The 72,089-nt window shown below is 30.8% G+C and overlaps 5 protein-coding genes across 5 annotated transcripts; 3 read left to right on the top strand and 2 right to left on the bottom strand.

Moving 5' to 3' along the window:
- Positions 1–23,968: 23,968 nt before the first annotated feature.
- LOC129309200 (probable polygalacturonase) lies at positions 23,969–29,964 on the bottom strand. The gene is made up of 5 exons (XM_054950631.1): positions 29,104–29,964; positions 27,077–27,197; positions 26,162–26,410; positions 25,299–25,452; positions 23,969–24,818 (listed from the first exon to the last, which is right to left on the bottom strand). Exons 1-5 carry the CDS (start codon positions 29,530–29,532, stop codon positions 24,293–24,295), a joined length of 1,479 nt encoding a protein of 492 aa, XP_054806606.1. The 5' UTR covers positions 29,533–29,964; the 3' UTR covers positions 23,969–24,292.
- Positions 29,965–43,180: 13,216 nt separating this feature from the next.
- Positions 43,181–44,740, top strand: LOC129307881 (photosystem I chlorophyll a/b-binding protein 6, chloroplastic). Its single transcript, XM_054948820.1, has 5 exons — positions 43,181–43,341; positions 43,443–43,610; positions 43,704–43,741; positions 43,826–44,340; positions 44,475–44,740. Exons 1-5 carry the CDS (start codon positions 43,295–43,297, stop codon positions 44,490–44,492), a joined length of 786 nt encoding a protein of 261 aa, XP_054804795.1. The 5' UTR covers positions 43,181–43,294; the 3' UTR covers positions 44,493–44,740.
- A 141-nt stretch (positions 44,741–44,881) lies between these two features.
- LOC129307880 (pollen receptor-like kinase 3) lies at positions 44,882–47,658 on the top strand. Its single transcript, XM_054948819.1, has 2 exons — positions 44,882–46,392; positions 46,484–47,658. Exons 1-2 carry the CDS (start codon positions 45,108–45,110, stop codon positions 47,047–47,049), a joined length of 1,851 nt encoding a protein of 616 aa, XP_054804794.1. The 5' UTR covers positions 44,882–45,107; the 3' UTR covers positions 47,050–47,658.
- Positions 47,659–52,060: 4,402 nt separating this feature from the next.
- LOC129307799 (uncharacterized) lies at positions 52,061–54,009 on the top strand. The gene is made up of 3 exons (XM_054948708.1): positions 52,061–52,286; positions 52,400–52,521; positions 53,447–54,009. The coding sequence occupies exons 1-3, from the start codon at positions 52,151–52,153 to the stop codon at positions 53,768–53,770; spliced, it is 582 nt and encodes a 193-aa protein (XP_054804683.1). The 5' UTR covers positions 52,061–52,150; the 3' UTR covers positions 53,771–54,009.
- A 772-nt stretch (positions 54,010–54,781) lies between these two features.
- LOC129307798 (protein DEEPER ROOTING 1-like) lies at positions 54,782–56,575 on the bottom strand. The gene is made up of 5 exons (XM_054948707.1): positions 56,353–56,575; positions 56,182–56,254; positions 55,592–56,043; positions 55,318–55,489; positions 54,782–55,022 (listed from the first exon to the last, which is right to left on the bottom strand). Exons 1-5 carry the CDS (start codon positions 56,356–56,358, stop codon positions 55,003–55,005), a joined length of 723 nt encoding a protein of 240 aa, XP_054804682.1. The 5' UTR covers positions 56,359–56,575; the 3' UTR covers positions 54,782–55,002.
- Positions 56,576–72,089: the final 15,514 nt, after the last annotated feature.

The raw sequence follows: 72,089 nt of genomic DNA, 5'->3' as shown, positions 1-72,089 counted from the left end.
TCCTCTCTGCATTGCGTGTCTTTTAAGACCCTCTTTATTAGTATTTATCATATTTGTATTAATTTTTTTATAAACAGTCAATTTTATAAAAAAGTAAATGATAACACTGCATAAAAGCTGTGACAAAACACTCAATTACCGTGAAATATTTTTTTTATAGAAAATCTCTTACTTTTTAGAACTTTATTTTTTTTTATTTTTTGGTCATCTACTTCTAAGACTTCTAAAACATTGTGGCATTTAATTGAGGGTAGTAATGAACAGAAAAAACAAATTTACATCACATTTATTTCAATATTTATTTGGTATTTGTATTCTCAAAAATTGGACGACCTTTAATTAAAAAAATGGAGGGAATATATTACTGTCCTGATATTAATATTATTCAATATATATATATATATTATTTAAAAATGTAAGGTATTTTTAATATTTTAAGGTATAATTATTATCCTTTTTCAAAAGCTTCCCCATGAATAAATCATTTTATATTTATTTTAGAGTAAAATACCTTTATTATAAGTAAAATAAAAATATTTTATATTTTTAAATGAATATTTTAAACAGATCTTTATTTGAATGAAAGTAAATATTTTAATATTTATTGGGTATGTGCATTCTCAAAAATTGGATCTATAATAAAAATGGATGGAGTATAATACAGTCCTGACTCCTGAGATTGATCTTATTCAAAAACAGTTTTTTTAAAACAGTCCTTTATTTTAAGTGAAATTAAATATTGGTCCATCGATTCTCTGGATTATAATCCTCCAGAATGTTTGCATGCTTGAGAGAGGATTATTAATTGGCGTTGAATGAGTAAAACGTGGAGTGTAGGGAAGAAGAAAAACAGGAAATAAAACGGTGTCGGTGTTTAAGGAAGACGCGAGGAAACTTCGCGCTTCAATAAACAAACACGAAAATTCAACTTGCTTTAATTAAGTGTCTGGTATGAGTTATGACTTGAAAGCTTGGTTACACAAATAACTTATATTATCCCATCCACTTTCAACTATTTCACAGCAATTAAAAAACAAAAATTAGTCATTGAATAAATAAAGGAATTTTAATTTTATCCCTATTAAAAATAAGAAGAGAATGATACACAATATACAATTAAAATTAATTTTATAATAGGAATAAAATTAAAAATAATGATAATAAATAACTTTCTAAATATCTCATGTTAAGAAGCAAATAATATTTCTAGACTGTGATTTATAATTGGGTTTAAATTAAGTAAAGTACAAATATTTCCTCAGTCTCTATTTATTTGTTCTTATCTGCATTTTTTTTAACTTCAAAATTTGGAAGGGAAAAAAAAAAACATCGACGCGTTTCACTCGTTCAATTCAATTATTAGAATATCATGTTTAAAACAAGCAGTCTAGTGAAGGTTATATATACATCGCATTGGAAGCCGGAAAAGCTACAAGACAAAAACATGTTTCTTAAAAAAAATTGTATTATATTCTCATTGCATCCAACCTTATTTGACTTCAGTCATCGGTCAGGAAATGTGATCATTATTAAAACTAACAATTTAAAAAATTCACCAGCAGGGGAGATTAATAAGTTGAAGACTATTCTAGTTAAAAAAAATTAAATGTGAACTATAAATCTATAATAGAGAAGGATGGCATCTTTTAACCTAAGTACATATCAAGTGTGTTTTCCATTTTGTCGACGATGGTAATGTTCACATATACTCACGGACGAATCTACTTTCATCGTAGAGGGGGCAATTGCCTCCACTAATCTAAAAAATATTACTTAAGATAATCCTAAATAATTTTAGTCCCCCTTCCCTTAAAAAACTTTAATTACCCCCCTTACTTCAAAAAAATTAACTCATGCCTTATAACAGTTTACTTATCCCATCATCTAAAATTATATATGTGTGTATTTTATAAACTTAAATGGCAATAGTTTTAAAATGGAAAAGTAAAAATTTAGAAAAAAAAATTGCTCATGAAAAATTGTATATAAAAAAATTCGTCCACATAAAAGAGATATATCAGTGTTATTTAATGAAAACTAAAATTATGGTTCTAATAGATATAAAAAAATATTTATATAAAGAGAGTATTTTATGTTATTATCATGTTTTATACACTTTTTTAATATTTACTTTTATTAAATTATACCATTAATAAAATTTAATAGATATTTAAAAATATTAATATTTATTTTAAGTATAAATTATGCCCCCATTGACTAATTTTTATAAATCTGTCACTACATAAACTCTATGTTTTCCATGCATAATCACAGTTATTATTAAGTGGCTAAAATACATAAAAAAATTTTAAACTTTGATATAGCTTTATATAAACCTCTTACTTCTAAAAATTTAAAATTAACCCCATTAACCTTAAATTTTATTTTTCAAAACCCTACTTTTTATTATATTAATTTCTTATGAGGGTTAAAATGTTATTTAACTATAAAAATTTTATTAAAAAAATTATATTATAGAATTATTTATAATTAATTTTTTATATTTTTTGGATAGTTAGGCATTGATAGCTAAAAAAATATTATTATCACTGCATAAAATTTTAAATATTTACATTTGTTTTAGCTTTATCAATTTTTTTTGTGCATAGTTTTATTGTTTCAAAGGATAAATTTTTATTTATATTTTTAAGTTAGATTAATGTAATGCATATGATTAAAATAATTAAAATTTTAACTATCACCAGTTTATATTAACTTATACCTTAATGCAAAAAAATTATGTATCATTGATAACAAAAAATAGATTAAAATAATACAAAAGTAAATATTTAAAATTTTATACAGTGATAACATTATTATTTTTTTACAATGAATGCCTTAACTATTCAAAAAATATAAAAAAATTTATTAGCCATAGTTCTACAATATACTCCATCTGTTAAAAAAATAAAATATTTTTAATCAAATTTTACCCTTCAACAAAATAGTTACTTATCTTTAAATTAACTCTATCTTTTTATATTTATCCTTATTGAATTAAGTGTTTCACTTTAAAATAAATATAAAGTGATTTATTCAATAAGATACTTTTGAACAATAGGCAATGATTACATCTTGAAAAACTAAAAATATCTTATATTTTTAAATATCCAATCCCTTATAACATGCCTTATATATTTGGACGGAGGGAGTAAAATTTTGTTTGATTAGTTAAATAACATTTTAACCCCTATGAAAAATAATATAATTAACCGTAGGAGGCTTTGAAAACAAAACTAAATATTAAAGGAGATAATTTTAAACTTTTAAACATAAAGGAGTCATATGCAACTGTTTCATAGTTTATGAGAGTTTAATATATTTAGCCTTATTAATTTGGCGTATGATATGAAATTGAAATTTAAAATATATATACTCCCTCCATCTCAAATTATAAAATACTTTTGGAAACGATTTACATTCTCAAAATATAAAACATTTTAAAAAAATTAAAATTTTATTAAATAATATTATTTCAATATTGCCCTTTACCCTTTATCCCTATCTATTTAATACTAATTAAGTATAAATTTAAAATTATTAAATGAAAGATATTTTTAAAAATTTATATTTATATTTTAAAAATATAAGATTATTAAATATATTTAATGAAATTTATTGGTATGTAAGATTTTTTTTAAATATCTTATAATTCAATACAAAAAGAGTGTATTCATTCTACAGTCTGTTTGCTCGCCGGAGCCCGGAGGCATGTAAGTTGGGATTGTGTCTGGGTTCATGCTTAAAAGGCCAAAAAAAAAAACAATGAAAGTGACGTTAAGTGTATAGTAATTCAATTGTAAGCATCACTTGGGTCAAAAAAATTATTTGGGTGGAGGTTGTTAGGATAATTTCATACATTTTTTATTAGAGATATATACTCTGAATACTGTGTCTCTTCACCCCACACGCGTTTCCACGAATTCCACGGCTAAACCCTAGTTTCGGCAAACAGGTAAATTTTGTCACGACAATTTGATCACCGCATTGATTTTGTTGTCCAAAAACTGTTGTAATATTGCCACTCGCACTTCTGATTAATTATGACAATGCCTGCAAGTCAAGGGCAAACGAACAAAACATGATAACAACGCCTATAAGCTAAATTATCGGATAAGATACCACCTCGATCCACCTTCATCACATCGCTTTGACTATTTTACTCCTTGCAGGCATTTTAAAGGTCTACAAATACAAATAGTACAAGTACGGAAATTGCTGCATGGAGGGAGAGAGCAGCACCCTTCGAAATGAATTATAAAAGCCGTAGATGAACGTATATAAAAGCAAAATATTTGACTTAAATCACGATGATGTGACCTAGTGTTCCTCGCTTGATCCCATAATCAAATTGGAGGGATTTGATTTCTTCCGTAGGCAAGAAAAAACATTCATGGCCAATCACTTTACCCTTAATTAGAAGACCTGATGGCGTCTGAATAAGTCTAAAACCATTGATATGTTTGAAAGATGGTTTGTCTAAGATATTGAATATATTGAATGCTTTAACGAAAAAAAAAATTATTTGACTTAATTGAAATCGAATTTTGAATGATGGATGAAGGGAAAAAAAAAAAAAGAGTCCAACAAGCTGTGTATTAAAAATATAATATAATATCTTCTCACAGGTCTTACTTCACTCGTCGTAGTTAAATAGATAAGAACAATTATGTACTATTATACGATCAAAGTTTAATTTATTGAGTTCACGTCCGCAAAATCATCTCTTCAATGTTTATAGCATTATTAGTTTATCTTTGTCATTATATTTGCATCACCAAATATATATAAAAAGAATTAATTAAGATAAAGCATCGTGAACACTGACACACCGATACACTTGGGTAATTAATCTCCCGCTCCTATTATTTTTTTTCATGACATGTGATAGGATTTAAATCTCAAGGTTACACTTACAGGAATATCATTTATCAACAGAAAATGTCTTGTTATCTTTTATAAATCAAGAATGCAAAGAGAAAGAGTGTTTAACTGCGATGGAGAGAAGCTGGGATGAAGGGTCATTAGTGAGCGAATGGATCCAATATTATAAAACAAAACTGGGTCGGGTGGACGAGAATTGTGTGCTCGAGGTGGGAGTGGGACGGTGGGACCTAATCTTTCATGGTGACTCCTGAGTAGGATTTAGCTGGACTTTTGGAGTTTTGTCCCCATGAAACTCGTTTACTGTTTCACGCGGCTTCAAGTAACCGCGTTTTTTATTATTTTTTTCTTTTTTGGTTTGGCCCAACAGCTGGCTAATATAGTTAATAATTTGATACCCTTCTATGAAAGGACCTCCCACCAAAAAATGTTTTTAATCATTTGTATTTTAAAATTTATAAATCAGTATTTGAATTTTTAAGGTATTGTTAATATCAAAACGGTGCTTTGTATAAAAATAATAACGTAATAAATTTCACGGCAGTAAAAATATTAAGTTATAGTTTCAAAAAGGAAAAAAAAAGTTAAATTAGGCATTAAAAATAATTTGTTTAGGTGAGAGAAATTTTTTTTATCATGATTTATCTTCGAAGCATTTAAACGTGATTGTTGTCAATGTTTTTTTATTCGTGGAACGAAAGGAAAAGTTTTGAAAAATAAACAAGGGAGGAAGGGAAGAAGTAGGAAACAATTGCGCGTTCGTCGGACCAGTGAAAATGCAACACATGGCAGAAGCAAGTGGATGGCGTATCCGCGTGACCGGGCACGGTAAAGTCATGAGATGTTTTGAAGTTTCCGCTTGGATCTAAAGGAAAAGCTGCCACCTCCTCTCTTGGAGGAGGGCCTTAGCTCAAAGCCAACGTTAACGTAAGTGTAGACATGTGTGGATATATATGTTTTTCTTTTTTATGAGAAAGGAACAGGTTTAAGATAACAAAAAACAAAAGCAAAAGCAAAAACAAAAAGCAGCCATTCTATTTAAATGGGTTGACATTCAACTCACTCACCACGCACCACAGACCACACGCATAAAAATTGCTTCGGAGTTCAGACAGCATCAAAAATTCTCATCGCCGTTCCCAGTCTCACCCCTTTATGACTGTACCTCTATCATCTTGTAATTTCGCGTTGAAATCAATTGGAACTTACATTCATGTCTTCTCATATTTCAGCTTAACCTAACATATTTACTTGTAGTAAACTAGTTTTTAGGTTGAATCACCTAGGATATATGATCATTCTTGAATTCATCAACTCGGATATAAAATCTAGTTAATATCTTCAAAAGGCTTGGATCTTCTTCGATCTATCAAAAGAAAAACAGACTTGGACTTCAACCTTTATGTTTGCTCACATTTCATAATTTTATTTAAAATTTAATAATTAATAGAAATGGAGAACATAACTTGTTTTTTTGTTTTTGGTCAGCAATAGAGAACATAACTTAGATATGAGTTTAATTACTAATAAAAGTACAAATGCGAGTGAAGGAGAAGGTGAAGGCTAGGCCAGTGCTAGCGAACCTGCCCTCCATCATCCTCCCAACTTCATTCACAATGCAACGACTATCTTTGTGCTCTTCTTGCTTCCTTCCTTTCTTTTTTTTTTTTGTTTTTCTTAATTTCCAGCACTATAGTAATGTGTTGTTTCATAATAATAGAATGGAGATTTGAAGGCAGGAAGAGAGTAGAAGAAAACACGTCCTGAGAGAAGAGAAACTTATATTAATCTGATTTAGATAATTTAAAGTTTGGATTGATAATTTTTTTAAAGTTTTCTTTTTCAAAAAGGAGAAAGAATATTTTATATTATACGAAAAAATAATAAAATGAGTGAAAATACTAAAAAGAAAAACTCTACCTAAATTCATTAGACCTAACTTCAAAGGATTTAAATCTAGTATATTAATATACATAGTGATGAGGGAGGAAGTGATGATAGAAGGGAAAGGAGGTGATCAATAAAAATGAAAACCAAACATGATATGGAAAGGAAATATGAAGTAAGGGGAAGAAAGATACTCCTCTAAATCTCATTTACAAATTACAAGTCATTCATGGTTATTTTATCGAGATTAAAGAAATGCAGCTAAATTATAGATGTTGTTTTAAAAAGAAAAAAATATAATTTATCGTCATTAAATGTGTTACTCATTTCATTCAAAAATGTAAGGTATTTTTAATCGAATCTTACATTTTAATAAAATAGTTACATACTTTCAAATTAACTATATCTTTTCATATTTATTCCTGTTGAATACCCTATAATAAATATAAAGTCACTATTTATAATAGTATTTTTTAAAAAAATAATGATTATACCTTAAAAGATTAAAAATATCTTATATTTTTTAACATCTAATTTCTCAAAAAATATTTTATATTTTTAAAATAAGGGAGTATATTTAAAAAACACTTTATCTCTCGTGTAATCTCTTATTATATATTTATGAAAAATTGTGAGAAGGCAAAGCAGGCACAGAGTAATTTTGTTTTTGGCCAGAAGAGACATTCGTTCGATGCAAACTGCGGAGGCATTTGTAGAAAGTAATTAAAGATATATATTTATTATATAAAATAATTTATAAGGAGGACTTGAAATTTTTTGATAGAAAATGAATTATATATAAAAGGCGGGAAGTACATAGCCTATAGGAAGGCGGCGAGTAGGGTTGTGATGAGAGGCGTGTGGAAAACGCAGGGAGCTACCGGGGCAGGTGGTGGGTTGATTGCGCGGAAGAGACGGAGATAGAAGCACGGCTACGAACACGTAGTTTGTTTGTTTTTTTTTTTAATGATAATAATAATAATAATTAAAAAAAAAAAACTGGGTTGGAAAAGGAGTGGTGAGAAACGTGGGAGACAAATTTAAAACGATGAAAGAGAAGGGAAGTAGGTAGGTTGAATGCAGAGTTTATTAATGGAATTCACGGGATGCGACCCAGTCAGAGACGCTGACTTGATTTGATCCCTTGCCAACTTTTGCTTCTTTTATTTCGTGCCACTCTTCCACGTGATCTTCGTCGCATCCCCAATCACCCTCGTCTTTCCTCACAATTACAACCAACCCCAACGTATTTTCCTCCTCTCGACTCTCGACATTGCCATCGGTCATGCGGAATCTTCACGAGCCAACCCATAAAAGTGAAAAAAAAAAAAAAATTAATCCAAAAAATCTATGCCCACCACAAACTCAATTAGACTTGTTCAAATACTTAAATAAATATTTTCTTTTTACAAAATATATTAAATATTAATTAATTTTTTATAATTTAGTTCATTTTATACTAACACACTATATATTTAAGTATATTATATATATATTTTTAAAAAATAAAAATATTCATATTATTATATTTTTATTATTTTTAATTTATAAAATATTTTAAAATAATATTTAAAATATTTTTTAATCTTGATGTTTAAGTTTTAAGACCCATAATTTTTTTAAAAAAATTTTGAGTCTCCTACCTTTTTTAGTATAAAAAATATATTTTATGTTTTTTATATATCAGTTAATTTTAAAGTTAAAAATGGAATTTAATTTAAAAAATTTAAAATAAATTTGAGTATTTAGGCTACATAAATAAACTCAAAGCTAGAAAAGATTAGGCCAAGCTTGACTAATCAAATTTCTTTTATAAGCTTGGTCTTGTTCAGACTAGGTCAAAAAATTAGCCCAAATTAAATCCAAACCAAACAAGATCAACCCACCTAAATTATTGACTTTATTGATTTTCCTCTTACATTATTCTGCATAATGTAACATCCTAGTTTTGTTTAGAATTTTAATTAGAAAAATTATGAGTTTTAAGTGATAGTTAAATTATATTTGGAGAATAATTAAAGTTACTGAGTTTGGGCTCCCTTTTTATGTGAAGAAAAGCTACATATTAAGACCTATTATAAGTTTCATTAAGTAAAGTGAAGAAGGATCATATTGTAACATCTTGATTTTTAGATAATAAAAAATTATGAAATTTAAGTTTTATTGAAGATAAAAAAATGATAATAATAAAAATTTATATTATTTAAGGTTAATCAAAAATAATAATACGGTTAGACGTTTAATAATGAATTAAAAATTTAGATTTAAAATTACAAAAAAATATTTAGTTAAAATATAATTATAAAATTTAGAATATATAAATAATTTTTGTGTGTGTGAATAACCAAAAAAAATAGATAGAAGAAATAATAAAAAAAACAAAGAGAGAGAAAGCTTGTTTTTAGGTCCCACATCGATTAAATGTAGGGAAAAAAAGTACCCCGTCATATGTAAAAGAAAAACACACGCGTCACTTGAGGCAAAAAGGGATATTAAATAATTTGTGAAAATTATAATTAATGACCTAAAGATTTAAATAATTAAATTTAAATATATAATTTTTTTAATAATATAATTGTGAGACCTACAATTCTATTTTTATATTATTTTTTTTCATTTCTCTCTCTCCCTCTCACATTGCTCTACCTTCTGCAAGGGGGTTTATTTTCTTTTTCTTCAGGCATGCTCCAACTTTTCTATTTAGATTAGCATCTAAAAAATTATTTAGTTACAAAATTAATTTCATAGTTATTTTTAAATAATATTAGCTTTCTAATGATATGATTATTTTGTAGAGTAAAGCAAATATTTTGATTAGAACTTTTCTATAGGATAGTTAATCTGATAATATGATAGATTAAAAATACATGTTGAAGTTTTAGGAATATAATAAATATTATAGAATATTTTTTTGAGGTTAAAACTCATATTTAAGAATTTTTGAGTTAGACTCTATATCTATACTGTTGAATTTTATGTTGAATTTGAGATGTAGGGCTGAACTTCTGATTATTAAATATTTATTTAAATATAAATATGTATTTTTAAAGCTATAGAATGGTGATTTAAGGTTTCAGGGTAATTCTAAAATTTTTAATTTATTTTTAAATGAATTTTTTAGAATATAGAAGAATGAAATTATGATGCTACAAGTGATTTGAGCCTTAAATATAGTTTATTAAGGTATGATAATTTTAGAAAAAGAATTTAAAAGTTAAATAAGGCATAACCCTTATATAAGTGTTAATATAGATCTTAGGCCTAAGACTTTCTAACTCTTTAAATTAGAGTTATTTGTTAATCTTAATGTAAAATTAATATATAGTATTATGAAATAATTATATAAATTGTATTGATAAAGAGAGTGGTGAAATAGGAGTTATGAAGGAAAATTTGTTGTTCAAGATACAAAGTAACAATTATTAATGTGTTGTGATAGGTGTGTATGTGATTGGTTATTTGTTGTTTTGTTGTTTGAAAAAAATTATGAATTATTGAAAATAAATACCGTTACATACTTGTTTGAAATTATTGCCAAGTGAGTTAAAAATTTATTTTTATTTATTATGATGAGATATTATTATTCGGTTATATTCTTGTTTGAATATTTAAATGATGTATAACTTGTCAGGGTATTTTAATATATGATATTATTGAGAATTTTTGTCTAGTTAATTATTACCACATGGTAAGCTCTCATTGGACCCAATGAGTGGTGTGTAGTTTGGTCCAACTCACTTTTGATCAGGTATTTTGGCGTCTAGACATGGCAAAAGGAGAATATAAGGTGTAGTTATGCAACTAAATACTTATTTAGTTTGTTTGAAAATATTGTTCAGTTAAATATTTTTGTGTGCCCACTTAGCATCACATAATTAGTTACATTTATATGTATCATTACAAATTAATTTTTAGTTACTAAGATTTTTAAGTCTCATTTTCCGTGGTTAATATTTTTACAGAAGCGAGTTCAGCAGAAAAAGTACCAGAGGCGTGATTTTGGTGTATGAGACATCATTTTTTTTATGTTGCCTCCTATTTTAGATTATGTAATGTATCTAGTGCCAACTTAAAATATATCTTATTTTGTGGAATATATAGACTCTAATCCTTTTTATTAACTGCATTTATATAGCCAAGAGGATCATGTTTGTCCCTCTTAATTCTTGAAATGATTTGAATATCATATCACGAGAAGCTTATCTGTCCCTCATAGTTCTAATTGCTTTTTGGTTCACATAACAATATAAAAAAAATTATATTTAGGAATTGCTTGGGATTCTGCCACTTTAAGATAGGATTTTACACCAAATGTTGATTTAAAAAAATATTATTTTCTTTTATATGAATTGTTCTACATTGTTTTCCATTAGGTAAAATTTTATTTTCAACTATCATGGTAAAGCTTATTCATTATGTTCAATTCTTTCTAGTATGGTAGGCTATTTATAAAATATTTTATTTATATGATAGATTATTTTCTACCATGAGAGTTGATATTCATGAAATATTTTAATTATAAAAAAGCTCTTTTCTATCATAATATATTTTTTAAATGATTATTTATCTCTTAATTACCAGACAGATTTTTTTCTATTATGATAAAGTTTTTAAAATTTATGGCACGTTAAACTTTTTTATTATTATGATAATATTTAGAAAAATATCTTATACTCTCTAATATTATAGTGACAACTTTCCATCATGACAAAGCCATTTTTTTAAAAATATTTTTGAGCTTTTTCAATAATATTATTGTTTAAAATAAAATAAACCTGATATATGAGCGAGGAATGTTTTACGTAATGGCCACAATGGCAAGGGCAGCTGCATTGTTGTGACTCTCAACTTCTTCCTCGCTGTAAGTTTTTTCCAAGGGAAATTATAATAAAAGACTTGAAAAGAAATAATATTTTTTGGAGAGAATTTTAAAATAATTATTATCTAAATGGGTCAAATATCAAAATATAATTTTAAAAATATTATATTATTCATAATTATATCTCCTATATTTTTTTCTAGCCATGTCTCACACGTTATATTTAATAATTAGCAATAAAAACATATTCTTATTTGAGAGAGATTTAAAAGTTTTTTTATATAACAAGAAGATAGAAAATAACAAACTACGCCAAAACTAAATTGATGTCCAGGAGCCACCCAACGTTGACAAGTATCATCTCTCTTAAAAACTCATGAGTCCGCATATCATGGCAACGCATTCTTAAAAAATAGAGTAATTATTAAGTAAAATTTTTTAAAATTATATTGATTCAATTATTTAAAAGTAAATAAATTTAATACTACTATTTTTTATTTTCTGTTGACAACTTTAGTTTTGAAAGAGTACTTTTTTAATTTAGGCAATATCCCATGTTAATCTTACGACTGGTAAATTTTATAGCAAAACTATAATAGTCAATTATACTTACCTTTATCCTTTAACTTAATTTTAATTTTTATAATCTTTTATAATAAATTTTAGTAGTATTAAACCCTTTCACTATTTTTTTTAAATTTTTTTTTAAATAAATTCCTCGACTCTCTTTCACCTAACCATTACTGCTTTTAGATTTCTCATCATTTCTAACGATTTTCAATATATCCCGGCGGGCGTGTTATTTGGACGACAAGACTAGTTGCGCCGGATATAAAGTGTTATTAAATTTACCGACATGGCTTTGAAATTAAACAACAGATCCCAAAATATTGTCACGAACATCAGAGTGGCAATACGTATAATTTATTCATATGATCTTTTTTGCTCACAATAAAAAAGTATTTAGGTGGGTGGGACCTGAGAGGATACATGGTCCTGTTAATACTTACCATTTGGATGAGTTTAAAAACAAACTGTTGGTCCACTTGGCCATGGGCGATTCGCTAAATGAAAGAGAAAGAATAAAGAAACAATATATATTGGCCTCGTTTATGTTGTGCTGATGCGTCAAACAGAACGTGGTTGTCTTTAATGGGTTAGGAATCCTTTCATTTATGTTCCCAACAACAAAAATAAAAAAAGATAATCCCTTTTTTTGCTTTCTTTCGGCTTTCGGGACATGTATGGTTTGTATCTTTGAAGAAAGCCATCATAATTTGCTATAAAAATTAGTGCTTTTTAATTTTTGATGACAATATCTGCCATCATTATACAATTATCGATTCAAAGAAGATCCATTTTCTATATATTTTAAAATTCCAAGCCTTTATTTTTCATAAATCATTTATCAAGCTTACCCAAATCAAATTCCGTTTATAAGGAGTTATTTTATTACAAAAATACAGAGCAGTCGGGCTGGTCCTCCAGAGGTTCAACAGAGTTAAGATAGGTTTCCCAATGTCATTTTTAACAATAGGATTGAAAGACTCTTTTTAACCAACAAGATTAGGTATATATATCAGAAGTGACTGGTCTTTTTGTAACATGATAAACCAATGTTTCCAATTCAAATGAAATAAAAACCCCCTCACAAATTTTAGTCCCTTTTCAATCAAATCGCCCTTCAAATTAATTTACTAGGTTTTTTTTTCTTGGCAAGAAAAATTAAATTACTAGATCTATTTTCAAATTTTCATCGTGTGTATTGTCATTCTAGAAGTATCAATGCTCGCTCTCTGTTCAAATGACCAAATATTCAAACTAAAATCTGCGTGCGTCTGTGTGTGGACATATATATATCTCCAGAAATACCAGAGTTGATAAACATGCAATAACTTCTCACAGGACTTTGATCCATTTATTAAAAATGATAAAAATAAATAACTTAATAAAACATTTAATGGTCAATCTTGTTCTTTGAAATTCTTCATTTGTAATTTTTTCAATGAACGTGTTTCATGATCTTTCTTTCGTTTTTTTGTTTTGTAAAGGGACGTCATTATTGAATGGCTTGGCCAGCTTGGCCCTTTCTAATTGACAACTATGAATCTCTTTCTTCCTTCCTTTCTTGAAGAAAATGGACAGAGAGATATATAAACACATTGCGTTTAATTAATAGCCAACATTGTTGGCTCGTATAATTTGGTTTGCATAAATTAAACTTGATTATGCATAAAAAATTTCAATATTAAGAAATGGACTTATGTCAAAATTAGGCCTAACCGGTTAACATGAATAACAAGAATTTTTATAGTTCAAACACAAAGATTACAATGTCGCGGGGCTATCCCCATTTATCCAATCGAGACAACATTCACATGTCGTACGAATGATTCATAGGATTTTGCATTGACTTTTTCTTTCATTTGCCCCATTGTCGCCTTTTTATTTTTCAAAGCAAGATCTTCTATGACCCAGAATTTCAAAATGTACAATATTAAATATTTTATGGTGTTACAATTTCAACGAGACAGGTTACCATATAATTTCCTGGAAGACTTTGTATCTCTACACCAGTCAGAAGTGTTTTATTGCTTTCATCGGTTGGCTTGATTTTGTTACAACTCACGTGGCAGAATTAGCATTTTGACAAAGTCATATAACATTTTATTCATATATATTTTTCTTAAAATTAATAGTGTCTTTGCGCTTTTTCTAAACCGGATTTTTCTGGTTTGAATTAACCGTACCATTTTCTCATATAAAGTTGATTTATAGAAGATTTTACTTTTAAAATACACTCCAAAACCTAAATTAATGTAAAAAAAATTATCTATTTTTTATTATCTAGGTGGTCCTGCACTATCAGCAGTGATCGTATGGTGCATCGTAACTAAAAACGAAGCGAGTTTGATCGACAATGGACCCTGGGTGGCTTTGAGGGTATTATAGTAAAATTAGCTGTTTGAACAATGACAAGTATTGAGACGCCCGGTACAAGTTCATCCACGGAGTCTCTTATACATGTACTTTTTATATACATAGTTGACTTTGTGTGGGTATACATCAACACCTGATCTTTTTAAGGTTAATATATAATTGTATCTATGAACTATTTTTAAAAGAATAATATTATTTTTAAATTACTTATTATAATACTATTCTCGTATTATTTAAACGTTCGTTAACTCTAATTAATAAGACTTAAAGTTGTATAAAAAACTGACCCGATAGGACATCAGTCTAACCTGAAATCTGATCCTTTTCATAAAAAGGACTAAGTTGAGCAACCGTAGTTTGGTCTAGTTCTAGAATAAACCGAAAATGAATAGGATCGGACTGGTCCAGTAGAATTAGGAGACTATTCTCGGTCTTATCCAGCATCTCATTTTTTTCCTCTTTCATTCATGAGAGGTGACAATTTATTTCAACATAATAAATTTAATTAATATAATAAAATTACTTATAGTTATATAAAATTTATCACAACAATAACAGTTATAAATTCACAATAATTTTCAACAATAGAAAAAGTATTTCAGGTAAATACAAATTATTTAAATTAAACAATTTTCAACAATATTAAATAATTTTCAACATGTCTAAAGTCTATTACATTAAGTTAATAATAAATTTCACTAATAAAAAGAAAAAATTGAGATTGGTCAATGTTAAAATTTTGCTCAATATTCATGATTTGTAAAACACAAAAAATACTAATTATTATTATAAATTAACTTATTGTAATAATAATCAATAAATTAATAATAATTATATTGAATAAATTTATAGGACCGACCAGGCCAAGTAATTTAAATGCTTGGTCTCTTGTCCAGCTCAATCTGAAGAAAGAGTTTAGCCTTTTTGGTCTTGAATGACCAATTTTTATTTGAACTGAACAGGATCATATTTGTCTTGGGTTGGACCGAACTGCATTGGACTAAAGGACTTTTGCACAGCCCTATTAAGACCTACTTTTCATGGGGTTAAGATGCAATTTTGCATGTGAACTATTCTCAAATGAGTAATGTTTCTCTCATAGTTTAAAAAATAAAAAACGTCTGTTAGTTGTAGCTAGCGAAATCTACTTTTCATATCTCTCTTGTTAACATTGAATCAGGTTAAGATTTTCACTGGATTGTGGCATTCTAATTGCTAAACTGATTTTTGGGTAATCGCCTTATGATGGTCTATGTATTAGGCCTTTTCGTTTATAATGCATATGAGAGAATATATTTATTTATGATAGTTAATGTTGTAGGCTAATCTACTTAAGACGATAAGAAGTAAATTTTTTACCCTCAAAATGTTATTTATATGTTTTTAGTTGGACTAAGAGCTGCTCTTATAATATTGTCAACGTGAATTTATATTTTAATTATTGTCATGTTTGTTGCTGAAAAAAAATTAGTTCAAAAATTAAGCTTTTTCTCAATGTATAGTTCATAACTTGTTGGAATGTTGGTGAAAAATATCATGACATAGATAAATGCTTTTACATGAATATTAAATGTTAGAAAGGATGTGAATAGAATACACTAGTATAAGAAGTACTTTTTATTATCTTTCTCTAGTTAATAGACATTTATAATTTTTAAATGATAAGAGCAACATTGCTCTGATTTAATTAGTTTAATAAAACATTGCTCATTTAAGAATAGTTTAGGTGCAAAATTGCACCTTAATCAATAAAATGTGGGTCTTACTAATTACAATCACCAAATGTTTAAATAATAGGGGTAACATTGCTATGACAAGAAGTTTGGGGGCAATATTGCTCATCTGAAAATAGTTTTAAAGCAAAATTACACCTTAATTCTTTTTTTATTACACACTTTCTCTATTAAAAAATATAAGATATTTTTTAAAGAGTTAGATGTTAAAAATGTAAAGTATTTTGAATCTCTTAAATATAATTATTATTTTTTTTTTAAGTGCCTCATATTAAATCACCTAGGATATATGATCATTCTTGAATTCATCAACTCGGATATAAAATCTAGTTAATATCTTCAAAAGGCTTGGATCTTCTTCGATCTATCAAAAGAAAAACAGACTTGGACTTCAACCTTTATGTTTGCTCACATTTCATAATTTTATTTAAAATTTAATAATTAATAGAAATGGAGAACATAACTTGTTTTTTTGTTTTTGGTCAGCAATAGAGAACAAAACTTAGATATGAGTTTAATTACTAATAAAAGTACAAATGCGAGTGAAGGAGAAGGTGAAGGCTAGGCCAGTGCTAGCGAACCTGCCCTCCATCATCCTCCCAACTTCATTCACAACGCAACGACTATCTTTGAGCTTTTCTTGCTTCCTTTTTTTTTTTTTTTTCCTTTCTTAATTTCCAGCACTATAGTAATGTTTTGTTTCATAATAATAAAATGAAGATTTGAAGGCAGGAAGAGAGTAGAAGAAAACACGTCCGGAGAGAAGAGAAACTTATATTAATCTGATTTAGATAATTTAAAGTTGGGATTGATAATTTTTTCAGACTTTCCTTTTTCAAAAAAGAGATAGAATATTTTATATTTTACAAAAAAATTATAAAATGAGTGAAAATACTAAAAAGAAAAACTCTACCTAAATTCATTAGACCTAACTTCAAAGGATTTAAATCTAATATATTAATTATACGTAGTCATGAGGGAGGAAGTGATGATAGAAGGGAAAGGAGGTGATCAATGAAAATGAAAACCAAACACGATATGAAAATGAAATATGAAGTAAGGGGAAGAAAGATACTCCTCTAAATCTCATTTACAAATTACAAGTCATTTCTAATTATTTTATCGAGATTAAAGAAATGCAACTAAATTATTGATGTTGTTTTAAAAAGAAAAAAAAATTAATTTGTCATTATTAAATGTGTTACTCCCTTCGTTAAAAAAGGTAAAGCATTTTTAATCGAATCTTACATTTTAATAAAGCAGTTACTTATTTTCAACCTAATCATATCTTTTCATATTTACCTCTATTAAATATTCTATAATAAATATAAAGTTATTATTAATAGGAGCTTTTTTTTAAAAGCAACGATTATACCTTAAAAGATTAAAAATATTTTATATTTTTAACATTCAATTTTTAAAAAATATTTTACATTTTTAGACAGAAGGAATATATTTAAAAAATATTTTATCTCTCGTGCAATCTCTTATTCATATATATTTTTATTAAAATTAATAGTGTCTTTGTGCTTTTTCTAAACCGGATTTTTCCGGTTTGAATTAACCGTACCATTTTCTCATATAAAGTTGATTTATATAAGATTTTACTTTTAAAATACACTCCAAAACCTAAATTAATGGGAAAAAAATTATTTTATCTGGGTGGTCCTGTACTATCAGCAGTGATCGTACGGTGCATCCTAACGAAAATGGAAGCGAGTTTGATCGACAATGGACCCTGGGTAGCTTTGAGGGTATTATAGTAAAATTAGGTATTTGAACAATGACAAGTAATGAGACACCCAGGACAAGTTCATCCACACAGTCTCTTATACATGTACTTCTTTTTATATATAGTTGACTTTGCGTGGGTATACATCTACACATGATTTTTTTAGGGTTAATATACAATTTTATTTATAAATTATTTTTGAAAAAGTAATATTATTTTTAAATTATTTATTATAGCAATGTTGTCCTTGCTGTTTAAACGTCTATTAACTGTAGTTAGTAGGACTTACTTTTTCTAAGGTTATGGTGTAATTTTGCACATGAATTATTCTTAGAGGAGTAATGTTTCCCCTACAGTTTAAAAATAAAAAACGTCTGTTACTTGTAATTAGTGAAACCTACTTTTCATTATCTCTCTTGTTAATATTGAATCAAGTTATGATTTTAACTGGATTGTGGCATTTCAGTTGCTAAATTGATTTTTGGGTAACCACATAGTTTATGTATTAGGCTTTTTTTTTTTATAATGCATATAAGATAATATGTTTATTTATCATAATTTTGTAGGCTAACCCACTTAAACGATAAGAAGCAAACTTTTTACCCTTAGAATATTGTTTATATGTTTTTTATTGGATCAAGAGCTCCTTTTATAGTATTGTCAATGTGAATTTATATATTAACTATTGTTATATTTGTCATTGGAAAAAAAATAATACAAAAATTAAATTTTTTATCAATGTATAGTTCATAACTCGTTGAAATGTTAGTGAAAAATATCATGACATAGATAAATATTTTTACATAAATATTGAATGTTGGAAAGGATATGAATGGAATAACACTATTGTAAGGTGTATTTCTCATTATCTCTCTCTAGTTAATGGATGTTTATAATTTTTAAATGGTAGGAAAAATATTGCTCTGATTTAATTAGTTTAAGGGGACATTGCTTATTTGAGAATAGTGTAGGCGTAAAATTGCACATTAATAAATGAAAAGTGGTTCCTACTAACTACAATCAACGAACGTTTAAATGATAGGGATAACATTACCGCGGTCAGGAGTTTAGGGACAACATTGCTCATTTGAAAATAGGTTTGGGAAAAAATTACACCTTAACCCTTTTTTTATTGCTTACTCTCTTCGTTAAAAAATGTAAGACATTTTTTGAGGAGTTTGATGTTAAAAATGTAAGACATTTTAAATCTTTTAAGGTGTCATTATTACCTTTTTTTTTTCAAAAGTATCCCATATTGAATATGTTACTTTATATTTTTCTAGAGTGAAATACCTTATTAAATAGGAGTAAATATGAAAAGATATGGTTAGTTTAAAGACAAATAACTATTTTATTGGGGTAAGATTTGATTAAAAATAATTTATATTTTTAAATAAAGAGAGCATAGGTTTTTTTTAATTAGAAACAATCTTATTCGATATATAGTCAAGCACTAAAAAGTAATAAAACTAAGAAAAAATAATCTTATACATAAAAAATAATGTTATTATCAAAAATTTAAAGAAATAACGATTTTTTTTAAAGAAAAAGAAAATTAAAATTAAAATTCATTTCTTGGCCAAGTAGGATGTAAATAGTCATGCGAGATTCATCATCTAGGATATAAAAAAGGAAAAATTACAATCAATGACCCCCAGAGAAACATATTCACAATTAATGATAAATTAATTCTGAATTTACGCTGCAATCCAAAGGCCTTAATTGTAATTAATTTTGACCGAGAAAATATGAAAATGCTCCCCTAATAAAAATGAAACGAAGCATGGAACTCACAAGATAAGCTGTCATTCACATGAAAACATTCAAAGGTTCAGCTAGCGTGAGCTAGTAAGTTAAAAATTATAAATTCCTTCCTCCTTCCTCATCTTTCTTAGTGAACTGATTTTGCATTCTTTCTTTTAACTAACTTGTATTCAGTTTTGTTTTCTTGATATCATAAGCTTGTCATTGAGTTACTTCAATAGCTAAGTAATTGAATCTAAAGCTTATAGTATCATCAAGGTAAATGATTTAGCCCTGACTGATATTAGTTTTGACATTCTTAATTTCATTGTATATTATTTTTGCCACTAAAAAACATGTTTAATGTAAGAACAAGGTAATGAAGGATTTGGCATATACAGTTAGCAATAGTAGGTGCATAATAATGGTATTCGATAGCATTAATCTATCTCATTTAATGTGGATTTATCTTGGCAATCACAACATTCTGTTCTGATGTGAAATATTGTGTGATCAATACAATAATATATTATTGTTAAAATGCAGAGTGTAGTTGTTATTTTTTGATTTGATTATATTTTTCTTTTCAATCTGTTGGATAGCCTAGGAAGAAAAGTCTAGAAGTAACAAACTATTTTTTTATAAAATAATAATGATATATGGGTGATATTAGAATTGTAATTGTATTAGAAAATAGAGTAAAACTTAGTTGAAATCTAGAATTGTTGAACCTTATGTTGTTAAAATAGTAATATATTGTTGATATTATAATTGCAATTATAAACTCAAAAATAGAGTAAAATTTGTTTGAAATGATTACAAAGTAACATGATAAATGGCAAGTAATAGTGTAAAGAAATTATTTTATTTTATCTATTATGGGGGAGTTCATGAAAAGACGAGTGAAGACAATGTCAAATATGATGGAGGGAATGTAATTGCTAAAATAATAACAGAGGGTGTGACATATGATGAATTTAGAAGATTGATGTTTGCTGAAGTGTATCTTGAAATTAAAGAGATGAACCTAAAGTTTATAGATAATATTGAAACTTCCACAACCATAATGATAGATCTTGTAGATGATGCAAGAGTTGTACAACTTATTGAGTTCAATGGAAACAGTGGTCATGTTTATGTTGGTGTAAGGGAAATTGACATTACACAGTCATCATTAAATGACTATCCTTAAGAGTAAGTAATAAGAGTTAATTTTAAAAATCAATTTTATTGATCTAAGCCTTTTACATTTAATATTGAGCCTTAATTATTTGAATGCAACATAGATAATACCAAAAGAATTTATGAAGCACTCTCCACTAGTGAAATTAGATGGGAATTTGATATGTTAAACTTACCATCTCCATTTTAAAACCGTGGCAACATCCTTTATTGAGTAAAGTTTAGTTGTGAAAAGTATTTTAGCTCTAATACCAAGAGTGAATGCAACAAAATGGAGAATTTGCTTATTGGTATAAGAAAGACATTCCTTTATGCAATGGCTTTCAGAAAAGCATTATACAAATATAGCTTTGCTAACAAGTTTGCATACAAATTTTGGAAGAATCATGAGGACAAAGTCATTGCCAAGTGTGTGGCTAAGGGTGCAACTTTTATATACAAATAACCCATTATAGTATTTTTTTTTTTTGAAATGAGTTATCACCTTTTGTATATGCCTCTTGTATATGTGTGTGCAGCAATATAATATAATATAAACGGATGAAAAATTTTATGAGAGTACTTATTTCTACCATGACAAGTATTATTATAAAATTAGGTGGAATTGATGTTGTTTATATATCAATATTAACTCGTTCTCAATGTAATGGAACTTGTCCACTAGAATGAATATTATATGACATTTTAAAGTGTGATAATAATATCTGTATCAATGTATAAATGAATGTAGACTTGTTATTTACATAACAGTTAATTGTTTTTTTTTTTTGGAAATGGTGAGTTGTCCATTAATTTTGAATACTTAAACATTTTCTTAAATCAAGAATTCTAGCACATTGATTTATTTCTACTTAAAATGAAATTGGGAGTTGTTGTTTTTTTTTTTTTCCAGAATGAAAAGTTCCATGCTTCATTTCCTTTCTATTAGAGGGACATTTTCGTATTTTCCTAATCAAAATTAATTACAGTTAAAACTTTTGAGATTGCTGTGTAAATTCAAAATTAATTAGTCCTCAGTTGTAAATTGGTTTCTTCAGGTCCGTGGATGTGATTTTCCCTATAAAAAAACGTGCAAGTCGCTCTTGTTGACCCCGGATCATGAAAACAAATTACGTCTCTAGCTTGAAGAAGGACGTCTGAAAACTTTCCACCCTTTAATTATGATTTGATTGACTAAGAGTTTTAGATAAATGAGCTAAGCTTAAGCTCACCTTCTTTACATTTCTGAACCAATGAGAAAAATAACACTAATACAAGGTAAATTTATCAAGTCATAAATCTCACCTGTCTGTTCTTCAGGTCAAAAAAAAAATCTCACCTGTCCCATCTTTTTTCTTTTTGAAATCTTTTCAGGTTTTCAATCAACAGTAACAGACATAATGGTTGTTGTAAGAGATGCTGACTTGCTGAGGCTGCCTGGCAGACCTACACAAGCATCTCTTTGGAGATCTGCAGGAGATGCAAAGATTTTAATCTTGAAAGAATTTTAATTAAACATTTTAAATGTAATTTAATTATTAATGAGTCTTAATAAAATTTAAAATTTTAATTCAATTTAAAAAAATTAAAGTAAAAATAATTCCAATAATAAAAAAATTAAAGAACACTTTACTTATTAATTTTATTTAAGATGCAAAATTATTAGTTATTAATTTTTTATTTCACTTATTAATTTATTAATATGAGTTATAAATTATATGATTTGACTTGTTAATACTCACACAAGACTTGAAATTAACTATTTAATTGCAAATAATAATATTAATTATTAAATTATTAATTTTATTTATTAATTTATTAACATTAATATATAAATTATAGGAAAAATTGATCATTTAATTCTTCAACTTTTAACTTACTTGTAATTCAGTCCCTCAACTATAATTCATTACGACTCAATCTCTCAACTTTTGATTTATCTATAACTCAGCCCTTATTTTTTAATTTTTTTAAAAAAATCTTATCAAATAAGAAGGATAAAAAATGCTCATATATTATTTTAAAATACTCTCCATTTACTTATTGATATGAGATATAAGCTAACATGGAAAAAATTAAAAAAAGTTAAGGAACTAATTTATAAGTAATTCAAAAGTTGAAGGATTGAGTTATAGGCGAGTCATAGTTGAAGGATTTAATCACAACGAGTCATAATTAAATGACTGAGTTACAAGTGACTTAAAAATTAAAAGATTAAAAAATTAATTTTCTTCAAATTATAAATCCTGTCAATAATTTAATCATTAAACGGTGTAGAGATGCCGAACAGCTAATTAGGCACGTGCAAATATTGTTGTAGTTAGGTCTGGTCTACTGCTGACATTTCACAATTCAAGCACTAACACGCAGAAATGAGAGACCATGTCAAACAGTCCAACAAGTACGTATTTTACACTTTACTTTCAGAATTACTATGACAAGGGCATACTATTACTGTCTTCCCTCTCTTAAGTGTAAGATACTATAGTTTATTAATTTATGAAAGTTTAAAAAATTGGTTAACTTAATTATTTGTCATTATTTTGTGTAAAAAATTTGCATCATTTATCCTAAAATATTCATATTTTAATGAGAGTATTAAATGTGAGAAACGAGAAAGTGAGAAAAACTGAAATTAATGAAGATATTGCAAGGAAAAAAATATTAAATGAAGAACATAAATAAATTAAGTTTCTACGTGTAAGACCAAAATAAACATTTCTAACAGGAAGAGGAGGGAACATATTTTTTATATATGTAAATTTTATTATACTCCGGATGTACAATTTATGATTTGTGAAATGTTGATTGATTATTTTATTACCGGGACTAAAAATTGATGTACAATTTTTCCGTTGAGAATAATGCTACCGGTCGTTTCTTACAGAGCACGCCTTCAGATCTTGAGAATGATTAGTCTAAGTCTCCCGTTATATGGAATTTGGAAAACGAAGCATTAATAATTGCACTCGTTACAATATATTATATATTTACGAGTGCAGAAGCATGAGAATGCCAAAAAACAAAAAAAAAAAAAGGAATGATGCAGTCCTACTAATACAATAGGAATTAACAGCTCATGGCGTGAACTTATTTCTCGAGCGTAAAAAATGACATCAAAGAAGAACAACATCAAGAAACGTAATAAACCCTCCCAGGGATTTGACGTCTGTGCATATGTTATCCCGTAAATGATCATATGAGCAGAAGAAAAATTTTCTTATATACAACTCCATCACATTAGAAAGCATCTATTAAATGGAGCAAGAAATGAAATTGCAGAAGGAGGGGGAGAGAGAACTTAAACTGCTCCAATTCCCAGAAAAGTGATGACATACATTGAAGCCCCATTGATGGAAACAAAATAGGGGAAGTTGTGAACCAGACGTTACTTCATATATCGTAGTCTATGTCTGTTACATTCTGGGAGACAGAACGCTTCACCAACTCTCCTTGCTCATTGTAACGGTCAAGGTTCTCACAGGGAGCAGGAAATATGGCTCCTATTACACGACCTTGGACAAAAGCACACTGGAAGATGCGCTTCTTCTTGTAGGTTGTCCCAACCGAAAAATCCTGGAACGTTACATTCCTTACTGGTATTTCTTCACTACCATGAATCCGAACCGGCACACGAACTCCCTGGCCATGGATAGTTGTGAAGCTTATGTCTTTCAGCACTGGAAGTGCCTGTGGGTCATATCCTGCATCTGGGTGTTCATTGTAGTCTGTCTTGATAACAATACCCACACGGACATTGTCAAATGTTAGATTCCGATAGGTTATTTCGCGAACAAAACCACCTCTTCCTGGGGCTGTCTTGATCCTCACAGCACGTCTGGATTGCCACACGAGGACGTTCTCCACTGTCACCTTGGACACACCCCCAGACATCTCACTGCCTATTGAGATTCCAGCACTGTTGCATTTCATTCAAGGCAAATCCATAAATTTATCATTTGACAATTCATTCAAGGTATTGGTTAATTAAGATATGAAAGCATCACTGCACGCTGGTGGATGCGTTTAGCCGGGCAGAAAACCCTCCTTACTGCAGTATCCTATAGTCGCATCTCAAACAGGTACATGTTACGTGCGTGTATTCTTGAAAAATGTACAAGATGGGATGGGGGGCCTAATTTTCTGATATTTCTAACGGTATTTACATTAAGGCCACAAGTAAATAATTCAGACAAAAACTGCCGCACGCAGCTGGGAGCAGGAGCAGGCGTGAGCATGATGAGACGCACTTGGGAAAGTTAATGTCTCTTAGGGTAAAGGAAGATTAATTTATTTAGATTAATGTTCATAGATGTATAAGAGTCTGATCCTAGACAAAATATAATAAGATAATAAAAAAAGCAAGCATAAGTTACAAGTGGGTTGAGTTATGGTTTACCTGACCATAGAGCGAACAACAAGGTTCCGGATGATTACATTGGTGGAAGGTCTTCCATAGGCAATTCCATACTGATCCCAGCCACTTTTTATAGCGATTGCATCATCCCCCACGCTAATGTAACAGTCCTCTATCAGCATATCCTCACAAGAATCTATTTTTATCACAGAAAGTGGGGCTTGTTAAATTCATCACATGAAAATCTAACACCAATGAACATTTCAGTCAAAAGCAAACTGATAGACCATTTCTCAGATTGTATCCAGATGGCCTTTTTGTGTCATGTAATGATAATTGACAACCATGCCAACTAAGCAGAACAGAATTCACATGTCAGGCATCATTTTAAGTCCATCTTGTTAGTGCACAACCAAAAAACCACATTTCACAGTTCACAGATTAACAATACTGACTTGAAATTAAAATCAATTACTAGGATCTAAAGTTAACCAATCCCAGACAAGAAGACATAATTTCTATACACCTAACTCCTTATACATGCCTACAGATAGATAACACTTAATCTCATTCTGCCTCACTAAACATACTCCCATTACATAGAAAATTCAGCTGGTATTCAATGACTTCATCAAGAGAACTAGTCTACTCGGTCAACAAAAGTAGATTGTGCATATGATGGAGCACAAACACATAACCTACCATAAGTTATATATGAATCCCCCAGTTTTTTCGCTTACTTTTTATGAAGCATCGTTTAAGTTTGTTTAGTAGGCAACCATTGAGATGAAACTACCCTCCCTTACCATCTAAACTTATAACTTGAAGTCAGGGATACACTAGTCAGAAAATCATGTATAAAAATATGAGAAATTAAGTTTTGGCGCTCAGCAAAAGATACTTACCAGGATCAATGCCATCAGTATTTGGAGCTTCAAATACAGGAGCCAAAATTGTAACATTTTTTATTGTTACATTCTTGCAGTCATATGGATGAAGGGTCCAAAAAGGAGAGTCACGCAGAGTTATGTTAGTTATCACTATATCACTTGACCACATGATCTGAACAAGTGGCCCTCTTGTGTGGTTGAGAAGCTTCTGGCGATATTTTTTCCACCATGTTTGGCCCTGTCCATTTATTGTACCATTATGCCCTGTCCATCAGTCATAAGCCGAAGCATAGAATTAGAGAAACTTAGAAGATAAACACTAGCAGAAAGAAACGACAAAAGGGGTTAAATTTCCCATTCAGGACTTGCCTACCTATTCTTAGTGCGCTGTACAATACAACCTCATCTAGTTGTATAATGAATAATAAGTTAACAGTTTACCCAAAAAAATATAGGCCCTCCTTACTTTTTGAATTGTCTAGAGTGGCTTGTGGGACAAGGTGACTGAACTAAAATAAAGCTTTGTGGTAATAAAATAAATATTGGCGCAACTGAATTCTCAATTAATGTTGAAGCACACTTGGTTCATAAAACGAGCAAGTGCTGACTACATTCACTCAGTGATTTAACATGAAAAGAATTAATAGAGAAGGTGGACCACCCTCAGAAGCTACAAGCTTGCATTGATGACCTACACAACAGATCTCAAACATGAAGGGAAATTTTCAAGATACATAAAATTAAATACAATTGGTCTTCTTTATCTTAAAGAACTCAAACCAATGATGTCTCAGAATATGACATTAAGATTCTGTCCCTAACAGTAGATACAGACTTCAACTTGCATATAGTGATATTAGATACCAAGTAAAGACCTTTGTCATGAAGAGAAGACAATGATTTTGTTACTGGAAACAAAAATAACCTCACCTGTTATCACAACATCTTTAAGATTTTGGCCATGAATCAAACTTCCATATCGAGGCCCAGGATGCTCCCTCCCATACCCATAAGAAGGCAGTGGAGGCATCAGCGGCCAGTACTTTTCACCCTATCAGTCATCACACAGCAAAATAAATCTAATTTAAGCGATAGCTTCAATTATGAGGGAATGAAGAGAGATTGATGATAAGCATTATAAAAGATAGCTTGACCTAAGAGAAGCTGGATTAGAAACATTGGCCCTTATCAAAGAGATAAACGACAAAATTTAACAAGGCATAGGATATATTGAGCCATAGAAAAGACTTCAAGCCAATTTCTCATATCTAGCGTCTTGTTTGATGTGGCACTTATGTTGCCAACTATGAAAACAACAACAATTTAGCTAATATAGGGAGATCAAGTGACCCAGCAATTGATTAATAACATACCAGTTATGCTATGATCTGAGTACAATTCTGTAGAAATTAAGTTCAACTTGTGACTCTTGCAAAAGATAGTTTAAACCAATTTCTACCACTTAAAGCTTTGATCGAAAAGGTTATAGCCTTGTACAGCATAAGGTCAGAACAGTCAGCTACAATTCAGCCAATTTAGAGGCATTCAAAAGATTGATAATATAGAACACAGACCTTGGTGCTCTTTATTGCTCGCAAATCATATTACTTTCATTTGCTATTGCTATAAAGATTTCTATATAGGTACTTGCATATTTGCATTGCAGTTAAATCAAACTTTTAATTTTTGTTCATGCCACAAAATTTATCATCCCTCTGTTATTAGGTTAAAATTTATTACTAACAGAAATTTTTTTGAACCAAATCCATCAATATCGAGGTAATGATAAAAAATTGTGCCAAACAACTGCCGTCAAGACAACCAGATTGATTCCAGCAGCCTAAACTAGAAGGGAGTCAAATTCTTTAATAATGATATTTGCATTTATAATTTCCTCTTTTTTTCATTTTTCCCTTTCCTAATGAAAATAATATAGTTCTTTGGATCTGAAACAGTTTACATCTGAATCTACCCCAAAGCAATTATGTTGCACCATGGTTAGTCAAATTCTAACAGAATCAATTGCAATGTCTGAAGACGTTTCATTAGTTTTTATTGTTGGAGTGCCCAGTCTCAGTCTCGTACATTAGCCAAAACTGAGTTGTCAAGCATGGCAATGCCTTTTTTTTTTTTTTTTCCTGAATGAAAAGGGATAATATATAACTAACTCAAAATGAGTACAAAGTTAGAGCACAAACTAAACAAATCTTTCATCAACTACCTCCATTCAGGAATGGTGATGGCAATGCTTTGATTTGCAATCAAATCAACAACCCCAAAGCCCAATCAACAAAAATTTTGCAGTGAGAATTTGCTCCACAAACAAGCAAATATAAGAAAATTATGGCATGCACAAAATTTGAATGGAATACATCAGTGTATATATATATAAAACAGGACTACATATTATTTCAGAATTATACTATTTTGCCATCAACACAATTTCAAGCTTATCACACACCTAATCAATAATCACCATGAGCAGTAAATCTTGTACCACTTTCCTATGCATAATGAAGCTTTACCACAGTTTGATATTTATATATAAGGTGAGATTTGACCTTGTAATTGAAGAAGAAACTGATCTAATTTCCTAGTTTGAAAAATAAAAACACAGACATAACATGAATATCTGAGATGTGAGGCTCCCAGTTTGCAATTATAGAAGATCATAGCAAACAGAACGACTAAAAACATTTTATAAATTCTGACAATTTATAGTTTCTCCAACTACTAGTTCTTGATTTATGAGGTTCAAAAAGGAAAACAAGAAGACAGACTTAGTGTTTTACTTTTTTTCTTGGCTATAAATGTATCCTTGATCATTAACTTACTAGAAAAGAATTGTTATAGTTGCGTGATTACTAAACTTTAAACTTCACGATTCAAACGAAATGCACAACATTAATTAGAATCGAAGAATCTCGTCAAAATAACAACAATGCAGAATGACCCACCTGAATACCAAGTATGACAGCATCTTCAGCCAGGAATAGAGTCATGTGACTAGTAAGATTGAACGGAGCCGTTAGCCAGCGACCTGGTGGCACATTTAGCTGACCGCCTCCTCTTCTCCCGAGCTTGGAGATAGCAGAAACAGCTCTCTCGAAAGCCTCAGTGTTCACAGTAACCCCATCACCCACCCCTCCAAAATCAGTCAAATTGAAGACTATGGGTCGGAGTTTCGGCATTGGCCTGACCGGGACCCGACCGAATATAAAGAAGCCATCGACTATGTTCCTCTGCCACAGAAAAACAGACGCAAATGCAACGATCCAGAGAAAAGTGAAAAGGGTCTTGTGCGAGGTCAAGAATGCCGGGATCCAACGCTTAAAATCGAGCCTCTGGTGGTGGAACCGGCCAAGTGATAAGGTCTCCACCATCATTCAAGTACGAAAACGGGTCGGAATCAACTTGGGTTTAACAGCTAACGATGTAGGTATCCGGAAAAAGCTTTTGCCTGCTGCAAGTGAACATCGATTCCTTTCTTGGGTCCTGCGTTCTCAGAGAGGAAAGAGCATCCCAGGGAAAATTTTGACCGAATATGGTGTGAAATAGTGATAAAGGTGGATAATTTCGTGAGTGATGCAAACGCTCTTGTTGATACTGAGCAGTCCCGACGGTGCAGGAGATCCGTTCTGAAAATATATCGTGGAGTGAATTGAAAGGCAAGCTGTGTCTTACGATATGAGGTTGCTGCAGATGCAGACTTCGTTTGAGAAACTGGAACTGAATTTGGTTCTGGGGACAACGATAGCACAGCAGGGGGTCCAATAGCATGGGCAACACTATGGATCTCAAACGCGAAAGGGGCCTGGGAATTTATAATCTGACGGTCTTAGGTGCCCGACCCGTATCGAACACTTTCAACAATAATTTCTGTTTTCCTCCCCTGGTTTCTGAAGTTTTTGTTGGGATCAAGATAAGAAGAATTAAACGTCACTGGTCCCTCTATGGCGTCGACAGCATATGCTACATTAAGATATGATATAAAATTTATCCCCCTCACCAATATTGGGCTCCGTTTTGTGTGTGTGTGTGTGTGTTTGTTTTGATTTACTGTTAGTCAAGAAAAATAGTTTGATACAAGGAAAAATGACAACAAAATTACTCCAAAGTATATAAATGTAATATGATTTTTCAAAATACCATGATTTCAATAAAGTTTTTAAGGATATTTTTGTCAACAATTTTTTTAGTGAAAAGAGAATTTTTTCATTTAATTTTTTTGATTCTTTAAATAAAAGTTGTAAATAAATTTTGTCATTTTCAGAACTTATTTTTAATAATAAAAATTATACTTGATAAATTATAATTTATTGTTCAACTCTTGTGATTTACAAAAAAAATTATTATTTTTTAAATAAAAGTTATAATTGTAACTTATTTTTTAATAATAAAAATTATATTTAATAAGTTGTGATTGCTTATTCAACTTTTATAATTTATAAAATAAAAGTTGTGATTGAGACTTATTATCATTAGTAAGGAAAAATGATCTTTTCACTAAAAAAAGTTATTGATGAAGAGGTTTATAAAAACTTCATTAAAATTATGATATTTTAAAAAACTAAATTATTTTTTATATAATTTAGAGGGATTTTATTATTATTTTTTCTTGATATAATTGTGTTTAGATGATTTTTCCATTTAACATTGGTTAAAAAATATAAATTTTTTCTAAAACAACTCAATTAATAAGCACTGTTTGTTTAAGTTTTTTCGCATCAAAAAATTATTTATTTTTTAATAAAATATTTTATCAAACTTTGTAATGCTCATTTAAAATTTTGAAAATAATCATAATCTAAAAAAAATAGTTTTCTGATTATTTGAGAAATTATCTTAAATAACTTTTGAAAATAGTCTGTTGTGACAAATGAGAGAGAATATTATAAAAATATAAATATATCATAAAATTTTAAAACAACTAAGCAATAAATTATTTTTTCATAAATTCCACGAAGACATCATAATAATTAAAAGTAAATAAATAATAATAATTTTTAATTGTAATCAAATATAAAATAATGTTATTTTTTATTTCTATAAAATAAATATTTTATAAAATATGTGAACTATGTGAAAATCACTTATTTTTTTAATTTTAAACAAACTAGTTGTAAATCAAAACATTTTTTTGACCAAATAAATCAAAACATAAAAAAACACATTTTCTAAGTCATGCACAAATTTAAATATAATATTTTTTATATTTTATTCAATATATGAATCCTATGTTTACTTCATATTAATATAAAAGGTAGAATTTATAACAGTGTAATATTTACAATTTCAAGAATGAGAAAAGAGAAAAATACTTAGGTAGACTGATGTGCCATGTCATTTATAATCTGTTCAATAAAAACATGATATTTGAATGACATTAATTAAATATTGATTTTGATATTAATGATAGTAGAAAGAAAAAAGGCAAAAACTCAAATGTGTATTTTGTTATAAAAATAAAATTAATTTAAAAAAGGTCACATAAGATTTTATTCAAATTACTTAAAATATTTTAATTAAATAAAATACAAATAAGATGGTGCATTCAATCTACCTAAGTATTTCTCCAAAAAAAAAAAATATAAGTCAGGGTTTGTGTAAAAAAAAAAAAAGATCTCCATCCTTGAATGGGTTTCTCTGTGCATGTATGAGTTTACCGGTGGATTCTACCGTAGAAAGATATTTGACCTATCACTTATAACTCCCTCTTAATGTGCCATCAAGGTTTTGTTTGGAATGAGAATAAAATAAGGGGGAAATTATGAGATAAAATTATAAGAAAAAGAGATTTTCTACCCTTATTTTCTTCTAATTTTCTAGAGGGGTATTGCTAAAGAAAATTTTTTTTTCCCCTTTTGATATAGTGGAAATGAAAATAGAAATGGAAATGGTGATGGGTATGGATTTTAAAAACATGTTTGGCATACATGTAGAATTGAGATAATATTTTTATTTAATATTTACATTTATCATATGAAAAGACTACAATGCCATCATCCTAAAAAATGCCCTAATCCAGATAACATCATTATTGACTGCTATCAAGGTGTAGCCATAAAAAAAAGGAACAAAACTAGATCCAAGTCAAGCATAAAAAGATCAAATCAAAAGATAGAAAACAATATCTTTAAGGGAAATAAATATATATGTGGAAAGATGGGAAAATCAATATCTCCTACGAACAATCAAAGTTTGGGTTGTGATTTTTTCATTTTTGATTTATGAGAGAAAGAGGGAGGTCGTGGTGGTTGAGCTTCGATTTCTGCCATTAATGAGCTTCAATTTCTCTCAAAACCTAGTAAAATATGATGGTCATGAGTAAGGGTGTGTATGGGCAAGGTCGCCTGGGGCAGACAATTAACCCCAATGTTAGGCCTTAAATGTCATTGAGCAATAAAACTCTGCCCAATGCCTAACTCTAACCAAAAGATGTCCATTCATGCCAGGGCAGGATCAGGCAACTCAGGCTTAAACTTCAACCCTTCCTTTTAGAGTAGACATTTGACTATTGGGCTTAAAGAAGGCCCCTGAAAATGGCATTTTCAATAGCAAATTTTAGATTCAATAACTTGAAAATAAATCTAAAATAACACACAGCAACATAGGACCTAAAAAACAAATTGACAACATTAAATTTCCTATCCAATAACCTAAAAATAAACATGAAAGTATTACATAAGCCATAAAGTCTAGTGCAAATAAATAGGCATTCATTATTCATCATCCTTGATATTAATACATAACATAACCATAATTAAATTTTAGGTTGAATAATTTGACATGAAAGCATGTTCACAGATGATAGATCATTGCAACTGTAGACTAGCTAGTATTTCAATCGAAATAGTTCCAATATTTATCATTGTCATCCATTATAATATCTTGAGTTTCAAATCTTGAAAGTTTCTAGTGTTTAAAAGACTAATATAGTTATTAGATCATTGAACAGCCTTAAAAGAGAGTTGGGTTGGAGTTTAAGTAGATCATGGCACGAAGAGAGGCCCAAAACATGTCTGAGCCTCTCTGTGCCATTCGTCGTGGCAGACTCACCATGCACTATGGTGGATTTGCAAAAATATGCACATATCAAATTTGTGAACTAGACAGAAAAACAGAAGAGGGAAAGAGGAAATGAGAGAAGTGATGGAAGAAGGGCTTACGGCTGCTAAGGCTTAACCTTATGAGTAATTTAGAAGCATTTTGGGCAACATTCATTCTTGGGTAAACTTCCTACATCTCTCCATCTCCCTTTATGTGAATTTTAATATGTTTAGGGTAATATGGGACTTGATTTTAGTTTTTCTTAAGTTGTGACCAAACCCATTGCCTTAGTTAAGGTTTTGGAGAATTAAATCAAGCCTCTAAACCTAGGTTTATGAATTGTGCAATAATTTAAAATTTTTGGTTAGGGTTTGGATGAACCCTAAGTGAAATTTAGGAGATCAAGAATAATGTGGGTATAGATTTAGGATTCTTAGTGTGTTTGGATGTTAAATGAGACTATTGGAGTATGTTGAGAGAGTTGGTATTGTTAAAGTAAGGTTTTGGGTGTCATTGGTACCCAAAATTGTGTTTAAAAAGGGTTAATTAGTGTGTAGATTGATGATTAAATGTTTAATCTTGTAGATTAAATATTAATTAGGTGTTTTCATGTTAATGGACACGTGTGAAGCTAAGTCTTGACCATGATAACCCTTTTAGTGACAAAATGGTTAAGATAATTATAGCTATCAATTATGGTCGAGCCCATCGAGCCAGCACTTTTAAGCTAAAAAATAACTAGGGTCAGGCCGCTACTTTAAAAGGAAAAATGATAATTCAAGTTTAAAAAGGAAGCCCTTTTAAGCCTGAAAATAAAAGGGTCGACCTTTTAGGGCTAAGGCTGACCTTTTAAGGCCTTTTATTAATTTTTTAAAATTGTAATATAAAAAATAGAAGATTAAATATATAACTAAAAGAAATGAACATATTAGACTTATTCATCCCTCTTTTATTCATTCATTAACATTTAGTTGATAATATTAGCCAAGTTTAATTTTTATTGGTATTAATTTTGACGTTGCTATTTGATATTAGACTTGAATGTTTAAGTTTTCTTTATTTGTTGTGGTGTAAATTGATTTAAATTTATTTTTTTAAACTTAATTTTATGTATAATAACTTTTTTTAGGATTATAAATCTATTTTTTAAAATTTTAAAATGAAAAAAAGTGAAAAAAAAGGGCCGAGGCCCTGAGGGCTAGGGCCAGGCCTTGTAACAGGAAGCCCTGAAACATTATCGAGCTTATTAGGGCCAACCTGTTTATGCCCCAGCCATAATTGACAGCTCTAGAGGTAACTAAATTGTTTAAACTTTCTTTTTCTATGTTTGGATGGTTGTATGATAGATGTTAAAGTTAATACCTTTGTTTTGTACTATTGTTAACATCTAGAAGTTCATGTTATTTCATCACATTTTCCTTAGATTCTAATCCATTTTGGTTCAATTGTATATGTTTTTATTGCTCAAATTAGGAAAATGTGCATTTTGTTTTCGGCTTGTGTTCTTGGCTTTAATTTGATATTTTTAGCCTAATTTCATGTTATTTTGATTGAAGTTTTGATTAGAAGCATTTCTGGAGCTTTGTGGATGTTTTTGGAAGGCTTTTGGATGAAGAAATCAAGAAAAAAAATGAATAATTTTCGTTAGCTGTAAAAACAGTGTAAAACTGCCAAAGTCGTCCCAAAGTCGTGACTTTCGTTCGCGACTTTCGCCGTTGTCAGAAAAACGCTGCGTTTCATTTATCAGAAATTGGTTGGCTAGGACACATATAAGCTGAGAGCTCGACCCAGAACACATTCTTCAGACTTTTAGACACTTTTGGAGCTTGGTTGTGCTAGGGTTTGGGCATTGAAAGAGTTGGGATCAAGAGATTGAAGCTTTGAAGACATTTGGAGCTCATTTTCTTTGGTTTTTCTATTCCTCTTCCCTTTCCTCTCTTGTAATCTGAAATGGGTCCACTTATTTTGTATATTTGTAGCTTGTGGATGATTATGAGTAGCTAAACCCTTTGTTCTAGGATTATTTGGAACCCTTGTATGGATTAACACCATATTTCTCCTCTCTTTTTGTGATTAATGATATATATGTGTTTATTTTACTCTTTCCTTAATGCTTCTACTTGATTGGCCACCATTTAGATGTTGGGTTCACTTAATTGATGCTTGAGAGGGCTAGGTTGAGTGTAGAACTTGGGTAAAATTGTGTAAGAACTTGATATTTGTATGTTGAATGGATGGTTTTGCTAGTAAGATATAGATATACTTGCTAGCCTTGCATAGCCACATTAGGGTTGGTGTTTAAAATTGAGTTTTATTAATTGTAACAAGAGATTGGGCAATTAATTTAACTAAACACTTGTTCATGACTTGAGAGAGCTTGTCCAAGTATTTTTAGAACCTAGGTTAGCACTTATTTTCATTAAAAGCATTTATGAGATGAGGTAATTTTGGTGTTATGAAATGCAAGGGGGACAATTAATCCTAGGTCTCAATTTGTGTTGGAAGTTTGTGAATCACTCACTTTTCTTTATTTTCTAGTATTAGCTTCATAAGCAAAATCATTTTCACCTAACTTTTTGTAGCTCAACTTGATCAAATTTACTTAGTCTTTTGCTTGATCATTGTTTTTGAACAAATCCTTGAGGGAACGATACTTTACTTTCATTATATTACTTGCTACGACCCGTGCACTTGCAGTGAGCAACACTAGTATATATTAACATAAAATGATTGTAAATTTAAAAACTTTATGTACAATGGAATGAAAAATTATGTTTTAAACATTTTTTATTTTGACTAAATCCTATAATCAAATATAAGTATTTGTGAAATTTTATGGTTTTTGCCAGAAATGATCATCTTAGTGGAAATTATATGTTATGATTATCTATAGATACATTGAGCATATGTTTGACATGATCATTATGAGAGAGTGAGGGTTCACCTTGGTATGATGTTGGGGACATTATTTGAAAATCTAAATGGTATATTGGCACCATAAAGGCTCTGGTGTATGGTTTTATATTGTTTTGAAGTTCTAATGTTATGTGAGATAGATTGAGCATTGATACCCTTAATATTCATAGACAAGAAAAATTTATGGCCTATAGTGAGCGAAGGAGCTCTTAGCCAAGGCTGCCTCCCACGATTGGTGAGTTTAGGCTAACTTAGTTATATAGATTTGGTTTTATTGAGTTATCAGCCTACAAATTTAGTTGAAAGATATAAGGAGAGTATAAGGTAGTGTGTTGATCATGCATATAGTTTTTATAATCATATGTGTATATATATACGTAATTTGTTATGTGTTTTATGTGCCACTGCACATGCTTACTACTATTCTCACGCACAAGTAATTTAATTAGACTATTTAGTTATTGAGTTCTCGACTCACGCCGTAGTTATATATTTTAAGTGAAGGTTTCAATAAGGGCAAAGAAAAGGAAGGTGTTTTTAAGCATTAAGGGAACTAGTGTTTATATAGTCATTTCTCTTTCTCTTGGTTTTATAATGAATTAATTATGTACATGCCAACTTAGGATCATAAAGCTATTTTGGTATCACTTGCATGAATTTCTACTGTGAATTGTGGGTATCTCAACTTGAAATGTTGTAATTATGGTGTACTAGTTGTGAGAGGTTGAGATACTAGTACAAGTATTGATTTTGTATATTTGTATATTTGAATGGCCATAAGAAAGATTATTGTATTGTTGTTACCCTTTTTGGGTTTATGCTAATTTAGGGTTTGGATGGCTAAATTTTGTATGGAGTGATATTGTTGTGATTTAACTATGTAAACAGGTTGTTTATGATCCATTTGAGTTAGTTTAAGTGGTTTCATGATTATTGACACTTGGTATGTGAGTTTAGACACCTTGGTTGTTGTTTTGAAAAGAAAAGATGCCATTTTGTATTTGGATGTGCAACTTTCAATTGGATTAATTTTTGATTGTGAGACCGAAGCTAATGGCTAGATAGCTCAAAAAGCTATGTATGGATGCTTGGATCACTCGAATCATACGTCAGATAGCCAAGCGATGCACTCTAAAAGTTGGCCTAGAGTGTTGTAATGACAGTAGTTTGCTGTCATGACAACAAGCACACGCTGGGGCCAATGCACAGAGAGGGATGTAGTGGGAAAGGCCCACGCTGCAGTGCACGGAGCAAAAATTTAAAATTTTTTATATTGTTCCAATTATTTTTCTTAGAGCTTAAATTATAGTTTGAGCTCAAACAGCATTTTAAAAGGAGTTTTCTTGAGATCCTAACTTCTTTAGCTTTTTCATAACCCTTATGTTGTGATGACCATTTTTTAAGGGATTTAATTATTCCTGATTATTATAATGGTATTTCATATTTGGTGTTTTGTGTGTTTGGAAATGTTGGGGATTAGGGGTGTTCAACTTGTACCCGTCCTGATTAGCTTGATATTGTCCCGATTATATCTAGACAGGTCTCGTCCCAGCTTGAAAACAATCGGGACAGAACTTTGCAAGACAAGACAGGACACGTGATTACTTTTGGGACATCCCATCTCGTCCCAATATTATACCCACAGACACACACACACACACATTATTTTTTATTTTAAAAAATACATTAAATATATTAATTATGTTAACATATTTATACTTATTATCAATTATAATTTCAATACATGTAATTCTTATTTAAAACTAAAATTTCTTATATTGATAATTTTAATGACATAGAGTAAATAAGGCGATATATGTCTTTATAATACATTAATTATATTAATATAATTTATTTTTATATTTATCTATTTGATAACTTTTATTTATATTGTATCCATTACTTTATTTTTAGAAGAGTAATTAGCTTAGCATATCTTAACTAAAGTATAAGAACAGTGATTTGATATTGTACTTGACTGGCCTATTGTTGCTGCTCTTATATCCCAGAGATCACTTGTAATTGCTATTAAAATGTGTAGTTGTGATTAATGTAATTCAATAACTGACTTTAAATTGTTGTGATTTATGTACTTATATTGTTTTAATTTTAAACTTAATAGATTATATGATTTTAAATTATCTATATCTTTCTCTAATATTGTCTAATTTATCAGGACAACAAGATGTCCTAATCTTATCCTAGTTTTGTCCTGCTTCCTAACAGGACGGGATGACTTTCAGGACAGGACAAGACGAGATACATGACAGGGGTGTCCTGACCCTGTCCCAACTCGTGAACACCCCTATTGGGGATGACATTACATCCATAATTGAACATTCATAAAAAATCTAGTACAAATGAGAAGAAAGTTCACTACAAGACCGATGCAAATGACAAATAACTAGAGTCGAGAATATGAGTCCGGTTATGTGGGTTGGCCCAAATAATCAATTATAAGGGTTAGGTTGGGTTAGAAAAAAATTTACCCAAATAAAAATGAGTTTTTTTTATCTACACCATGTAACCCGTGAGTCATATGAGTTAACCCTGATGGGTTAAGGTTGACTTATTTAACCCATATTATTTTTTTAAAAAAAGTTAAAAAAGAATAAAGGGAAAAATTTTGTGGATATAAACTATATTAGGCATGACTTATTTAGTCAGATCAATTTATATATTTTGTACAAACATTATAAAATAATATTTGGGTATATCTACAATTAACATTATAAAGTCTAATTCAAACTGAAATTTAATCCTAGACAACAAAACTGAAACATAAATGAGACAAATAGTGAATTGTTAATGCCCATCCCTTTAAGGTTTCAACCATCGACAGCCTGAAATAAAAAAATAAGAAGAATTAATTAAATCAACCTAACTACAATAGCCAAGGATAAACAAACACAAAGAACAAAACTAGAAAGAAACACAAAACTAGAGAATCCAATAATAGCAGAAACAAAATGCCAAAAGATGCAAAAAATAAAGAAGACATTAACCAATATTCAAATCTTCTAAAACCCAATATTTCAACCATTTTGAATCTAACAGAGTTTGAATACAAACTACACTTCTGTCTAAAGACTACATCTAAAGTCTAAACAATTTCTAATCTTTGATTTAAGAGAGTGAAAGAGAAGCAGAGATCTGGCCAATACTTGCCCAATCTTCTAAGAGAAGAACCCAGGCTTCAAAAAGATAAACTTTAGCCTTTAAAGCTCTATTGACACATGATATGAAGGAAGATGTTGAGAGCTTGAGAAGAAAGGAGATGGCGAGATGGAGGGAAATGTTGAGATGAGAAAGCATAGATCAATTTTCAATCCCTCACTAAGGCCGAACAATGAGCCTATATTTTTTAGTTAAAGGGAGGTGTCGAGATAGAGGGTGGGATGATGCTATTGAGTCCTAGGCGGCGGACGGGTGGTGGCGGTAATGGTGGTAATTGGTGCGATTGTGTAAGATTGCAAGAAAAAGACAGGGAGACGGTTGAGAAGTGAGAAGTTAAGAATTGAGGACTAGAGCTAAAGAGTGAGGAGTGAGGAAGGGATATTAGGGTTTCATTTCAAGTTCCCAATGCCAACCAACAAAAATGACATCGCTTTTATTTTTTTTTATATATATATATATATATATATATAACCTTAGGTCGAGCAAGGCTAATTGGCTGGATACCTCAACCTTAAACCTTGCCCAATTCAAGGTTCAAGCTCTGCTCGACCATGCTCATTTTTTTTGGGCGAGTTTTTTAAGCGTGAGTAGGGTAAAAAACCAATCAGGCCCATCATTCAGGCTTCTTGCACAGCCCTGGTCATAAGTTTCAATTTCTACCATTAATGGAGATTGTCATTATTGGAGATTGAAGGAGACAGAGGTGGTTGAATGTCATGAGATTAAGGGAGAATGATCCAAATCTTCTTAATTGAGGAAGAAGGTCGTGAGATCAAAAAGGAGACTGATATGGTGATGAAATGAAAGAGATCACTGGCATTGAGGAACTTGCTAACTCACCACTGTCAACAAAGGAGGCTATTGTTGACTTGCTGTTGAGATAATCCAAAAGTGAGTGAGAATTCCAATAATAGGAAGGTTGATAAGAAACGGTTGACCAGAGAGGGAGGAGTAAAAATTTAAAAATGGAAGATGGAATTTAAAAACTTGGGTTTTATTTGGTGGAATTGGAATTGAAAAAGTTTCCAATTCTATCATATCAAACAAACACTTTCCTCAATTTTATTTTCATTTTCATATTGATCCTACTCATTTCTATCATACCAAACGTACCCTTTATGTTATGACACAAAAATGCTCTGACTTCTAGTTTTCTCTTCTAATTTTTTTTTATTTATATTTTCTTTCTATGTCAAACGGAGGGTAAGGTAATAGATTGACGTTAAGTTTATGATTCATTTGCATCAGAATTAAAAATTTTGCTTGCTCTACAAAGCCATGTTACTTGTTGGGGATAAAATACCTTACATAAATTTGTCATGTAAAGCATCAAGTTGTTATATTGATTGCACACATGAATCCGTTAAATTCCCAAGTTGTTATTTATTATTTATAGTCAATTTATTTAATAAATTTTCATTGTTTGCTAAACAGTAAACACACAAGACGGGTCAAAGCTACATCAGTAGAAATAAAAACACAGAGAAAAAGTCACCCACCAAAAACAAACGGTCAAAATGAATTTCCCACAGCTGATGAAAACAGATTTGGACCTTCATCAAGCGCTGCTGGTGGTCACACAGTATTGTGACTTTATGAGAGATTGGTCATAGATTGAATCCTTGCCTTAACATCGAACGATCAAAGCCTCTGGTTGGGAAGTATCTGTGATCAAGTTTTTAGTACGTTCTCACTCGTATGCTTTCCTTGTTGAAAGCTATGCTCAATCATTTCTTAAATCCTTCTGATTCAAGCTGTCCTCTTATTGTATAGTTAAGTTAACAAGTATGCCTTGTCTCTCTCTTGCTTCGCCAAAACCACTGATCAATGGATGAATATAATGAAGTTTCCCCTCAATGATTTGTTTGCCAACTCCTTCTCTCTTCCTCGGGAATTCTATAATCACTATTTTATTCTGAAAGTCGAAACATGGTCAAAGGTTAAGCAACCCTTGAAACCCACATTTATTTATTTATTTATTATTATGACTTAAACATAATTTAATTAAAAATGTACTCATCACTAAAAACCAGAGATTTAATCGCGTCTTTCAATAAAAATAATATAAATCTAAAAAGTCACGTATGGTTTTTCCCTTGTTCCTAACACGTTGATGCCGATAGAATTGAGGAGATATGAATACCTATAGCAGTGTAATCCATTACAAAACAGACGGAATATATTGACTGTTTGGGGTGCAATATATGTCGATGGAATCTCGATACAGCAAGAAATCTGAAACAAAATTATCAAAGTCAATAACATTAATATTTATGTATGTACGTAATGCAATCTTCTATAAAGAATTTGCTCAATTCCTGGGTTATGAACGTTATGTTTTGTCTCATGCGTCATCCTAAGAAGTACCGGTGCACATTTTAGTTTTCAATATAAAACATTGAGATATATACATTGAGTCGTATTTTTAAAAATGATTTTTAATGTGCCTTGTGTTTAAAAATAGGAACAAATACACATTACAATTGTCACAGAAAATGCATATCTGCTTCGAAGTTTTGTGCAATGTATTCAAAGGATTTATAAAAGAGTAGATGTAAGGATTTATAAAAGAGTAGCTGAACTGCTAATGAAAGTGCCCTGTGTATTGCTGCAACGTGAAGCAATATAATGACATATATAATGGAGTGGTTGAGACGGTGGCGAGTTCTTATCAGAACAAGTGCAGACTTAAACTCAATCCCTCTCAAACTTTAATGTTTACATACTTACCTAACATCTTAATAATTATCTTATTGCTCCAATCTCTCCCTTAAAAATTATATTTGTCCACTATCAGCCAAAAAAACATTAAATTTAAATATTTTCACCATATTAATAATTAATAATTTTATTGACAAAAAAGTCTTCAATCCTCAACTCAGCCGTAAAATTATTTGCCAAGGAAAATGTAACTCCTGAACTTACCCCCCCAATTATCCACTAGATCTATTCAAATTAGCAGACATATATAATCCTTTCTAATAATATCAAATAAAACATAATCATTAATTGTATTTTTATTTTATCTATATTTAATTGCTTGCTACCTAATCTTTACTAATATGTATAGTATCAATATTTTCTCCTCCTTGACCATTCTAAGATTATATTTTCATGTTTTTATAATTAAGAAAAATGCAATATTTATTCTTTTATTATATCCAAAACTTATTTTTTAAGGAAAATCTAATTTTTGACTTTAAAAACAAATCAAAAATAATATTAATAATAAAATGTTTAATATTACAAGTTTTAATAAATTTATTTTTTTAAAACTTTTGGTTTTCAAGTATCAATTAGCAGTCTAAAAGTATAAGATACATATTGAAAATTAAAATTTTTTTAAAATTTAAAAAATATTATTTTGATACTTTACAAATACGTATCGAAGAAGTATCGAATCAATATGATACGGATATCGATACGTGAGGTAATTTGAAATATCAATATTTTATAGCTCAGCACCTATAATTTTCAACTTGTAACTTAGTTTCTATTGTATCATATAACAATTCAATTTCTGCTCCTCTTTAAATCAATAAGCTATAAGGACCAACTTGTTTTGAACTAAAGTTCAGTTATTAAATCCATAATTGAAAGAAAGTTCATGGATTTAAAATTAAATTTCCCCATTTAGTGATTTCTCTGAAACATCTTTTCTTGTTTAATATTAATCCCTGTTATCACATACCCTTAACAATAAGCTTTTCGGCCGAACGAGCAGGGGTTTCGAGTTGGGCTTTGTTTTGTTTTTGGAAGAACTGAATTTGGCCTTACAATGACGATAGCAAATATGCTTCTGATTGGGCTTCAGCCGGGTCAATGATAAACAAGACACACGCTCCCATATCCGAAGAACGTGCCAATTTCACATTCCATTGGCGGTTGCTTGCCCGCTTTTCTCCCTAGAAATATCCATAATCCAGTGAGGGGATAAACTGTCGCCAACTGAAAGTAGACCCTCGTTCTTCTTACTAATCTCTGCAAATCTCAGCTTGATAACCGATGGCTCTAACCATATCCTCCACCGCACTGTCAACTTTTCCCAACAGGTATTTTGTCCAATCCCTTCATTTTCGACGGGCCTACCATTTAAACTATCCGATGCTCTCATCAACCATCATCTCATTCTGTTGTAGTGTTTCTTGTTTAGATACAGAGAAATACACCCGAAGGTTTTCCTCCAAAGAACAGAAACAAGCTTTCCCAGAAAAACTCTCACTAATGCCACCAAAGGAGTATCAAGCGTTTGCGAGCCACTCCCTCCGGATAGGCCATTGTGGTTCCCTGGTAGTTCGCCTCCCGAGTGGCTAGACGGCAGGTAATCAACGTGTTCATCCTGAGATATCATGTTTACTTTTTCTAGGGATTGTTCTTGAGATATCGAAGTTGCTTAATTTCATGTCAATCACAGTCTTCCCGGGGATTTTGGCTTCGACCCTCTTGGATTAGGTACGTGTTTTGTTGTTGCTGAATTGGCCGGGAGATTGATGGGGATTATTACGTTCCGCCATTAACAAGCTTCAAATTTCCCAGGGTCGGATCCGGAGTTTCTAAAATGGTTCGCTCAAGCGGAGCTCATGCACGCCAGATGGGCAATGCTGGCGGTATCGGGAATTCTGATCCCGGAACTACTGGAGAAGATGGGATACATAGAGAACTTCTCCTGGTACGATGCTGGTGCCCGAGAATACTTCACTGATCCAATAACGTTGCTCGTCGTGCAATTGGGCTTGATGGGCTGGGTGGAGTGTCGAAGATGGGCCGACATGATTAACCCGGGGAGTGTCGACATTGAGCCCAAGGTACCGCACAAGACGAACCCGAAACCGGACGTGGGTTACCCGGGTGGGTTATGGTTCGATCCTATGATGTGGGGGCGGGGATCACCGGAGCCAGTGATGGTGCTAAGGACCAAGGAGATCAAGAACGGTCGACTGGCGATGCTGGCTTTTGTTGGTTTCTTGTTCCAAGCTATTTATACAGGGGAAGGCCCCATCGAAAACTTGTTGGCACATGTTGCCGACCCTGGCCACGCCAATATTTTCTCGGTAATGCTCTTTTACCACTACTTTGATTCTAATACTCCGCTGGCTAGCCCCTCTACCCCTATATATACACTCGGAAAATAATGTGTGACTTTTTTTGTTTTTGGTAAACCAAATGTTTGTTTTTCCACATGCAGGCCTTCACGTCAAATTAGTGTGATGGACTGAAGAGGCGTTCGGTTTCCTTGGCGATCGTGCTTAATGCTAGTCCGCGAAGACTCGTCATTTGCTACAAAACTGTACTCTGTTTTATAGTCCGAGCTTTGTATTTGCACCCGAGGTTTTTAACATAAGAAAGGTCAAATTGTTATTTATTCATTTTCTTTACATTGTAATCAACAGACCAGTGTCATGTATGTGTGGTTCATAATTATTTGGGGAATAAAATTAAATGGATAATAAAGTCGTTGAAATCGGGGATCGGAGGAAATTTGAGGATATGGCTCCTGGTTAGGATTCCAAGTTAAGGCAGCGAGTTCATGGTGCAAGGAATTGGCGGCGAGCCTAAAATGAAGTTGACTGGGTCAAGGGCAACAGCTCCGATAATGTCGGAAGGAGGGGAAGGATGGCCTTAGAGAGGAATAGGCTATTGTTAGAAGGCGATGCAAATTTTGGGAGCTGCAGGATCAATGTGGTGTCCATGGCCAGACACAGCACACCAAAATGACGCAACTTGCTTTGGCTTCACCCTCCATTCCAACAAAACGAAAAAAGCAAGTCAAACAAAAGCCTCAGAGAAGTAGAATCTCTCCGGGCAGCGGTACATTTCAATGCCAACAACCTGCGTCTGTACCAGCCAAATGGCCGCTGTTCGACTCCGTCTTTTCTTCCCTCTCTTCTTCTTCCTTACACTTCCTGCTTTCTCTTCTTCTTCCGACGTTGATGCCCTCCTCAAGCTCAAGCAATCATTCACCAATGCTGCCACCCTTTCTTCTTGGGTCCCTAATTCCTCCCCTTGCTCTGCCCGATGGGCAGGAATCATCTGTGACAACAACATCATCACCGGTCTTCACCTTTCCGACTTGGGTCTTTCTGGCAAAGTCGACATTGACGCTATGCTGGAGATTAAAGGCCTTCGAACCGTCAGCTTGGTGAACAATTCCTTCTCGGGTCCTATTCCTGAGTTCAACAGAATCGGTGCTCTCAAGGCTTTATACTTATCCACCAACCAATTTTCCGGGCAGATTCCCTTGGATTTCTTCTCCTATTTGAACTCATTGAAGAAGATATGGCTTTCTGAGAACAAATTCTCGGGACCCATCCCCGATTCCATATCCCAGCTAGACATGCTCATAGAGATTCACCTCGAGAATAACGAATTCTCCGGACCCATCCCACCTCTACCGCGGAGCATCAAATCACTAGACATGTCTAACAACAAACTGCAAGGTCAGATTCCAGAGAGCCTAACAAAATTTGGCGCTAATTCCTTCAAAGGAAACGAGGGGCTGTGCGGGAAACCTCTAGAAAAGGCTTGCGACGAGAAGGGTGAAAGTGAAAATTCTTCCGGCCACGTCATGCTGATCATTCTCTTCATTATCTGCATGATCATCGCAGTGGCGCTGTTCATAGCAGTCAGGTCAAGGCGCCGTCTAGACAGCGACTTTAGCGTGCTGAGCAGAGAAAGCATGGACGAGGTAGTGCAAGTGCACGTGCCGAGCTCAGCAGATAGCAGAGAATCGGAGTCGAGCCGCAGGGGGACGGGTTCAAGGAGGGGTGCGGCGAAGAGCGGTAATGCGGATCTGGTCGTGGTGAATGAGGAGAAGGGCGTGTTTGGGTTGCCAGATTTAATGAAGGCGGCTGCGGAGGTTCTAGGAAACGGAGGGCTGGGATCGGCGTATAAGGCAGCCATGACTAGTGGGTTGTCGGTGGTGGTGAAGAGGGTGAGAGCCATCAATCAGATAGGCAGAGATTATTTCGATGCCGAGATGAGAGGTTTCGGGAGAATCAGACATGCCAACATCTTGACCATTTTGGCTTACCATTTCCGCAAGGAGGAGAAGCTCATCATCTCCGAATACATGCCCAAAGGCAGCTTGTTGTATGTTCTGCATGGTACGACCTACGAACTCAAATCAATCGCAACAAATTATAATATCTGCATTTCAACAATGGCAACCCCATTGTCTGATTATTTATGTTTCAGGTGATCGAGGGACATCTCATGCTGATCTGACGTGGCCCGTCCGTTTGAAGATAATCAATGGAATTTCGCGAGGGCTTCAATTCCTTCATTCTCACTTCTCTTCCCACGATCTTCCCCACGGCAACCTCAAATCCAGCAATGTCCTCCTCACCCAAGATTACGAGCCGCTCCTCTCAGATTACGCCTTACATCCGCTTCTCAACCCCAGTTCTTTCCACGCATTGTTCGCCTTTAAATCCCCAGATTACGTGCAATACCAGGTAATTTCCCAGAAAATCGACGTCTACTGCCTCGGAATCATCATCCTCGAGATCATCACTGGCAAATTCCCTTCTCAGTATCATAGCAACGGTAAGGGCGGCACCGATGTCGTGCAATGGGTCCTCGCTGCAATTTCCGAGAGAAGAGAAGCTGAAGTGATTGATCCCGAAATAGCGAACACCCCCCACTCCTTGGATCAAATGCTGCAAGTTCTCCAAGTCGGAGCCGCTTGCACCGAAAGCAATCCCGAACAACGAATTAACTTGAATGAAGCCATTAGGAGGATGGAGGAGGTAAAGGTCTGAAAAGCTCCATTATACGGATAGCTTAGTTCTTCGAGTTGGGTTTGCTTGCAGCGCATATGCAAGGTTGTATATATGAACAAAGGTTCAGCCATTCATGATTGATTTTTCGAGGGCATAGGCACCAATCAAACACAAGAAAAACACAGAGAACAACAGAGAAAGAGAAAGATCATGGTAGAGGGGGAGGAAGGTGGAAGACGGCTTCACAGACAAGATCGGTTCATAGAAAAATAATAGCTTGGTGTGGTGGCATTCTGGAAATGATCTCCGTTCATACATCAGAACTCATGTAAAAGGAATGGGATGCTGCAGAGGATTGAAACGCTGGTCAGGCAAAATGTGGCTCTCGGGGGCTTGTGATGAAAGAAGAAACAAGTTTCCTCACCACTCCCTCGACTTTGTAAAATATAAGCGGGGACAACATATTTCTTGTACAGGCCATGACAACGTCTTGTCTTGGCAAATTGTTTGTTCGACTCCATCTTCAATCCTTATCTCCTTCTGATAATCTGATCGATCGGATTTAGCAGTTTTCCTGCATCAAATCCGTGGATTGCTTCTGTTCGCCACCCTTTTTGTAAAATTTATTTGCTTTTGTTATTCTTCTCATTATTGGCCCAAAAAAAGTTGTTCTTATTAAATTTATTTAACTTCCATATGTTTCCGATAGGCTATCAATTTAAATGAATAAAAACAGGTTAAGGTAAGTACCGGTTAAAACATGTGCTTGAAGCTTTTCCTCTAATAAACGGAAATCTAACTGCTGTATTTTTTTAATCCCATGCATGCATTGCGCTCATCAAAAGTAGTTTAGCGAGAAACTGTTGCTGAAATTAAAGCCTGAAACAACAAAAATGCTAGGTGACATTTTTGGTGAATATATTATTTGTCTTGGGAAAAAAAAATCGTTTTGTTGATATCAAAAACAATATTACAGTCTCCAATATTCAAACAGCTAAACAATAATATCCTATATCAGACTTAAAAAAGCAGGAAAGACTATGACAATAACAAACTTGTATCAGAATAACAGTATAATAAATTTAAAAAAAAATTTGGAATATGCTGGAGAACTCAAGAGTAAAAAGAGCAAAAAACTAATTCAATATTATGTATTAAAACTCAAGTCGATTGACTTCGTTTCTTTTATTTGAACTAACAAGTCCCTTGATTGATAGGATGTAATGGATCATGGAGTCATCTGCTAAAAATGGATGCTATGTCAATTTTTAGCTGGCCTCCTGGCAATTATGGGATATTTTAGTTTACACATTAGTGAAATTAATAATGTTATAACTAGCATTAAAGTTGAATTGTAGTTTATCTCTCACAGCCTGGTCATAATTAATAATTGAAACATGAATATATTTGTCCCTTAAAAAATAAACAGCTTTGACATTAAAGGCAAAAAAAAAAAGAAAAAGAAAATAGAAAGTGAAATTGTTAATAAAGACCCAACCAAATTTAAGTTTGTTGAGAAGGACTTGAGAGAAATTTGAAATTGAGGTCATTTGCTAGCCTTAATTTAAAGTGTCAAATGACCATAATGCCCTAACCAAATTTTCTCTTCTCTCAATCTCTTCTCTTTGTTTCCATTGCAATCTCGGTGACTTCCTCTTCTTTCCTTATTCCTTTGTTGACTTCCTCTTCTTTCCTTAGTCCTTTGTCCTTCATCTTCTCTTTTGTACTTGATTATTCTTCTCCATCCTCATCTCCTTCCTCCTCTTTGAATTTGTGCGGAGATTGAAGAGTAGAAATGACATATTGATGGCATCTAGGGTTTCCCCAAATGTCAAAGGCAAGAATTCTAGTGTTGTAACTGCAAGCCTTGATAGTTTCACATATCACTTGGCCAAAAAAATCTCTTCTTTTGGACCTCATTAGTGTCCAGCTTGGTCCTAGTAGGTGTATTTTCATGTAATGGCACATGTCTTTTAAAGTAAAAGTTTTGTATAGTTTTTTGAATTAGTAAAATTCAAATTAAGCATACTTTAAGAAACTTCCTAGATTATTCTCTCAGAGTATCATATCTTCCGTTAATGAAAACTTTGGATTTAATTTTTTTCCATTGAATGATTCAAGAGACGAAGTCATGTAAGCAAAAAAAAAAAAGGAAATTAGACGTGGGTTTCCATTAGGCATCTCTAACTTGTTTCCCATAAAAAAGCAAATTAGAATTCAAGCACAGCTTAGACTACATATCTCGAACTTTTCGTCAACTTAGACAAAGTCATGATTCAAGCATAGCTGCCATTTTTCTTCAACTTGTTTCCTAGAAAAAAGCAAATTAGATAGTGGTTTCCATTGGATATCTCAAACTTGAGAGTATACTTTGTTTTTTAATAATAGACTATATGTTGATTTAACTATTAGACAACGCATATTTTTCTAGTGGAACAAGAATAAGTTGATGAATGGTCTTGAGTTGCTGGTGTTTCACATCTAGATATAACTATTTGTGCTTACTGGTTTGCAGAGATTTGAACTTCAATAACACCATGGGACAGATTCAAGGGTCACTTTTCAATATGAGTTCATTATCATACTTGTGATATGTATGACATGCCCAAGTAGTTAAATTATTTGATCATCTCTCATGCTTTTTAATTAGATTAACGCATGATTTGCCTTTCTCTAATTTCAGGCTTGGAAATTATCAGATTTGGGCAATCTCCTATGGGGAACTTTGTGGAAGCGTGTTTCTTATTTCTTAACTCAAGTTTCCCATGTAGTATACTTCTATTCTGGTCCAACTTTTCTACTTCCTACATCTTTCAGCTGCAAATTAAACTTTTCTCTGCTCATTTATTAGTTGAGATCACATTTTCTTTTGTTTGTAGTAATCCCTTCCATTTGTCTCTTTTATTTGTATGAAATTTTCTACAGATTATTTAGTGATGAGTCTTTATATGTCCTTTATGAATTGCTTACAAGCATAATTATTGTAGCTTCAAACAATATGCTTACAAGTCACTGGAGTGCAATCTCAAGAAGATGTTACCAAAGGATCAAATGATGAGATCAAGAGGAGTTGATTAATTTGCAATCATGCAAATTGTTTGGTGATGCGAAATCCTTGATCCGATTAAAGCAAATGAATGACTTGTTGGAGAAAAATCTGAAGGTTTTGAAGAATAAACACTACCCTACTTATACGGTTTATTTGTAGTTGATTATGTATTTTATCTTGTTTTAATGTAATTTATGTTGTCAAGGGATGTAAGACCATATTATTATGTAATGATAAATGAATTTGTAAATGCAATTTGTTGCTCCAAGTATTATCTTGCTTATAAATATGGTGCTATCTGAATATACATTGGAAGATCTCACTAAAGAAGTTGTTCACTATGAGTTGTTTCATATTTCATAAGTTTCATTGTGTTTTCAGAATAACCATTTGCATATTTGATATTTTGAGAGTTTAGAATAATAAATTGTAATTGCTACAAAATTCATATAAGATGTAAAAAGCTTATATTAATTTAGTGTCAATAAACTTATTCATCAATTTATAGCTTGTAATCCTCTCAAATATTTTCCCCAGCTTAATCTTCTAAGGATAGATATTTTTTAAAAATATCCATATGTATTTTTATGAAAATGAGGAAATTTTCAGAATAAATATACATTTGCATGTTTAGAATATCCATATACGTTTTCAGAATATTCATAGGTGTTTTTATAAAAAATAAAAAAAATTTAAAATAATTATTCATGTTTTCAAAATATCTATAGGCATTTTCATGAAAAATGAGTAAATTTTCATCATAACTATTTTTTAAGAGATGATTGCATTTCATTGAAAATGACTGCATATAAGGGAAGACTAATTGCCTATCTTTGATATCATTTGCACTTGTAACAAAATGAACATTTAAGAAAAATTGTTGTATATGACAATCAATTACTTGCATATATGGAAGATTTCTGCAGATGAGAGAAACTTATTGCATATATGAAAGACCTTCTGCATATGCAAATATATGAAAGAAAATTGTATTTCATTGAAAATGAGTCGTATATTGTAAAAGATAGGTTGCATATGCTTTTAAAGGTATCCGTAAGAAAAATTAGGAAGGAATATTCGAATATAAATAAGTGATATTCGAATATATGAAAGAAAATTACATTTCATTAAAGATCAACTATATATTGTGGAGACATGCTGCATATGCTTTCAAGGGTACCTATAAGAAAAATTAGTATAGGATATCCAAATATGCATAAATAATATTTAAATATTTAGAGTTGAATATTGATTGTATATCGTGAAAAAAAAAGTTGCATATACTTTGTTGAAGATGATTTGCATATATTATGAAAAAAATATTACATATGACATATTGATACTAAAATATCTTGTGTTACATATTGAAACTTAATTATTAATAGAGAAGGGCTTATTATCTATTGATAGTTATAGACCTTGTGAAATATATTGACAACGGATAACCTCGTTTAATTTTTATTTTTTTAATCACCTAGGGCATTATACCATTTAACTTTCACCAATTATTGACAGGGAAGGATCTTTTATCAAAACAATTCCAAGTCCTTCTGAGCAGTTAGATTTCTGGTGGAGTTTTTTTCAGCCGAAAATTGCGGGCTGCAGAGTTCAAATGATGAGCTAAGCCAAGCATTATTCGTCGCCACACCACATTTGAAAAAACATGTACTCCCTCCGGTCTCATTTATAAGTCCAATTTTAAAAGGTGTATTTGGTCCCATTTATAAATCACGGTGCGTCTTTTTAGGTAATATTTGAGAGGTATTTCCAAAAGAGAAAAAGTAACAGGACATTACTTTTTAGATTTGTTATATAGAGGCATGTTTGAAATTTTACTTACTTTTATTCCTTGTACTTTTATTGTATTGGTATTGATGAGATTGGTAGAAATGACTTATAAATAGGACCGGAGGGAGTAGTCAGTAGTCTCCAAGAACCACTGTACCAGCCAATTACCACCGCCACCATCAAGCGGGGGCTAACAAATAAAAGTAAAAATAACAATAAAAAAACATACACATTTCTTGAAATCTCATTTTGACCATCACCGTCATTCACGAACCAGAACCTGAGCTCTTGGGCGAGACAAGCATGGAGCCTGCACCTTTATCGGCATCAGAGATCGCGGCCAAGTTGAATCTGCAGCCTCATCCCGAAGGTGGGTTTTTCGTCGAGACTTTCCGTGATGGTTCGGTTCAACTTCTCAAGTCTCAGCTCCCCCCTGAATGTAGGTCCTTCTCTCCATCTTTCTAATTTCTGTATAATCATAACAATCTTTCTGCTTCTTCTCCATTTCACTGCCTTCATTCAATTCTATCCATTTTCATTATTTTTTTTCAGATAGAGTCGACCGCCCAGTGTCTACTTGCATATACTTTCTGCTTCCGTCTGGGAGTGTATCTCGCCTGCATCGTATTCCCTGTGCTGAAACCTGGCATCATTACATAGGAGAACCTCTTACGGTACACTCCACTATATTCATGAATTGCTCATTTATTGATCACTTTTTTTTTTGTTTCACCTGGTTCCCCACCACCCCCCTTAGGTTCTTTATACTGAATATGTTATCCCCAATTATTTGGTGGCAAAAGCACTTCCTGAATTTTCCTTCGCTTTTTCTGTCCCAGTCAAAAGATATTTCAGCTATCAGGGCCATTTTTCTTTGAACTGATCCTAGCTCACCCTCTTTTAGTCTATAAACATCACAAATGACATCTCAGAATTGATTCTTCTGACCAAACGCCTAAAGAATTTAACCTAGATCATATTATTTTTCGTTTTCACCTTTGTTCTTAGGTATATCAAGAAAGGTTTCTTGCAGGGCATATTTATCATAATAAGCTAATTAACTCAGCGCTCTCTCAAATCTGTACCTAGTTCATGGACTTTGTACCTTGGAGTGTTTGCAAGCATATCTTTCTGAGTTCACTCAGGTTTTTTGTTTTTCCTATTCCATCATTTAGCTTTGTGCACTTGTACGCTTACGAAATATGTAGTTAATTCGTATCGTTTTATATAGAAATTGAACGCATCACTTCTACGTCAAAACTCGCTCGCTTTAATCACCTCTTTGGAATTGGTAGGAATTACTAGGAACTTAACATAAAAGTACTGCATTGCTTTGTAATTCATCAAGTCTATCCATTTATGCAGTGTGTAGCCTTTAACTCCCATCGATGGGATATGATTCCGAAATATTAAACATATCCTACTAAAAAACATAGCATTCAATTTAAGGGCACCGGGATTAACTGAGTGTAATTGGGGGTAATTTACTGCTAGCATTCTGAAAGAAACAAAAGATCTTTAGGACTTCTTGTCTCCCAAATTTAATTTGATTCTTCATGTTCCCCTTCTCTTGATAACATTTTTCAATTTATTTTGCAGGTCGTGGAAATAAATGATAAGGATGGGAGTGTCAAGTTTACCTGCCTTGGATCTAATCTGGCTGATAATCAGAAACCACAGTACACAGTGCCCCCCAATGTGTGGTTTGGTTCATTCCCAACAAAGGATTTTGAGGTATCTCCAGATGGGTCTGTGCGAAGAACCCCTCCTAGAGATGGTGAGAGCCATTACTCCCTTGTAGGTTGCACTTGTGCCCCTGCCTTTCAGTTCCAGGACTTTGAGCTGGGAAAACGTTCTGACCTTGTCTCACACTTTCCCCTCTTGGAGTCTCTCATCAATGCACTCACATATCCTGATTCCTGAGCGAGTCACTGAGAATGTATTTTCATTTGGAAAGCTTGTGATATTGGTTGCCAGATATCAAACCTCTTGTCCTAGTCGGTTCCCTTCTATGCAGGTGTGGATTATTTCTGTATTTTATAAAATCTGAATATTTAGAACCTAACGAGACTCACATAATGGTTCTCCGTACACTTCTTTCAATATCACTTATTGGGATAATAGGGTATTGGAGACTCAAAATAGATCCTATTTTGAAGTTCCATGGAAGATTTGGTCGCTTTCTGTCTCTGTAGCAATATACGACTCTGACGACCTCGATTTACTTATCTGCAAGATTTCGTGGATCTTCCAATTCTTTTTGTAATTTTTAGACGGTCTGGTATGAGTTCTAATGTTCTATACACTTTTTTTTTTTTTTTTAAAGAAGGTCATCACCATTTTTTATTTTTAATGTCTAACTGTATATACACAACTCTACGTGAACCTAATATCAAGCAACAATGAATTCTTCATTTATTTCCAATGATGTATTCTCGTTCAAGCCCATTGGCTAAACCAACATTCCAAAGCAAACAGATCATTTGTAGTACTGCTACTGCATCTTCTGTAAGCAGAGAGAAATATTAGTAACTGTTTAACGATAAATGCTATTCTTGAAATTAACAGGATTATATTCAGTTGTTCAATTGAACAGCATAGACGGTATAAACTAATTCAAATGTCCAAATTGCTCGATTGAACAATTAAAATATCCGCTCTCAGTTTTAGCTGTCTCTAAGGTTGAAAGTTTATTTTTTAACCAAAAAAACAAAAGTGTTTCAGAAACACTCTTTTTTTCAAACCAAAACATAGACCACACATCTGCTTCCAAAAATTCCCCAATCCATGTAAGGCTTTTAAAAACACTATGGTCTATGTAATGCTTCCCTGTTCCCTCAAAGATTGGCATTTTATTTTATTTTCGGTGAAGATCCCTCAAAGCTAGGAATCCTACCAAAAAGTCTGTTGTTATAAAGAAAATCACTCAACCGGGGCTAAAATCTTTTGCATGAAATTGCAACATGCTTTCTGGCATGCTTGAGCTGTAGAGGCTCTTGATTTTTCAAGGTTCATCCTCCAATTTGTCACATTATTCCTTGGCTTATTCATACACCCGGAATTGTTAGTATTTGGTATAGATCAACTTGCATTCTGCTTCAGCTATCACTTCAATAAACAGAGTTGTGCAGAATCAGAATATGAGAAGAAGCCATTTATATCTCAAGAACAATATCTGCAACCAGGAAATATACACATATTCAGAACAGCATCGTTACTATGTATCTTGCCCTCTTTTTTGCCCTCCTCAAAGAATGAGGGAACTCTCTGGGGAGAAAAGGGGCAAAATTGCAAATAATTAAAAGGACGTAAATGTACGCTCAGTTACTGGCAAAAATTATGCAGCCATAGATGTTTGTGTTCAAGCACCTTAAGTACTCGAGCATGCAACATAAATTTACATGAATATAATAGATTTTGGTTGGTTATATTTCTTAGGGATAAAGAATAAATATAATAGTAGTACTTACATTCAGAATCTGTCTTGACCCATTTACTGCCATTGTCTGCAGCAGGATTGTTGAATTCGTCGTCATCATTGTCAGATTTGGTCATCTGTTTGTCCTTGAGGTGCTTCTTTAAAACCATCGTTGAACTTGAACCATGGGGATGTATCTTCTTATTGAGTATTGCCCTAAAAATCTGTAGTCAAAAACAGATCAAAGAGTGAGATAATCAATCCTAAACGAAGTATCTTATATATAGCTAAGTTAAGGTCTAAGAGGACGACAACACTGGCGTCACCTTCTCCATTCTGCTCTCTGTGGAGAGTGGATCTTTGAAAAAGTGTGTTCGTTGAAGATTACTTCTGCAAACAAACATCTTCTTGAGAAGAAAAGTGAGTGATTTCTTGCCAATTGCACTCTTGTTATTCTCCAAACAAAGATCTTTTCCCCTGCAGGGAATTAAAGTGCTGTGTGGGAATAATGTCTCTTTCTTTTCACAGTTTGAACAATTATTCGTGTGATCAGCGGAGGATTCTTCCCGCAAACATATCTGCAATGCATTCTGAAAATTGCCTTCTTCTTGTTCGTCAGGCGTAGGGTCTTGCACGCAATCTTGAGAGCAGGATGAGTCCTCTGCAATAATTCTTTCAGAATCGTCCTTCAAACCGTTGTTTCCAAAGGTCCCAATTGTAAGGAGTGCATGTGGCCAGTCACTGAACTCGTCTTTGATAGGTTCATCCGCTACAAAATCTGGTAGGAAAGTTAATCATCAAAATTCAAAACCTTAATCCTACCTGCCTTATATTGTGCATATCATCAAAATCTGGGAAAAAGGTTCATTCAATTGAGACAGATACTAGTATGATAGAAAGAGTGGAGAATGCGTACTGGTAGATGAAACAGAGTCTGGTTTGTTCTTCGCCTTACTGCCATTGAGCTTGTTGCGCATCCAATTTAGTAGCTGCAAGTAAAAGAAGAAACGACAGATTTGGTCAAGAATTTAGAAGAACTACCAAGTGAATAGGAATTGAGTAGGAAGAGAAATCAAAATTGGGTTACCTTCATTTTGAATGGAAGAAGCTAATTGGCGTGCCATAAGACAGTTAAGGGGTGAGATGCGGAAGAGTATAAATAGAAAGGGAGGTGGGGTGTGGTGTGGTTTGAATTTTACGGCCAACCAACCAAGTTGATGCCTCTGGTTCAAGTTCCCAAACCCAGCCTTTTGCCGCCACTTTCTCTCTCGTCTTTTTCTTCGCTGCATCATCACAAATTATACATGGGCATCTATAATTTTAAAATATATTTATAGGGTTATAAATATATTTCTAATATTTCTTGGTGAAATATATATTTTTGATATATCAGTCTAACTAAAATATGTAAATATTTTTAAAAACTGCACGAATCTAACAAGATTATGTGTAGAGAAAATTAAAAGAATGAAAAAAATTGCAGTAGGGTTTAAATAAGTTACAATATTTATAGTCTAAGAATAGTATCTCCTTAATTAGTTAATATTGATTTGATGATTAGGATGCCACTTGTATTGCAGAAAGTTAAAAAAAAAAAATCACCTTTTAGTGAATATTTGCTATAGTCTATAGATTTTGTGTTGCATCAATACTACATAATAATTGATTGAGTTTTATGTTAATTATGACTGATATATATTTTAGAGTTTAAACTAAAACCTCTTAATGTAACTAACGAAGAAAAATAACTACAGTTACACACAGAGTGACTAACGAGATTTAAGGGGTCATGTGAGTCACGTAGACTTTGATTTCACAAACTTAATATGGTGTCACGGACATGTCTGGATTCTGACAGGCCTATCTCATTTCCCACAAATATATGGTGTATAGAAGTTATCATTGCTTTAAGCTATTTTGTTCTTAGATATTTGTTAACATTGCATAATTCTTCATTGAATATGAGCGCAGCACAATACAGTCTATACACGCACGATAATCAAGTATCGCTTTGGTTTAATCAATTTTTACATGAAAAATATTTAGATATACTCCTTTTCTTAAAAAATATAAAATAATTTTTATATATTTAGATATTTAAAAATATAAAGCGTTTTTAATATTTTAAGGTATAATTAATATACTTTTTTTAAAAATATCTCTAATAAATAAATTATTTTATATTTATTTTAAAATAAAGTACTATATTAAATAAAAATAAACATAAAAATATAATATTAGTTTAAAAATAATTAATTACTTTATTATATAATATAATTTAGTTAAAATTATTTTTTATTTTTAAACGAAAGAAGTAATTTATTTATATTTTTAATGATTATTCACTTTCCTTTTGAATGCATGGCCTTGTTTTATAACATAAAGATGAGGGCCTTAAAAATTATATTTTGTTTTGACTTCTGTCATGATTATTATACTTAAAGCCACTGAACGTGGCTATGTGAAAAAAGAATATACTTTTAAATTTTAATTCTTAATTTTTTAATTATTAATCTGTATTTAAATGTTGATTTAAAATAACTCGGTAAATAATTTTGTATTTTATAATTTTTTTACTCGCAACAAGTCAATCACTATAGTTTTTGGACTTGAAAGAATTCAATCTCTAATTCGTTCACTAAATAAGTTACAAGGACATTGAGTTATTTCAATCAAAGCTGAGAGACTAAACCAATAATTAAAAAACTCTAAGAACTAAATGTTGCATCTTCCCTTGCTATATATTTAAGCTAGTGCATTTTAAAAATTATATAAAATATGATAAATAAGTTGCATTATTCACTATTTATGAACAAGAAGTTGAACTTTTTATAGTTTCTGCAACATTAAATCAATATATATTATAAATTTTATTAAAAATTGTGTTATCCGGCGTTATGAATAATTAAAGCAGTTTATTTCAGACTTTATGCAAAATATACAAGAGAATAACCCAATATTACAACATTAATCATTTAACCTGTTCTGAGCGAGAGAAGGATACAGGAGACACTGACATGTTCTGGAACATTTCATTTGCTTCAGCGTTATTATGGAGTATGCATGAGAAGTTGTGGTCACTTCTATATAGAATCCCTTGGATCATATTTCTCGCGCACATGACAAAAGAACCCAAGACCTGATCCATGCATTCTCGCGCCACGCATATATGCTTTTCTTTTTCTTTAATTTTTTGTTTGATATTGTTTAATTTCACTTGAAAGTGACAATTTTAATTTACGCAGAAGTTTAGCCAGAGGTGAATTGCTGTTTAAAAGCAGCCAAGCATGTTTCAGAAATGAATGGTTAACAAAATTTGTGAGCAGGGTTTGCGGAGGGTGTCTCTCACTAACCGGACCCCTGCGTTTCCGCTGTGTCGCATCACCACCGCCATTCCTTTTAAATACCGAAACCGGAAATCCCCTTACATGCTGTCTCATTCTCAACCACCATCATGGTATTCATTATATTAATTAGCATCTGCATACTATAAAACACTTTTAATTCAAGTGAACATCCATATTCCAGAGTATGTCAATGGCTAAAGTGAGGTTTGCTCAATCATGTCTGGCAAAAAAAAAAAAAAAATCACAGAGATCAAAAGATTATGTAATCAAAAGAATCAACTAACCATCAATTCTGCACTCTTTTTTTTTTCTTTATATATATATATATATAAATGTCACTTCTAACTTTTTTTTACTTTAATTTATAAGGCATTTTTTAATAAAATTACACAAGCTAATTAAGTTCGTTAAATATAACTTATAATCTTATATTTTTTATAAACTTCAAAAGAAAACCTTTGTTAATAAGAGAGTGAGTAAAAAATTTATTTAAAGAATGAAATAATGAAGGATAATATTAGAATAATAATTGTTAATGATTAATGATCATTTTTTGTGAAAAAGTCTGATATATTATGGGAAATCAAATTACATTTAAAAATATCTTATAAATTATAATAAAGACAATACCTTACTGTTTACTGAAATTAAGGAGATGTAATTAAATTATTGATATTGTACAAAAGGAAAGAAATTTCTTAATATATCCTAATCAAATGTATTAGTTTTTCAAAATATTTTCTCTTTTATATGTTACTTTTTATTCTACACATAAAAATTGTAGAAAAAAATTGAAAAAAATTAATTAATAATTACTCACTCATTTTAAATTATAAGACAACTTAAAAAAATTATCCTAAAATATAAGATAATTTGAAAAAAATAAAATTTCAACATTATCCTTCAAGTGTTGAGAGAATTAAAATGATATTATAGCAAAATAATTAAGTATGTAGGGATATTTTTAAAATTTTATATTGTTTTTATGAAAAAGCAAGTTTGTGTAGTGTCATTATAGTTTTTTATTGCTGTTAAAAATAGGGAACAACTGGCCAGGAATGGGGAGAGAAAAAATAGGTAAGATTAACGAAATGATATCACATTTTAACTCAAAAGCTTAAAAATTAAGTTTATAGATACTTTCTCTTAATTATATATTAATTATTAAGTTTAATTTTATTCAATATAAAAATTTTTATAATCTTAAGTCCAATTAGATAGCTTAATTTTATACAAAATTAAAAAAATTATGTCATACCTTAACTTAAAATTTGAAAATTTAAGTTTATGGACTGCTTTTTTTATTACATATTAATTATTATATTTAATTTTATTTGATGTGAAATTAGTTTTAAGTCTGTTTATATTTAAACAATTTAATAATTTTATTTTATTTAAAATTATCTTTTGGATGGAGGGAGTAGTTTTATTAAAAATCATCAGTTCCTTGTAAAAACTAAAGTGATTATATATATAATTAGATGGGGTTAATAAAAAAAAAAAAAAGGTCAGGTGAAAAGTAAAACTCGCACTTTGATGAAAAGCCAAGTCGAGAAACTAGATCCAGAAGTATCTGTGGCAGAGTGATTCTTTGATTTTCTTCGCAGATTAGAAAATCCAAGGTTTGAGAAATCAAGCATGAAAAATCATGATAATAGGGAATGGTTCAAGTGGTGCAAACACAGGACACGAAGATTGGGTGTCGCTGAGGAGGCGGCTTCCAGGAGGTGGGAGGCACGTGAATGTGTTGGCGATAAGAGTAACGGAAAACGAAGCCATGTGAGGTGAAAGGAGGGCCACGTGTCAAATAAAAGGCGCGAAGATCAAAACACTCGGGCCCTACCAGACCAACACGTGGCTCAAAGGTGAAGTCACTGAGATGCTCGTCATGGATGGTGACATGCAAATATACTGGAAGAATTACATCCAAAAATCATTTAAGGATACTATTCACAGGTAAAATCAATATAATATATATTATTATTAAAATAGAGACGTAATTTTTTTTAAATAACATTTATTATTAGTTTTTATTTATAAATAATTTACTTAAGTAATTTTTAATTGTGATTTTTCTAAATATCTATCACACTCACTTTGATTGTTGATTGTTGATTATTGCTCAAGATACGCCATGCAACACTACCTTTTCACTCCCTATCAAGTTATCATCACTCATTTGTGCCCTTCATTGATTTTCTTGATTATTTCTCATCCATTCATTTAACTCATTATTACAGCACTTTTGAATCTTAATTGCGCAATTAGTTTTTTTTTTTTTTATCTTTTCGTCTTGGGACCAAGCTCAAAGCCGTTACTGGATCAATCCTTAATATATTCTAGTTTGGATACTGAAATAAACTACATAAAACTTGGGTTGGCTAAATCCTTTTATACAATATCGAACTTACTGTTATATTTGATATCATGATGCAATGATTCTGGTCTTTACTCACAGCCTCCCATATGTTTGTCATTGATTTTGATTTTGATTTTAAGGATATTCTAGTTTTGATCAAATTAGATTTCATGTTGTTACCTATTTGATTTCATTGATTCAGTTCTATGATAATTTCAGATTTGGATTTGTCTTTCATCTTGAATTATCTGAAGCTTGTTTGTTCATAGCCACAAGTTCACAATTTTTCATCGATCTGGATTTCCGAGACAGCCCTAAACATTCATAGATTTTTATTTCTAGGCTGTTATGTTGCTGAATATAGTGGATTGAAATCGGAGAGGGTTTAAAATGTTCGTAAAGAATGGTTATCACAAAACCAGTCAATCTCTTTTTTTCTTTCTTTCTCTAAACGTTATATCATCTTGAGCTATAATTACATGGATGTAATTCATCCATTTTTCTATTTCATTGATGTCCTGTGCAATGGGAGGATATGTACTTCGTCTGTTTAAAAATATAAAGTATTTTTAATTCAATATCACATCTCAATAAAATATTTATCTATTTTTAAATTAACTATTACTTTTTATACTTACTCCTATTAAATACCCTGCAATAAATATAAAATTATTCATCAATAAAGATAATCTTAAAAAAAGACAATAATTACACATCAAAAGATTAAAAATATCTTATAGTTTTAAGCACTTAACTTCTTAAAAAATATCTTATATTTTTTAATGAAGGAAATAAGATTTAGTTAGGAAACAAATATCAATGACCAAATGTGGCCACTAGATGTAACACCCTCAAATTTACAGACCGATTTTTCGCAATTATTAAAACCATTATCATGGTAGAAAATTTTCTTACCATGATACATCCAAGACAATATACCACAGGTCTTAAAATATTTTAAAAAAAGCAATTAGAACCATAAGGGACAGTCAGGATCCTCATGGCATGATATTTAAATTAGGTCACGAATCAAGAGAGACAAACATAATCCTCTTGGTCAAATAAATACTTTTAATAAAAAGGATTAGAGTTTACATGCTTCACAAAGAAGATATATCCTAAGTTGGCACAAGATACATTGTATAATCCAAAATAAGAGGCAACGTAAAAGATGGTGTTTCATACACCATAGTTACACCTCTAGTGTTTCTCGGCCGGACTCGCTCCTGTAAAAATATTAACCACGGGGAATGAGACTTAAAAGTCCCAGTAACCAAAAATTAATATGTAATGATGCATGCGGATGTAACTAATCATGCGATTGCTAAGTGGGCACACAAAACATTTAACCGAACAATACTTTCAAACAAACCGAACAAGTATTTAATTTGCATGACTGCACCTTATATCCTCCTTTTGCCATGCTCGGACGCCAAATCACCCGGCCAAAGGTGAGTTGGACCAAGCGACACGCCACTCATTGGGTCCAATGAGGGCTTACCACGTGGTAATAATTAACCGAACAGAAATTTCCATTAACACCATACATTAAAAGACCCTGACAAGTCATGCATCATTCAAATATCCAAACAGGAATATATCCGAACAATAATATCTCATCATGATAAACAAAGATAATTTTTAACCCACTTGACAATAATTTCAAACAAGTATATACAGTATTTATTTTTAATAATTTATAATTTTTCCAAACAACAAAACAACACATAACCATTCACAAACACACTCATCACAACACATTAATAATGGTTACCTTGTGTCTTGAATAACAAGTTCCCCTTCACAACTCCTTTTTCACCACTATCTTTGTCAATATAATCTACATAATTATTTCACAATACTATATATTAATTTTACATTAAAATAAATAACTCTAATTTAAATAGTTAGAAAGTCTTAGATCTATAATCCATATTAACACTAATTTAAGATTTATGCCTCATTTAACTTCCCAAATTCTTTTCTAAAATTCTCGTACCCTAATAAACTATTTTTTATCCTCAAATCACTTCTAGTATCACAATTTCATCCTTCTATATTCTAAAAATTCATCCAAAAATAAATTAAATTTTAAAATTATCCTGAAGCCTCAAATCACCTTTCTATAACCTCAAAAATACCTATTCATACTTAAATAAATATTTAATAATCATAGATTTATCCCTACATCTCAGATTCCACATAAATTCAATCATATAGATCTAGATTTTAACTCAAAAATTCTTAAACATGAGTTTCAACCTCAAGAAAATATTCTATAATATTTATTATATCCCTAAGAGTTTTAACCTATATTTTTAATCCATCATATCATCAGATTAACTATCCTATAGAAAAATCCTAATCAAAATATTTACTCTATCCTATAAAATAATCATATCACTAGAAAGCTAATATTATTTAGAAAATAACCATAAAATTAATTTTGTAATTAAATAAATTTTTAAATGCTAATCTAAATAGGAAAGTTAGAACATACCTGAAGAAAAAGAAAATAATCCCCCCTTGCGAGAAAACGCCGAGCAACGTGAGAGGAAGAGAGAAAAATAATATAAAAATGGGATTGTGAGTCCCAAAATTATATTAAAAAAATCTATAGGTTTGAATTTAATTATTCAAACCTTTGGGCCAAAAGTTGCAATTTCCTCTAAATTACATCTTAGCCTCTCATGCTTCCTAATGCACACACCCCCTCCTTTTTATACATGAAGGCACCTCTTCTCTTCCTCATCTAACCAATGTGGGACTTAGAAACAACAACCTTCCACCCCCCTTTTTTTTGTTCCTTCTACCTTCTCTTTTTTTAACACACAAAAAAAAATTTATTTATGTATTATATCTTAACTAAATATTGCTTATGTGGTTTTAAATTTAAATTTTTAAATTCATAATTAAATACCTAATCATAATATTATTTCTAAATAACCTCAAATAATATAAATTCCTATTATTATCATTTTTTTTCCTCAAAACCTAAATTCCATAATTTTTTTATTATATAAAAAATCAGGATGTTACACTAGACACGAAGTATAGTAGATTTTGCAAGAAGAGTAAACCTTAGCCGTTAATCAAATCGATCACAAGATTCAAATCATCAATTTTTCAGCTCGTATAGTCCTTTCTTGTCATTCTATCTCATTCCTCAACCTCTCCCGTTCTCGACTTTTTCATCCAGTTACGTCTAAGGATGAAAATAGGCTAGATTTTTATCAAGGATTTACATTCTCACTTGTTTCAAGTTCAATTTAACTTACTTATTAAATAAGTTTAAACTTTTAATTAAACCTATTTAATTAAATAGGTCAGATTTAGTTTTTCAATATCTAACTTAAGAGTTCAATAGGTCAACCTATTTACACAAACAAGTGTACTATATCACACACACATCGATTTCACAATTTAATTTTTAACCAATCTACTTTTTATACTTTTAATTATGTTTTCAATCAGATTGGACTTATATATTAATTTTAATGTTATTGCTTTATTATTGTATTATACTGTAATTAGTAACTCTTTTAATTATTATACTCCCTTTGTTAAAAAATGTAAGGTATTTTTTGAGGAGTTGGATATTTAAAAATATAAGATATTTTTATTCTTTTGAATCGTAATCATTACTTTTTTTAAAAAGTGTACATATTAATGAATGACTTTATATTTTTTGTAAAGTATTTAATATGATAATATAAAAAAATAGAATTAGTTTGAAAGTAAGTAATTACTTTATTGGAGGTAAAATTTAGTTAAAAATACCTTATATTGTTAAATGAAGGAAGCATATTGTAATTGATAAATCAAGTTATATATTTATACTAATAGTCCTAAAATATATTTGATACATTTAAAATTAAAATGCAAGATTATTTAAAAAGCTTATTTTTAATAAGCTTATAAATAGATTTTCAAGTTAAACCAAACTTTAGGTAAGCTCAGATCTAAGTTGTGAGAAAAACTTTATATAAACTTTATGTGAGGTTTAAGTTTTTATCATCTTCAAGTCTCTTTGACCAAAGTTAACTTAGCCTAATATATTCCCATCGCTAGGTCTATACTCAAGTCTCTCGTCTCTCCTTAGCCATTCTGTTCTTAGCCAGTCTTTGTTGAAGTTTCTAATTCCAACCCAACCGCATCCAGCTGGCTTGTCCTCGTCTTCTTCATTTTCTAGTCTTTCAAGTTAATTATCAAACTTGTCTTGGGGTCTCTTAACGGATGGTGTTGTGTTGGATTCGAATGGACGGTTAAATTTGTCTAACGAATAATATAATCTGCTCAGCATGCACCTCGGGAATTTTTGCACGTACGGGATGTTATTTTAATGAAGTTTTAATTTCTCTCAGACTTTCAATTTGCCAGTTTCCTACTCCTAATTAAATAAAGTTTTAATGCTATGATAATTATTTGTTTTAAATATTTTTAAAAATATTAAAAAAATAAACACAAGAGATTACTTAATACACTTTCATTTTTATTTTTTAATGCTTTATCTCGTTTTAATAATAATAGGAAAATAATTCATTGTAGTGCTATCTTACTTGAAAAAATTCTTAACTTTTTTAGATAAAAATTAAATTTGGCTCATAAAAAATTACAATAAAATAATATTAATTAATTTTTGCACGAAACTGTATATAAATATTTTTTAAAATGGTTTACATTATTTATAGTGCAAGACAATTACAAATGAAATAATAATTAAACTACTGCATCCTTAATTGAAAAAATAATTAGTATACAGTAATTTATAGCATCATTGCATTGGAAGGATAATATTCTCAACGATAATATGAGTGTAATCTAAAATTCAACTCGAATAAATTTAAAAATTGTAAAGTTGAGTTTTAGAAGATTGATTGTTTTTTTCAATTCAACCCAAAAAATATATAGCCGAGATATCTGACACATATTCATACTAAATATTTAATTAATTTTTTTAAAATTTAGTTCATTTTGTGCTTAGAAATTACACATGTATTTAAGTGCATCGTTATAGATATTTTCTTAAAAGAGTAAGAAGATTCATATCGTTATATTAAATTAAAATATATGAATGACATCGACGATGTAGCACATGGGACATTAGACATGGCCAATTTAGTTGATATAAAAAAGGAGAATTTCAATTAAGAATCAAAGATGTGACTTAATTATTAATAGATCTCAAAAAATTTGAACTTCAATTTAATCTAGGTGGACTAAAGTGAAAATGATTTCAATGATAAAAAAAATTAAACTACATTTTACTTGTTAGTTTGGTTCGAGATGTTGAATTATTAGTTTTTAATTTATTTTACTTCACTTGTTAATTTTGAATATAAGTTGTAAATTATATGACTTCCTATCAATAATCATATAAGACTTAAACATTATTTAAACATCAGTTGTTCAATCAATTTATCACATAAGTAGTAACGTTAATTATTAAATTTTCTTACTTTACTTATTAATTTACTAACATTAATTATAAATAACAAGACATGTTAGTAATTTAATTAATGTTAGTAAATTAATAATTAAAATTATTAAATTAACAATGGACATCGCTGCTTGTCTAAAAAACTGATTAAACAACTGATGTTTAAGTTTTGTATAACTATTAATAAGTCAAATCATGTAATTTATAACTTATATTGATAAATTAATAAGTGAAGTAAATAAATTAACAACTGATAATTCTATATCTCAGACAAAATTAACAAATAAATGATACTTTAGTTTTTTCATTATTAAAATTATTTTCACTTTAGTCCTCTTGAATTGAACCAAATTTTCAAATTTTTTTAGGACTCATTAATAATTAAATCACATCTTTGATCCTTAGTTGAAATTTTCTCGTAAAAAACTTATTGATTTATGAAATGGGTTGATGGAATTTACATGCATTGTAAAATAAATTGAAAATGTTTAGATTCTTTTCATGGTGTCTTCAAATTTAATCATGATCATTTTCTATAAAATTTTCCTATTTTGTCTTGATTCTAAATGGGAGGGACCAGATATATTTTATCTTTATCACTACTTATATCAAGTAAGTATTATAATAAGTCTTGAATTTTAATTTAAAAGGATAAAATAACCATGAGTGCTAGGAGACACATTTCATTGTATTTGTACATGCTTTATTATAAATAGATTATATAATAGTAAATGATAATTGATAAATTGTTTTATATAATCATCTGATTAGGTTAAATTTAAGTATTGTCGACTTTAATTAGAGATAACTTTTCAAACACGTTTTGTGCATTCACATACGCATTTGAACTTGAGACTTTATATTTAAACGGTTGCATGACTCATTTCACTATGACAAGTGCCTGTTAGTAACAATTGGCAAGTTTTTAATATCTCAATTATATAATATATTTATACAAACTTACTGTTTAATGATTATGCATATATAAAATTACTGTACAATATTTATATACAGATAAAAAAAATCCTCTGCGAACACGGGTTTTGCTAGTCAAAGTAGAAAAGATGGGTCCTTATTTTTACTGATCAGGAGTAATATGGGGCAATGGAAGATATGAAGTAAGTGGGAAGAGTGTAGGCAGGGTCTAAGAATGTTAATTCTTATGATCCAACCAAAAAAAAAAAATGACTAATTTGATTTTGTTTTCTATTATTTTATGATTGATTTAACTTGAAGTCTCTATTATGAGTTGTTATATAAGTAAAGTACTCTTTTATCTCAATATATAAATATTTTTATTTAATTTTGCATATCAATAGAAGCTTATTATTTATTAAAATTACATTAAATCAAAATAATTTTTTAATTTTTTTAATAATGTTAATTAATATGATGATGCCGGAGGATAAAGTATAAAATAAATATTTTTTCAAAAGATAAAATTATCTAATTATTTAAAATATCATGACACCCTTTATATTTAAAGACAAAATAAAATTTTAGAAAATACTCTATATATAGATACAGAAAGAGCATACTCATTACTCTTATATTAAATGTAAGAGTTGTATAACTAATTTACAAAAATTAAGAAAGTAGTTAAGTGTGTTATTGATTAAAAAAATACTCATCTAGCTATTTTTATAATCATTTCTAATTACTCTCTCTGTTAAAATATAAGGTATTTTTAATCGAATCTCACCCCCTAATAAAATGGTAATATACTTTTAAATTAATCTTTTTTTTTTATATTTAACTCTATTAAATATCTTACAATAATTTTAAAATTATTATCAGTAGAGGCACTTTTTTTAAAAAGTAATGATTATATCTTAAAAGATTAAAAATGTCTTCTATTTTGAACAAAGGAGTAACTCACTAAATCACTAAAATCAAGATGAGTTAGTTAGAATAATAAAATTATCTTAAAAATAAATCACTTTTCAATTTTGTTCCTAAATTTTTAAAATAGTCATTTAAAATGTGAAAAGAATTTTCTTAAAAAGTTGAAATAGTGAACTTCTTTTAAGAATTTTTTTTAGGTAGTTTTATAATTATACATTAAAAGTTACAAAAAAAAAAAGCAAAATGACTTATATAAAGGACTAATAAAACCTTTTAAAATGTAAGTATTAATTTTTCTTAAAAAATCCCTTTCATCTAATAATTTATATTGAAAATTATTCGTATTAATTGTTGTTGATCGCACACATCAATGCGTACAATCAATGAGATGGTTTGGGAAAAAATAATAAACGTGAGAGAGAATTATATTTTAAATTTCTTTTTTTAGCCCCAATACTATAAGTTATGATATAGTTACAGACTTTAGGTGTAAAAAATCAATTCATATTTTCCAAAACACTCCTTCTAAAATTTAAATTATTTATCCCATTTTTATATCTAAAAATTCATTCTTTCTATTGATATTCAACTGAGGATAAGAATGAAAGCAAAAGCTAATTTTCATATATAACATATTTTGGTATTTTCTTTACTTTAACAAATAATTAAATTAATCAATTTTTATTATTAGTTAGTGATTTTCAATCTTGACCTATAAAATAAAAGGGAGAATTGTACCGTAGGCTCTAAAACAATAAAAATTTTACTTTAGACTCATATATTTTGATATTATATTGTAGGCCCAAGAACTTTTGTTGCAATTTTTCTTAAAAGTGAAAATATATTTTTGCCTTGGTGTGATTTGAAAACTTAGATAATGTATAACACAATGTCCATGGATATATAACACGATATTATTAAATTATTAACACAATATTCATGCATGTCCAGTTGATCTATAGGTTAAAATATACAAGTCACATTGAGCATATCCATGTGTGTCCAGTTGATTTATATGTTGATGAAAATAAAGTCACGCAAGCATGTACAATACAATATCCATAGATGTAAAACATAATGTTCATAAATATATAATACAATATTCATAAATTCTCAAGACAATGTTAGTTGAGATTGTATGAATATTGTATTGTATATTATTTGTGTCACTTGTACATTTTATAAAATTTATCGATCAATCAGATACGCATAGATATTGTGTTGAAAATTTATGAATATCGTGTTATATATTTATAGATATTGCATGTACGTGATTTCAGTTTTCAAATCATACAAAGATAAACTTGTACTTTTACTTTTAAGAAAAATTGCAACAAAAATCCTTAGGCTTATAGTGTAATATTAAAATGTATTGGGTCTGTAATGTAATTTTTTATTCTTTTGAGGCCTGTAGTGCAATTCTCCAAAATAAAATTCTGGTGGGACCATTAATCCCATGTCTAAATATCTTAAACGACAAATTTAGCGCGAAAAAAAACGAAGGGAGCCATGGCGATTTGCCATCCCGCCATACGTGTTAATTTCAGGATTGAGAAGCAGAGCTGCTGCGAACGTGTCAACCCACAACGCCAAGTCCCAAAGATCCCTTTCATTTTCCATTTTCTGAGTCATCATTCTCATGGATAACATGGTAAACCGTTTTCGAGTTTTAAAGAGCACAGAACTTGGCCCCACGGGTTTTCAGCGATGTTTCGTCACAGGTCAGTAATATCTGTTCCTTCTTTCTTGCCCATCAATTGTTTACTTTACGTGATCGCACCACTCAAATTGAATTGGAGTAGAATTGCGCTTGTTGATAAATATATACTTGTTTCACTTGAATTATTGATTCTGTGATCGTTTCTCTTGGATTCATTTTCTTATCCATTGAGCACTAACGATGGTGGAGCAAGGTGATGGTGACCTGTTACGATTTATTATTAGCTCAAGGGTCGACCGTAAAGGAGAGAGAAAGGCTTAGAACACCGGAGTCAGTAGCCTTAACATTTCGAACCCGGAAGAGGCAAATGCCAATTGAAGAATGACGAATGTGTTTGGAACGCTAATAATTGGGGATCCGCTTGATATCAATTCTAATTTTTCAATTTGACTTGATTGTTTGGAATGTTTTTGAAAGTGAAGTCCAATTCATTTTTTTAGTGAATCTCACTGAGCTTTTCAAATCCCACGAAAACTGATAGGAATAGGATTTGACGTCAAGAATTCATTTGGTGACAAAATAATTTGTCATCCTGTTATTGATGTTTGATGCATCATAAGAAGCAGGTATTGTCGTTAATAACCCAAGAAATTTTTCCGTTTTAAAATGTATTCCAAATACAGAAGTTAATTAAGTAAAATAATTCAATTGACTAATTAGTAATATTTTCAACTGAGTTCTTGATCACTTTTATAATAGAAAGCCTTATCTTGGATCTTGATCACTTTTAACTACCTCAGGCAAGCCAATTGGAGTTGAGTTGAAGGCAACAAACATTGTCATTGAAGTTTTCTGCGCGAGCCACTGATTCTAAACATTGTCATTGAAGTTGCTGCACGAGCCACTGATTCTGATATAGGTGCCGGCATTGCAGATCCTTGTAGTTTCCATTGAAGTAAAGCTTCCCAATCAACAGGAAAGAAACTTATACTCCGGCCGTCTGAAAACTATTTTTTAAATAAAAAAAGACAGCGTGAAGAGTGTATGAAAAATTGGCTTAATTTATATTAGTGTAGAATTTCCCTTTAAGCAGTTTATTTTGGTTTCTCTCCTATATTTTCTAATCAAGATTGGATGTGACCGAGTGAAGACACATAACTGCACTAGGTACATAAGATCTTCTAGATAATGGATAATTGCTACTAATGATCTGCATAACGTACACATGGGTTTTGAAAAAAGTGAGACTCAGAAGGTGTTTTATTTTTCAGAAGGAATTAGCTCATGCTTTTTGTTTTTTTGGCTTTTTGCCTTTTTGGGCCACTGAAATTAAACTCCTGCTTGGTCGTGTTGAATTATTTCTAAATCCTAGTAAACATGAACGATAGAGCTATTAGTATATGAGAAGTCCAAACAGGTAGTATTTCATTGGTTGGCAATGAGTTATCCGCCTACACTCAGGCTAAATTTCTTTTATACACAAGCTACAAAAAAAAAAAAAGGGAAAAATGAAGAATGTGACGCTGTTTATTTTCCTTTAAATTTAGGTGGACGTTCTGCTGCCAAGATGAGCTTCCGAATTCCTGCATATCTAGGAGTCCAGCATGCTTGAGGAATGGCATCTAATTATTTTATCAAGCTTAGAAGTAATCTATAAAAATTTTCACCAATCAGCAGTGATCATTGCGGGATGCTTTGTGTTTATAGCTTTAACACTCTCCCTTTTTCTCATCCTGCAACATCTCAGATCATATACAAATCCCGCGGTGAGTTATTTTCCTTATGGTAATCTAAAATGTCAGGTATATATATTTTTAAATTCTCATTTTTCAATTTGTTCCCCTATGACATGTCATAAGCCATGCGTAACTTTTATAGTTCTTGGTCTTGAGGTTGTCTTCAATAATATTCATGTTTGAAATAGTATCTACATACAGTTAAGACTTTTCCAAATCATAATATGCAATCTATTGATTGTCACAGCTGTTCCCAGAAAGGAAAAGAAGATACTAGATGTTATCACATATTTCATGCAGCATTGCAGCTTGAGTAGGATCTTTAGGAGTTATGGAGAAATTCTTAACTGCAAATATAGCATCAACACTGATTTAATTCATTGGATATTTATTGTCAAAAGTCTGAACCTGAGGTCCCATAATAATTGAATGATTGA

The sequence above is a fragment of the Prosopis cineraria genome, unplaced genomic scaffold, assembly GCF_029017545.1.
Source record: "Prosopis cineraria cultivar Desert tree isolate PC_DT_omini unplaced genomic scaffold, ASM2901754v1 PC4, whole genome shotgun sequence".
In the NCBI taxonomy this organism is placed as follows: Eukaryota; Viridiplantae; Streptophyta; class Magnoliopsida; order Fabales; family Fabaceae; genus Prosopis; species Prosopis cineraria.
Note: the sequence above shows the minus strand (reverse complement) of the source record. Positions and strands in the feature narration are given on the sequence as shown.

Excerpts from the sequence above, each read along its gene's own strand:
- LOC129309200 (XM_054950631.1), bottom strand. The coding sequence starts at position 29,532 with ATGATGGTGGAGACCTTATCACTTGGCCGGTTCCACCACCAGAGGCTC. Across the intron at positions 27,198-29,103 it reads CTGTCATACTTGGTATTCAG|GGTGAAAAGTACTGGCCGCT; the intron begins GTGGGTCATTCT and ends GATGACTGATAG. Across the intron at positions 25,453-26,161 it reads TACTGATGGCATTGATCCTG|ATTCTTGTGAGGATATGCTG; the intron begins GTAAGTATCTTT and ends TGATAAAAATAG.
- LOC129307799 (XM_054948708.1), top strand. The coding sequence starts at position 52,151 with ATGGAGCCTGCACCTTTATCGGCATCAGAGATCGCGGCCAAGTTGAAT. Across the intron at positions 52,287-52,399 it reads GTCTCAGCTCCCCCCTGAAT|ATAGAGTCGACCGCCCAGTG; the intron begins GTAGGTCCTTCT and ends ATTTTTTTTCAG. Across the intron at positions 52,522-53,446 it reads ACATAGGAGAACCTCTTACG|GTCGTGGAAATAAATGATAA; the intron begins GTACACTCCACT and ends TTTATTTTGCAG.
- LOC129307880 (XM_054948819.1), top strand. The coding sequence starts at position 45,108 with ATGCCAACAACCTGCGTCTGTACCAGCCAAATGGCCGCTGTTCGACTC. Across the intron at positions 46,393-46,483 it reads CTTGTTGTATGTTCTGCATG|GTGATCGAGGGACATCTCAT; the intron begins GTACGACCTACG and ends TTTATGTTTCAG.
- LOC129307881 (XM_054948820.1), top strand. The coding sequence starts at position 43,295 with ATGGCTCTAACCATATCCTCCACCGCACTGTCAACTTTTCCCAACAG. Across the intron at positions 43,342-43,442 it reads CTGTCAACTTTTCCCAACAG|ATACAGAGAAATACACCCGA; the intron begins GTATTTTGTCCA and ends TTTCTTGTTTAG. Across the intron at positions 43,611-43,703 it reads CCCGAGTGGCTAGACGGCAG|TCTTCCCGGGGATTTTGGCT; the intron begins GTAATCAACGTG and ends TGTCAATCACAG.
- LOC129307798 (XM_054948707.1), bottom strand. Across the intron at positions 56,044-56,181 it reads AGACTCTGTTTCATCTACCA|ATTTTGTAGCGGATGAACCT; the intron begins GTACGCATTCTC and ends CTTTCCTACCAG. Across the intron at positions 55,023-55,317 it reads GGTCAAGACAGATTCTGAAT|ATATTGTTCTTGAGATATAA; the intron begins GTAAGTACTACT and ends TCCTGGTTGCAG.